This window comes from Monodelphis domestica, chromosome 2 (genome assembly GCF_027887165.1).
Source record: "Monodelphis domestica isolate mMonDom1 chromosome 2, mMonDom1.pri, whole genome shotgun sequence".
NCBI lineage: Eukaryota > Metazoa > Chordata > Mammalia > Didelphimorphia > Didelphidae > Monodelphis > Monodelphis domestica.
Genome location: NC_077228.1, coordinates 407,164,645 through 407,236,733, shown reverse-complemented (window position 1 = coordinate 407,236,733; position 72,089 = coordinate 407,164,645). Strand labels below are relative to the sequence as shown.

Sequence of the window (72,089 nt, the reverse complement as noted above, 5' to 3'; positions counted from 1 at the left end):
GGAATTGTATAAAAGGGACTCCCTTGTTGGATCTTCATAGAAAGATTAAAAAGATGAGACCAGAATGATATTTGAACAATAATGATGGAAAGCTTGAACGTAATGATGAAAAGTATCTATTATATGTACTTTTGCTCTCATTCTCTTTGTTTTATGGCAAAAATAAAAAGGAAATTAAATTAGTGTTGCAAAAAGGAAATCAGCTGAATGATGAGTTGGGAAAAGTTTAAGTGGAGTTTTCCTAGTTCCATGAATGTATCTCTGAATTATAGATAATAACTGTTGCATCATGGGTCATTTTACAATAATCCTAGATGCTGCTCCTTAGCAACAGCAACAAAAACCAAAATCTTCTTAGAACCAGTATCTTCCCAATGATGGCATAAAGTCTCTAATCTTAGAAACCTACGCTATCTAAAGAATTAAAGTAGGAATTGCTTGAGGGCAATGGAGAGAGTACATGAATAAGAGTATATTTTCAACAATGGTCTATAAACAAAAAGCAGTATGAGAAATGGCACTGAAGAGACATGATCATAAAAGGAGATGTCCAGTAGTATAAGGAGAGTGGAATGCTACAGTGGCATAAATTTGATGTAAAGGGCAAGAGAAGACCTCACCATGTTCAGTAGATTAGAGGATCTATGGAAGAACATGGACAATAATTACATGAGAGGAAATGGAATGACTGAATGAATGAGAAAACATTTACTAATTGCTTACTTTATGCAAAGCATTGCTAAGATCATGAGGCAGCTAGGCGGCAGTTAGAGGCCATTGGGACTGGAGTCAAGAAGACCAGAGTAAAAATCCAACCTCACACATTTATTAGTTGTGTCTCCCTGGGCAAACCACTTAACTCCTACCTGCCTCAGTTTCTACAACTATAAAATGGGGATAATAATAGCAAACCTATTTCCCAGGGTTATTCTGAGGATGACATGAGATAATATTTGCAAAGTCTGGCACACAACAGGAAACCATATTTTTCTTTTATTCCCTTACTTTCTTAAGCTCATATTTGAAGGGAATGGAACCATGGACTGAATCTCTGATGTACCAATTTCAGCACAATTCCTATATTAATGCTCAAAACCCAAAGCAATTCTTTCAAACAATAATACTCATTTTTATAAGACTTTAATTAGAAGAGAACTAATAAAGAGCCAAGTTAGCAGCTGAGATTATAAGCAGACTAGCAAAACTTTCTCTGTTCTTAAGGATCTCACATTCTAAGAGGAAGAGATAGCACAGAGATGGAGTTTCAGCTAGAGATCAGAGAGAAGGGCACAGTTGATTTTAAGGTACAGTGGCAAAGCAGATAGCAATGAATCTTTCTTAATGCCATTTCCATTGATGGAATTGAGGTTTCTGGTGCTGAACCATTTTCTTTTCTTTTCCAGGACTTCAGTAGCAGAATCTGCAGAGGTAGTGAATACTACAGAACCCACAGAGACAGTTGGTAAATCACATCATAGCAATTTTTCTTCTTCATACCCTTTGGATAATTGTGGAGATGGCTTTTAGAAGCAAGACCAATTTGGGTCTAGGCAGCACTGCTATTCTCAAGGTTCTTGTCTCTGAATCTTGAACTATTTTCCCCAACAAGGGGATGAGATTGTTGAAATGGTGCTCATAATTTTACCCTTTGGTATATACTGCCTCCTGTCTCTCCTTGGAATGTCTCAATACTCCATCTAGTCTGTCTTGCAGTGCAAGGACCGGTTCCAATCAATGTTGATGGAGGGAATATTTATTTCAAAGAGATAACAATCATTGGAATAATGAAGTAATGGAAATAATGCTAGCGTGGGAGTAAGAAGACCTAGGTTCCAGTTCTGATTTTTGCTAACCAGGAGTATGATTTACCCCTCCTGGCTTCAGTTTCCTATATATAAAAGGAGAGGGTCAAACTGGATGAACTCAAAAGTCTCTTGTAGCTCTCTAATATTCCAGAAGACTATGGAAGTTCAACAGTCATTTCCAATGCCTAAATAAGCATTTAATAAATGTTTAGTGAAGTAAATAGAATTTGGCTTCTATGACAAAGTTATAGTGAGGTAATGACATAGCATTCCATCTGACTTTAATGGGATTCATACATATGCACTCTCCAGGAAGGAATTGAGATGATTTACTTACTAATGTGAGTCAGCATACATCAAAACGATAAGGGGCAGAAGTCTACATGTAGAAATAACCTTCTATAAAATACAAACATGTTATAGAGAAAATAAATCACAAATGGATATACATGTTTAAAGGAAAATTTAAGTGCTCTGTTTTGATATGGAGAATGGAATTATTGATGTGGAAAAATAGAATTTGGAAAATTTTTCCAATTTCCACAAAAATTTCCACAATTGAAAAATTGTGGAAAAAATTTCAATAATGTAACAGATATGTACTAGACATTAAATGAAAAATGCTATTATTCAATAGGAGGTTTGGGGATGAAGCAGAGTTTATGTCATCCATAATGGATAGACCATCCTCTTTGGATTGGGGAAATCCTACGGTCAAGCTCTGGCTCTGACTCATATTAGTTCTAGGACAATGAATAGGTCATTTACTGTCTCAGAGTCTCTGGCAAAATTCTTATTCGAGGTAGAGTTGAGTTGCTAATTTCCCTGGTTGAATAGAATTCCCATATTGAGAGTTCACATTGATGAACTAATAAGATTAATTAAGGGGGGCGGCAGAGGAAGAGAAGGAAGAGTTACAGTGAATAATGAGAGTATGATAGTAAATATTTAACAACCAGACATGTACATGTAGGGGAGGAGGATTTGTATAGAGGACATATCTTTTAGTTTAATTATTAACATTCTATCCATCACTTTTTTAGGTCCAAACAATCAACAGAAAAACAAAGTCAGTCCTAAATTGTAGCATTTGCTGATTTCCCAGGTATCAGTGCTCAGGCTGAAAATTTAACAATTGGCGCTCTTAAGTAGGTTGGAACTGGCAACAGTATACCCTGAAATAATGACTACCAACTTCAAAAGAGTATTGTGAGGAAAGAACTTTAAAACTTAGACTCCTTGTCCTCCTGAAACTTACCATGTAATCAGATGTTTTAAATAAACTTTAGCATTTTAAAAACCAGGAAACCACTTTTTGAGCATTAGAATAAAATATCCCCACTCATAACCCATCATCACAATGGAGATAACAGCATATATTCAAGGTCAGAATGAAAACCTCAACATAAATTGACAGTTAGGGTCATAATTCTCAGTAACAGATTCTAATTTGTGATAAAGTCAATTTCACCTCAGAGGTGACTATACCAAAGCTCAAAACTCAAATCAAGTTTTATAACCACTCCTAATTCCAATTTTTATAGGATATTTAGGATTAAGAAAGGAGTATTGCATAGAACAGGGGTCATCAAACTATATCCAGCAAGTCAAATCTAGCAGGTATCTGTTTTTGAATGCCCTGAAAGTTAAGAATTTTTTTTAAACATTCTTAAATTGTGTTTAGACCTATGACCCTTAGAATAAAGGATAGGAAAGTAAACCTAGAAGCCAACAAGATCTGAATTGAAGTCCTTCCTCTGAAACTTGCTAGCTGAATGACCTTAGATAAGTGCCTTAACTCCTTAGTACTACTAGGCAACTCTCTAAGGGTGTATTACAGAGAAATTACACTGATTTATTAACAGGAAATTTTTTCATCAGTTTCCCATATCAAGTAAGTTATAGGCCAAATCATACCCAAAAAGTTTTAATATAAAACTTCTTTATATCTTCGTGAGTTAAGTAACATTATTCCTCTTTTACAAAGGAGAAAATCAAGTCTTGAAAACAAAGTCACATCACTAGTAAGTGTCAGACTAGTAAGTGTCAGTGTAGGGACTTGAACCTATGTCTTGAGTAATAAGCCAAAGCTGCTTTTTTCATTATATCATCATCATCATCATCATCATCATCATCATCATCATCATCATCATCATCTCTCTCTCTCTCTCTCTCTCTCTCTCTCTCTCTCTCTTGTTCTTTCTAAAAAAAAATCTATGTGTAGAAAGCAGTCATTTTATCAACATCTATAAAGGGAGGGAAAAAAGGAACTTTAAACAAACATTTATATTACAGTGGCAAGTGAAACTGCTCATCAGCAATAGTGGGCAGTTTATGGTGTAATTTGGCAAAAGGAGAACATACAGTGCAAGTCACCACTGACTTCTAAACATCAAAACCAACCAGCTCTATAATCGAGTGTTCAAACATTGTCATTTTAGAGAGAGGGAGTTTATTTGTTTCTGAAACAGCTAATTTGGTATTCACATAAATACGTCCTTAACTTTTCTTCTAACACAAGTTTGAATTCCTCAGTGGCCACAAGAGCCAAGTTTATACTTAACCATAGTGGGAGGGTTGATCAAAATGCCATTTTCCTATTACTGAACTTTTATTTTGTTTGTTTAAAAAATTTTTAGATTTCTAAGGGAAATGTGAAATGATTATACGGGCATCCCACTAGTAATCAGGGTGTACCCACTCTTTATGCAAATAGTTGATAAATACTTTTTATGCAAAATAAAAAACCCTTTCCAAAAGAATGAGCTGTTTTGATGTTTCAAAATATGCATGTATGTTATCTTATGCTGGGAGACAGTGAAATAATTTTAAAATTTCAATCTCCAAATATTAGGGAGCAAGGAAAGAAGTTAAACCTTGAGAGATATACAAGCTGTGTGTGTGTGTGTGTGTGTGTGTGTGTGTGTGTGTGTGTGTGTGTGTGTGTGTTAGAAAAGAACACTAAATCTGGAGAGGAAAGACCTGGCCTAAGTCCCAGCTTTGCAACTTACTCTAAAGTCCCTTTCAGCTCTAAATCCTTGAGGTTCAAGACCTATCTTCACTGGGTGACCTTGAGCAAATTATGGAACCATTCTGGACAGCACAGCATAACGAAATACTGAACCTGAAGCTCAAAATGACTTGGGATCAAGGAACTTTGATACACATATTACTATGGGACCAAGGTCAAATCCCTTAACTTTTCTAAACCTCTGTGAAAAAAGGAAACATCAAAGCCTTATTGCCTTCATCATAGGATTGATCTAAATCTTAAATAAGATAGTAGTGGATATCTTCATTACTTCTACCTATATTTGGTACTTCTGAATTCATACAGAAATGCCCCAGGAAGGGTAGTCTTTGAGAAAATATCATTCAGAGAATCTGGGGCTACATTTAAGAGACATAGTCCAAACATTTGTAAAGCAATTTGTGAATTTTAAAGTGTTATATTAGCATTGGTTATTAACTTTCATTTCCTCATCTGTAAAAATAGGCTATTGGACTTAAAAAAGGGACTCTTCATCTTTTTGTGACATGCATAGACTCCTTTAGCATAATTTTAATGCATAAAGCAAAATATACCAAACTACAAAGGAAATTAATTATGTTGTAATGCCATTATCTTTTTTCTTTTTAGTTCATAGATCCTAGATTAAGTACCTCTGGGCTAAATGATCTCCATTGGAGTTCTAAAGCTATTCATATTTATTATTAAAAAAACATGTAAAAGCTTTAAAAAGTTAATACAACAAATAGGGCAAAGAAGGATCCATTTCAAAAGAACTGAGATGAACTACTTAAAGCTCCCAACATTTTCTGTTACTAGAAACAAATTGTATGGACACATGTCTAACTATTCAATTCCAACAGTATAGTCAAGCCACAATTCACTCTTTCTGAAAACAGGAAAATAAAGAAGAGCATAGATAACCCAGCCATTTGAGTTTTGAATAGTTCCTTCTTAGATTGAGTTTCTTGGTCAATTAGGCAAAAGAGATTCATTCACTAGCCCTGCCCAGACACAGTAGCTATCATGATCATGTTTGTGATTCTAATGTCAGTGGATGTGACTACTGAGGCCTGAGGATGCCAGTGAACAGGAAATAAGCTGTTTACCTAGGTTAGCCTGAAAGAATTAGCTTGGATACTATTGTTGAACTTATTACCCAAAGAGAAGATCATCAGATTATTCAGACTTAAAGAGCATTTAGCCTTTTGTTAATATTGATAGAAAGTCAAAATATGAAACAAACGCTTTCTCAGAATTTTAGAAGGTCTTTTTGAAGAGTTTGAAAGAATAATTGTCAAATATGCAGAAGGAATTCTTTCTTGGGTATGGATAAGATTAGATTGCCACTGAGGCCCATGCCAAACAATAAAACATTATGGGTTCAGTCCATGGTCCATTAATAAATATTTACTAAACACTTTCTAGGTACCAGGCACTATCCTAAGTGCTAGAGATCCAAAGAAAGGCAAAAGACAGTCTCTGCTCTGTAGGAGCTCACAGTCTAATGTGCAAGACAACATGCAAACAATTATGTCCCAAAAAGCTGTATGCAAGATAAATATGAAATAACCAACAGAGGGAAGGCACCAGAGTTAAGAGGGATTAGGAAAGGCTTTCTATAGAAAATTGGGTCTTATCTGGGACTTAAAAGATGTGAGGGGAGTCAGGAGTTGGAGATGAAGAAAGAAAGCATTCCAGGTATGGAAGACAGATTCTAGGCAAAGGGGACAAGTGTGGTTATATTATAAATGTTTGATGAATTTCTTTAAAATAACTTTGTGGGAAACACTTCTTTTCAGAAGACGTCTAAATAGGGATGAAAAATAAAGTTTGTAGATGGATAGCTTCTAAAAATTAAACAGTGGATTTTTACTACTTTCTTAATAGAGTTCTTCATGAAATTTTACCATTACTCACCACTTTATAAATGGAAAACTGAGATACAAAGATGAAAACTTTAGAACAAAATCCAGGTTTCCTCTTTACTATCCTAATGCCTGATTTCTTATCAGCAAATAGAAGCCAGGAGAGCAGAACTACAGGTAAATGGGTAAAAGGGGCAAAAAGGTAAATGTAGGCTTGATGGCTTCTTTGGAATATAGTAGATTCAAAGATCTTTCTCTCTCTCTTTGGGTCTCTGTATCTCTCTCTCTGTCTCTGTCTCTCTATCTGTCTCTCTGTCATGGTCTCTGTTTCTCTCTTTCTCAGATCTTTGGTGAAGACTGGATGACTAAGTGTTGGCTATGTTGTAATGGGATTCTTTTTCCTTTATGAATTGGATTTGATGGCCCCAAGGTCCCTTCAAACTCAGAGTCTGTGATTTGGCAAAACATTGACTCTCATGAAAATTTTGTTTATGAACCATAGTTTATGTAAATTACAACCCTTCTACATGAAAGTTCTAGTCTACTGAAATGGCATATGGATCTTTTGAATTCTCTTTCTCAATGTATGTGGCTAACAGTTGATATGTATTTTTTCCATGTTCTATAAGAAAAATCTAGTCAATAGCATATCAATAAGCACAATATTCTCTTTAAGGCCAAATTCTTAATTTTGCATCTTGGCCCTATAATAGTCTTAGTAGGTCTGTCATTTTCATTCTTTTGTTTTGTTTTGTTTTTGTTTTTCAATAAAAAAAATTAAAGTGAGAACTAATATTCTCTACTTGACACCAAAGTCCTTCTGAGATCTCTCTGAATGACTATCCAACTATCCTTTCACATCTTTATAATTAAAATGTGGTCAGAATATAATTTTAAACAGGATGAAAGATTAAACAAACAAAAAATAATGAAAAGTCAAAATATGCACACTGTGCAAAAACATGGTCCCATAGATTTTGCCTTGTATAAACTTCACCCTGCCTATGTGGGTTTTAACATATTTCCATGGCTTTAAATAGGAAAACATCTTAAAGCTCAGCCCATGGGAAACCCAAGCTTGATTAGTTTTCCCTTTTACTACAGCCTGCAGAGTGTAAAACACAGCACATCAGAATTGAATTTGTCATCTCCAGACCTCACAGGAATTTTAGGAACTAAATAGTTAGGAAGCCATCCTGGTACTTCTCTTTGCTTTAATCAAAGTCGAAGTTTCAATTTAAACATTCAGGAAATCTCCCTTATTTAAAGCAATCAACTCGTTGCTGACAAGGTCTGGCTTTACTGTGTTTAATTTTTTGGCATCAGGCAAAACTTGATTGGTCACAGCCAGTGCATGGAAAGGTCCTCCTCTTGCCTCAAAGAAGAGAAAAATTCCAGATCTTTGCTGCATCATACACAAGGCTGAAGATATTTATGCATTTTCAAATCAGCAATACATTAGCACAAAACCTCAACTGGAAAATGGAGCTAATGTTTGAAACCAAGGGAAGGTTTCTGAGTCAAACAACTGTCACAAATACAAGGCACTCAGCTGGCAAAGGATATTTTGAGTCAAAGTTTATAATATTTCTTTTCCCCTTCCAGTTTCTTTTCTGCTTTCAGATGTGTGGCAAGTTACAAATCTGCATTGTATTTTCAAGATTCCAACCTACTGTGGGTCAAATAAAAAACAGATTTCTTTTTAGGGTGCTACTCTCATATGCTTAAAAATGGGGCAGCAGGAAATCCCTAGAAAATTTTATGGGAAAGCCCTTTATCATCAGACGATACAAGCAATTACCTGCTGTAATTACAGAAATGTAAGGGGAAAATACCTTATACACTAAAGCAGTTGTGATTAAAAATGAAGAAAGAAACAATGAAAGCAAAGATTGTTCAGCAAGGAAGTGGAGATTTTGGAAACCGATTACAAATTCTGTCACTGTTTCATCTCTTAACCTTAAGTACTTTAAGAGGGGGGAGAACTCAGACTGAGATATTTGATTTGGTTATTCCCCCATAGGCCCAGCCAAAACATTACCAGGAGCTTCTATACTAAAATGCTGACCCACTGAAAATATTCTGCCCTTCACTAAGAAGATAAACCTTTACTGACATAGTGAGACATGGTGGAAAAAAGTAAGTGTGGCCAACAGCTACATAGCCACGTAATTCTGAATAAAGTAAATTTATCTCTCAGAGCATCAGCTTGCTCATGTGCAAAATGGGTATAACATTTCATGGATTCTTAACCTAGAATAAATGAACTTAAAACAATATATTTTGATAACTGTGTCCAATATAATTTCTTTTCTTTGTAGTTCCATATATTTTATGTATTTCAAAGCATTAGTTGGAGAAGTTCATAGTCATCACCAGACTGTCAATGGACTCCATGACACACACAAAAAGGTCAAGAATTACTGCCTTAGACTACTTATAACACAGAGTTATTGGGAAAATCAAAGGAGGTAATATATGTAACAGATTAAATTAATTACATTATTATTAATTTTGACTTATCTGTAAGAATTTTTTTTCTAACCCAAAACAACAGATTGTCATATGTCTCAAACAGTTCCTGGACGAAACCTAAATAGTGTTACATTAAAAACTGCTAATGAAAATAAAAACGTTTTAAGATGCAAAACTGAAAGGACAGAATGCATTTTTTCATATTATCAAAATATTTTAAATTCTATGAGACCTTTGGAAGCTAATAAGATTAAGAAGAATGTAAGACTGGGCTATATCTAATCTATTAGTTCCTATGTTCTGAGTTATAAATTGAACATTAGGTTAGCTAGTACAAAATTCTCTTCTTCCCCTAAGTGTCTAAGTGTAGGGTATACAGCAAATAGTTTATCACTTTTTCTTCAAGATGTCAATAGACAGAATCAGAGATTTAAAAAAGCAGATTAGAAAATGAACTGAGGTAAAATATTTTTAAAAGAACATAGAAAAAATTAAAATAAAATATTTCCTACCTTGGAACTACAAAGAATAACACCTAGATGGATGGAGGAAAAGAAAGAAAGAAATGAACTGAAGCAACATCATATTTATGGATTGCTATAGTTTTTACACGAATATTTAACATTTCATTGTTATTCTTGTGAAACAAGAAATGAAGTCAACATGAGTATTTCTAGTCAAATAGAACAGTGTAGAGTAAGAGGATTAGAAGGTTTTTGAGTCTACCAAAAATTAATATTCATGAAATGTTGTGAAATAATAGTAAAAATTTTATCACAGTAATGGTGACAAATATTTTTGTTTTTACTTAACCATATACTATCTAACTGGATTTTATTTAACCACACATACAAATATAACATGAAAATTGTTCACACAGTACTGTAGGAAAGTGGGCTCTCAGGAAAGGAGTTCTTCAGTCAGGTGACATGTCTGTTCCACCTTCATCTTTCTAAAGTGGTATACCACAGACCAAAGCCCATGGGCAAAGAACTCACTTCACTAAGATGTATACCATATACCACAAGAACACTGTAGCCCTCACTAAAAGATGATGTAATATGTGAGCCAAGTATATTATATTACTGGCTTTTCTGTAATTTTCCTTGTAGCTGTCATAATTCGGATATGATAAGTGGGGACAAGTATTTGATATATTGTGTTTTATTTCCTGGTCATGCATCATCTAAGCCAGAATTCCTCCCAAGTGTGGTCTACAGAGCCCTGGGGGTTCCCTGGCCAGGGTACAAAGCAACAAGAAAGAGGGGATAAGGGACTAGTGCTGGAGCTAAGGATGGTGATTGCTTCCTATGGAAAGCAGCTGGAAGGAGCAGTTTTTTGATGGGAGCAGGGCTTCTCAAACATTTTTTGGTATGTGCACACCTCTTTGATATTAAGAACGTCTTCAGACTACCACATGATAATAGTTGTAACTCTTAATATTGAGTGATCAGGGTTATATTTGGCAGTTTTTGAACAAAATGTTAATTAGTCAAGAAACTTGTCTCCAATTTATAATTTAAGATTTCCATAGGTAGAAACTTGTCCTTTGTTACCTCCCACCATATCTAACTAAGTTGTTGTTTATCCTTCATTTTCAAAGAGAACCAATGACATCAGGGAGTAATGTATTAACTTGAGCATGAATTGAATTTCAGTTTGGCAGAGTTGCACAAATTCATCAGCCTGATTTCCTCTTCCAGAGTCATCAAAGTCCAGCGACAAGACAAAAGTCGAGACAACTAACTACAACCAGGATGCAGTAAACGATCTTGGCATCTTTGATGTCTGATTGAGCTCTAAGTACTCCACAATGCCTAATTCAGTCACCTTCATGGCCACTGAAACAAATTATTCTCATCCACCCATTCTACCAAGCACATGACATTCATATGCTTGGGATAGACAGCCCTCTACTTTACTTATGGATTAAAGCCAGTCAATTACCCTGCTATTATATCTAACTTAGTAAATGCTCAATAAAAGCTTATCTAATTACAGAAAAAGTATAGAATAACTGATTATGACTACTGAGGAATACACAGATTTGTCTAACAAGTTTTTCCACACATTCTAGTAACAGTTATATAATCAGAAAACCTCATTCCAGGGGATGGCAAGGTAACTCAGTGAGAAAAGAGCCAACCCTGAAAGTGGGAAGTCTTGGGTTCAAAACTTGTTTCAGATACTCTGTAGATACCTGTGACCCTGGGAAAGTCACTTAACCTCCATTGCCTATCCTTTACCTCTCTTCTGCCTTAGAAACAATACATAGTATTGATTCTAAGATGGAAGGTAAGAAAAACTTCATTCCATCCTAAATAGAATAATATATTTTACATGAAAATATCATGTGTCAAGAAGAATTACAGATGAATTTCATATCATATAGCCTAGAAATTGACATAAAATAGCAATCCCCAGCACTAGTTCTAAATATGCAAGACTTCCGTTGCCCCTACTCCTTTCAGCTCAGAGGAAGCATAGTAATATAATTAAATTACATGTAGAAATATATCAGGCACAAACCAACTGGCCTTCTTTGCCTTTTTAAATAAATCAGGTATTATTTGAAAGTGATGGCAGTATATTTTAAGCACTAGGTCAGAAGTATAAAAAATCAGTAAAATATTATACACACAAATAATATTTTATATTAATAGTGTGAGTATGCTCAACTGACCACACAAATGATCATATATCCAAATAACTTCAACATAAAGGAAATCAGGCATTGGGCCAAAAATATCAAATTAGGCAGGTCTGAAATACATCTCTTGATGATTTACCTTTCTATTTGTATTCATGGAGAAACATTTGCTATAGGGTGTATTTGTGTGTTTGCATGCATATGTGTGTGTGTTTTCTAGGGCTTATGTAGTATCAGGAGGAAGTATTTCCCTCTCATACCAATGTATTTTACGAGCAGTAACAATCACCCTTGTGTGGTCTAATCTATGATGTGTTTGTAGTTGAATAAATTTCAAAATAAATTTCATCCATCAGTGTCTATCTTGGCTAAATAGTGCAGGGTAGACAATAAATTGGGTCCAGAGTTTAACAAAAGGAAGAGAATAAGCAAAATTACCTTTGAAAAACCTGCAAAGATGCTTTAATGATTCTAAGCTTCTTAGTGAATGAAAGATCTGAATTTTAAATGCCAGTTGTCTGATGATTTTATATGGCTTTGAATTATGGAATCCTACAATCTCTAAAGAATTGAAGGATGATGCAGAGGTACGTGGTGGGCTTCAACCAGTCTCAGCATGTTACAAATGGGGAATTTTGAAGGTGAACAGCTGTGAATGATATCATCAAATAAGTAGAATCAAAAGAGATGGACTGACCTCATGGTAAGTATAAGGGATTACTCATGGACACTGCATGCACTCCATTGTTGACTTTAGCATAACAGGTCATTAGGAAAGTCCCTAACTAGCATGTCAGATAGAACTTTGTGTTAGACTTATAGAAAACACTTATAGCTAAGAATTCACTGAATGACAGAAAAGAATGGCTCACAATTCACATTGGTGAAGGGGAAAAATATGTGGGTGAGGTCATAGATCTATTTGTTTATTGAGTAGTTGAGGAATCATGATCCCTTTAATAATGCATTTTAAGTTTTACAAAAGGTTTTCTTCTTAATTACCCTATAGGATGGGAAATGGAAGAATCATTTCCCCCATTTTACTAGGCTGAAAAAAGTAAACAACCCAAATTTACACAGCCATTAAGCAGAGTAGTCAGTGGTCATGCTTCCTGGACCAATGACTTCCACTACATCACCTGACTCTCCCAATTCCAGCATCATTCCCATTGTTTGACACAAATTATTGCAAATGTTTAGAATTTAGTGTTCAGGTAAGGTAGATGAGTTAGGGCAGAGGTGATCAACATGTCCCACCAGAACCATATTAAAATATGAATGGGGAACATTATCCAAATCAATGAAAACACAAGAGAGCATAGTGAGTGTTAATATGTGGTTTTCTGAATCAATATATGGCCACCAGGGATACTGGTATGGTTTAGTGGCACCATTTCTATTTGAGTTTAATGCTATAGAATTAGAGGGAAAAGGGCAGAAGGGTATGTGCCCTGTGCATAAGTGAAGAGGAATGGGCTAAATTATTAGTAAATGCCTGGTGATAGGGTTGCAGGGGGAGTTAAGTGTTGAAGTGGATAGAGTGCTGGGCTTGGAGTACAGGAAACCTGAGTTCAAATCTAGCTTTAGACACTAATTAGTTCTGTGACCCTGGGCAAATCACTTAATCCTATTTGCCTCCAAAATAAAAAAATAATCCATTAAAAAAAAAAGCAAATACATCAAGGTAGAGGCAGAGGCAGAGAGTTTGTGATCATAGTGGCTCACAATAATGGTGAACAAAAGCAGCTATTGTATAGAGAAGCAACAGTTTCATACATATCAGACATAGGCCAAGTCAGAAAGTTAGTTAGTAAATATTTTCTAATTGTCTGCTATGTTCTGGACATAGAGTTAAGCACAAGGGACACAAATAAAGATTAAAAAGACAGTCTCTGATATCAAGAAGCTCATAGTTTAATGGAAAAGATAACGTACAAATAGTTCTGAAAAATAAGCTATATACAAAATAAACTAGATTTTCAACAGAAAGAAGGCACTAGAATTAACGGAAATTGAGAAAGGCTTCCTGTAGAAAATCTTGTAGGGATTTTAATCAGGGTTCAAAGGAAGCCAGGAGGCAGGCATAAGGAGGAATGATATTCTAGGCATGGGAGGAAACCAGTGAAAATACATGAAATTTGGAGAAGGTGAATCTTGTCCAAGGGTCAGCAAAGAAGCCAATGTTTCTATGTAAAACAGGATGAGAGGTGGAGCATAAGAAATCAGAAGACCTGAAATACAGTGGGGAGAAGAGAGGTTATTAAGGACTTTGAATACCAAAAAAGAGGATTTCGTATTTGACCCTGGAAGTAAGAGTAGAAAAGATAACTCTATGCTTTAGAATCTAAGCATGTTGAGGTTCTACAAAGATTTGGCTCCATAGTAGAGGGAAAATTCCAGTGCTTTGCTTTTATTGCTCAGGTCTTTCATCCAGTTCATTGTAAGACTCCACTCCAGGGTGCCCAGGATGAGTCTCTGCCTCTTTAACAGTACTCTTGTTGATGATTTAGGACATAGTTGATATTTTTTTCTTTATATTCAATGTAAAATAGGGCAAGCCTTGCACAGCAACCATAAAGGTTTAAGGCAGCATGGTATACTGGGACAAACAATGAATTTTTAGTATGAAGACCTGGGCTCAAATCTTGTTTAAACATTCTAAATATAAACTATTGATCTGAAAAATTGAGATAGTAATACAGGTGCTACCTACCCCACAATGCTGTTATTAACAAAAGTATTATGTAGACCTTAAAATGCTTCAAACGTGTCAGTTATTACTCCATAAATCACTAGTGCAATAAAGAAAAATCATCAAAAGGAACCAGAAGGCAGCAGAGTACAATGGAAATAACATTGTTTTGAGAGCCTGGGTTCAAATCTGACCTCCGATGCTTACACTCTATGTGATCTTTGATAAATTACTTAACCACCCTTGACCTTCATCTATTAAATAAAGGGATCTCTGACATTTCTTCAAGTTCTAGATCTATGATTCTATGTTCAAAGAAATTAATAATGTCAGGGTTTCATAGCCTCTCCTGTGCTGCAGACTTCTTTATGTTCTATCAATGGCATCTTGAATTATTGGTTTGTGGGTTGTTATAGTAGCTTGGTTTATTCCACTGGACCTAAAGGACAAGATTGCTATCAAGCTCAGGGGACATTTGATACTTAGTCTCATTTGAAGCTGGGCCAGAGAGTTTAAGAATTTTCAGCCAACTTTAAATTGACCTACTCAGTGACTTTATGGAAATTAAGCCTTCCCACACATAAAAATTGCAGGCAGAGTGGGGAGAATCTAGTGTCAACAAGGACTGAATGAAAGTGTCCTTTTCCTGGGTCTTGTACATGATGGCTAGGAATGAAACTTGGCTAGTTGTAGGATTTGGTCCATGTGTCACTGGTATAGTACTTGCAACAAGCTCTCTAAAAGAAAAATTGCATTTCAGATTACCAATAATAAGCCACACAGTCCATCTATAGAGAAGAGAAACTGCTGTGGGGCCAACAAGCTGTAGAGATGAACTAATCTAAGGGTCCAGCCTGCTGCTTTCTGCAAGCACATTCCCATATCTAGTTGTTGATCTCCTCTGTCTGGAATGAAATTTGCCCAAGCCAAAGATCTACTTTCACCCAGAAGTTTTCCACTGGGCTAACCTACTTAGCAAAACTATACTTCATATGGCTCTGAAGGCAAAAGGTGTTTGTCACTGAGGGATGTACTTAGTTTTCATCATAGCAGGGACCACCAAAAACCATCTTCATAGCTACCCAAATTTCAAATCTTGTCCAGACCATTAGATGTATTAATTTTGGGATATTTACTTCATAAAATGAAGGTAAATAAAATTTCATACACTTGATAAAATTATCATTTGAAAGAAGAGGAGGGGTCTTTCTTGGATAAAATAAGAGGTCTTAAACAGACACACACACAAATAGTTTTTTAAAAAAAACACAATCCTGTTACTCTGAGACAGAGACAAATGCAAAGAAATGAAGAAAAACTGAATGAAGAAATGAAGAGAGAAAGAGGGGGGCAGAGATAAAGACAAAAACAGGAGAGAAAGAAAGAGAGAGAGAGAGAGAGAGAGAGAGACAGAGAGAGAGAAACCAATGCTTCCAAACCTGCCTTCTCCTCTCCCTTAGCTGCTCAGAGCCCCCTCCAGTACTATAGGAAGTAGAAATCCAAATAATCTCTTTACTCAGAAATCTGCCTCCTTCTCTCTCTCTTTTTAAAATGTTTTTCCTTTCTTTTCTCTTTTGTAAGAGTAGACATAGAAATTAGATTCAGAAGAATCAGAGCCCAGATTACCCCCTTACATTCTTTTTTCATAATTCATCCACAAATAACAATTTACCAAAGGAAATACAAGGGAGAAAATGAAGTACCTTTCAGTCATAAACTCATAATTGAGGTAACATGACCTCTCTGAGCCTCAGTTTCCTTACCCATAAAATGGAGACAAAATTAATCTCATAGATGTATATGGGAAAGCTCAAAAAAGACAATGTATATGTCACTTTTCCAAATATTAATTGTGTTTATTGTATTACTTTTACTAGGATTGACCATCCCTACTTCCTGTGCTATTAAGGAATCCATTTATAGCATCCTTGTCAAATGATTATCCAGTCTTACTTTAAGACTTCAGTGAAAGATAGTAAATTTACTACTTGGCAAAACAATCAATTTCACATTTTTATATTTATATCAACACAGTTAAGAAAGTAGGGGAGGTGAGTTGTGGTAGCAGCAAGGTAGAAATGGTCCTGATAATCCTCTTTGCTGTGATAGGGTTGACTAAAGACAACACATACAAGCAAGATAAAAATAGAGTCCCATTGCTAAGATTTGAGATTAGCTCCTAATGTGGCTTATTTTAGAGCCCTGTGATTTTGGAAAAAAATAGAGAAAGAGTTTCTATCACAACAGAGTAGCATTTCTATGTGGTATACATATATGTGTGTTTCTTCATATGTCTCTGTTTTAATGAATAGCCTACTTCTTCCATCTGACAGTCCTTCAGATATTTGTCTATACTGAGTCTTCCTTTGATTTTGATTAAGTACAGTTCCAGGAACATTTATCAAACATCTATTATATGTAAGGAATTGGAGAAACAAGGACAAAAAAATAACAGTCCCTGCTACATAGGTGCTTACATTTCATTCTTCTGTGTGGCTACAACAGATAAGCAAGGAAATATATGCAACTGGAATGGGTGATCTTCAAAGACCCCATGTAGAAGATGACACTTGAATAGAGCATCCTAGGGACTACAAAGGGAGAAGATGGGAAAGGATCATATTTGTTCCAAGGTATAGAGGGAGGAAATCACATGTAATGTAGAAAAAACAGTTTGCTATTTCTATTCAGTTTGATTAAAACAGAGGATGCATGAAAGAGAAGTAATCTAAAGAGCTTCTCATTTTATTCTAGAAATAATAGGGAACCACAAAGGCTTAATGAGAAGATGAGTGGCATGATTTGAATTGTACTTTAGGAATATGAACACAACAGTTGAGTGGATTTATTCCTACTAAATTTGATATGATATAATTTTGTTCATTTTTTCCAGTCCAATGTAATTGTTTAAATGCTGATTCTGTCATTTATTTTTATTCCATCAGTTATCTGTCCCACTTTGTGCCATTTAATATTTGAGCAACTTGACAATTATACCCTCATCCAAAACAAAAATAAAAGGGCTTAACAGAGACTATCAACCTAATCAATATATAGTTTAAGGAATCTCCCTACTCCCAACAGCATCCATTAATATTGTCATCTACCTCCCCAAAGTGGATCAATCCTATTCTTACTGCCCTTGTGATCCTAATTGTATTTTGTTTGTTTTTAAAACCTTTATCTTTGGTCTTAGAATCAATACTGTATATTGATTTAAGGTCACAGAGAAGAGAGGTAAGAGCTAAGCAATTAAGCAATTGGGGTTAAGTGACTTGTCTAGGGTCACACAACTAGCATGTATAAGGTCAAATTTGAACCCAGGATCTACCATGTCTAGGCTTGGCTCTCAATCCACTGAGACACTTAACTGCCCCCTTAAATAAAGTTTTAAAAGCCATAATTTTAGCTTTAGTATATGTCTTAACTCTTATTCACCTCATCATAGTTGTTATCTCCAAAATATTGTTCTTATAGGTCCAGAGAAATCTTTTATATTCTTTTTTTGGTTACTCTTTATTTCCTATTATGTATTCCATCTTTTATGCATGTGCTTTTTTCATTTGAGTTGATCATGAAGCTCTTCAGAGATGTTCCCCTTTTGTGTATAACTAGGATCATTCATGATTTTGTTGCCAGAATTTTATTTTCCTGGAGCTCTCCTTTCATCTTGAAACATTTTTAGCTTGTAGAATTTCAGGATATTAGATCATAACTATTTTTTCTCTGAACTTTATTTTTTCTCTCTTAATGCAATACAAATTTTTCACAGTCACACCATTTTAAAGAACAGCTTGATGATTGTAATAGAGATGTATCCCACCCTACTTCACTCCCATTCCTCCACATTCAGAAACATAGAGACAGTGTCTGAGCTCTGTTCATAAGAATGCTCATGGTGGCCCCCATGTTGGCCACTCCTTCCTCATGCTTATAGGGCCTTCATATTCCATTAACCTCTGAGTAGTTCCTGAGACAATGCTCGGTGTCACTTTACCATTCCTGCTGCCAAATGTAGAGTGCTGGGCTTGAAATCAAGATGACCTAATTATCAATCCTGCTTCTACTATGAAATTAGTTAAAGGAACCCTACCAAGTCTATTTAACCTTTCTGGGCCTCAGTTTGCTTATCTATAAAATGGGATTAATTATAACATCTCTTTCACAGGACTGCTTTGAAGATCAAATGAAATTATGTAGCTAAAAGCTTTCAAAAAGCCTTAAAGTATTCTGTAATATTAGCTTTTATCTTCCACATATGGATCTCATTTTTTTCTCCATGTCTAAATTTTCCTTTCCTCATTTCTCACTTCTTTTCTTCCATCTCACGGCTTGTACCCTGGCCTTTCAGTGTTGGCTAAGCTTTGCTTCAAGTTATATTCTCGTCTCTGAAGAGCCAAATTATCAAATGTCCAATTGAACACCTGTCCTCTCCAATTCTCAAGCTTACATTCACTTCATTTCCCTGACAGAGACTACTTGATCACTGTTAAACTGTGAGCTCTGCTTCCTTCAGAATACCTACTAGAAACACCTCCTCCCACCTGGAGCAGACTATGTTCTGGCAACCCTTCAAGCTCATGTATAGCTGTAATGCTTAGATAGATGTTTACATGTCAGGAGAGTGTTTACAGCAGTCATTGTTTTATTTTCTTTGCAGTCTGTCTTGTCTTTGCTATTGATACTATTGGCTCAGGAAAGGCAAGGACCAGGGTTTCTTCCTAACACAGTGCTCAGTACATGATGAGTGAATCAGTAAATGTTACTGACTGCCTGATTCTTGACTTCCCTTGATTTCTGATGTCTTTCAGAATTACTAGCAGAGCAGAAGGGTTCATTGAAGAGAAGCCATGGAAAGGTAATTGTCTTCCCTCCACATATATAACTAGAGAGAAGGTCTAAGAAAAATTACCAATCAGGAGAAGTTTAATGGCTATGCCATCCCTTTTTGAATTTCCCTTCCCTTCCCAATCCTGGAATCACTTCTTTCCTCCCCCTACCACATTTTGCCAGCATCTTTGTACCACCTAATGGCTATCTCTAACAGATAGGACCAAAATTACCTCTTTCTCTCCCATACTCCAATAAAACTCAAAAAAATTAAAACAAAACATCTGGTTGGATTACTTAATGCTAGAGTGCCAATAGTGGGATTCTGGATTAATAAATTATTAACTCTCCAGATATAGTTCTATTTTTTAAAGGAGTTAATTAATTCATAGAAATCATTCTGCAGTAATAGAATTTAAGGAAACATATTTTTGACAGGGGAACCTTCTTGGAATCCATCTAATTATATCAAAGCATACTTTGGTTATAATTAAGGGAAATTCTGCCATAAGTCAAGTTCTGCCACAAGACTCCTTCCAGAGTCTTCAGACAGTTCTGTCTACTTTGGCCCTTAATCTTTTCAGAGAACTTTCTGAAGTATGGAAGAAGAAAAATGATGAGAGTTGTTGTCTGGCAAGACAACAGTTTTCTTATTTCTTTTCACAGAGGATTCAAACTACTTTGTAAAATTGTATTTATATATAGAGAAAAGTAAATGAACTTTTATTGTATGCCTTTCTAGGATGAGCAATTCCCAAATGAGCTAATTTAATTATCTAGCAAGACAAAGACAAAGAGTACGCTAGACTGCTTAATGCAGAACAGCTAAAAATTTAGCTAACATCTAAAATGGTTTATAATTCTGTTTTCCCTTTGTAATTCTGGCTTGTAGCCAAGTACATAAACGCAACTCATTTGCCAACCAAATATATGCCAAGTTCATCTCAACCTCAAATCTCACAGCAAAAACCATTAACCATTAACCCCTACCTGTCCTCCCCATCCTTTCTGTTTGAAGCCTTACTAAAATTCTAGAATTCTGAATCTTTTTTTGCCTTTCCATTTCTTTTCTCTTTCAGCAAACAATACCTGTGTCTTTAAGATTGTATTTGAGAAGCAGAATCAATCACGTCATGCCAAATTTGTTTCTCTTCACAGTTAAAACAATCTGTGTGTTTTATAGGCCAGCTCTATCCAGGCTTTCAATATTTTTAATCTATTTTATATTTCTTCTCCTTTTTTTGTCTACTATGAATATACTTCTCAAGCCCTTCTCATACTGCTAGTATTAACTACATACATACACAATGCAGAATATGAAATCAGATATTCTGTGGGATTCTATTTGTTCTAAACCAAAGATCGATTGTTAAAATTGGAAATAACACTTATTTAGATAGAACTGGGGGTTCCATTAGTATGGATACTCTTTCTACCAGTACTGAACTTTCTGCCAGTACAAACCTCAACTCCCATCCCACCTACACAATAATTGTCCATACTCTTCTTTAAGTCCTCCAAAGATGAATCATCTGGTATCTTGGAGACTGCTCTTTGTTTATTCTTCATAGCTTATAACAGAATCACAGAATCTCAAAGTTGGAAGGAACCCTCAACCCATAGTTGAACTGGAATCTCTCGGCAATTTCAATATTCAAGAACTTATCAGAACTTCCTCTGTAAGATAGAAATCACAATCCATATGTAACATAGAGACTCAGAGGGCTTACATCCATTTTCAGAGACAGCAAGCTTCAGGGACAGAGCGTGAACCTAGATCTTCCTAATTCCATATCTAGCATGTTATCATCATCATCATCATAACTATTGTTACTATTAATGATAATGATGGAAATTAGAGAAAGATAGATAAAGGAAGAGAGAAAGAAAGAGAGAAAGAAAGAGAGAAAGAAAGAGAAAGAGAGAGAAAGAGAGAAAGAAAGAAGAAAAGAAGGAAAGAAGGAAAGAAGGAAAGAAGGAAAGAAAGAAAGAAAGAAAGAAAGAAAGAAAGAAAGAAAGAAAGAAAGAAAGAAAGAAAGAAAGAAAGAAAGAAAGAAAGAAAGAAAGAAAGAAAGAAAGAAAGAAAGAAAGAAAGAAAGAAAGAAAGAAAGAAAGAAAGAAAGAAAGAAAGAAAGAAAGAAAGAAAGAAAGAAAGAAAGAAAGAAAGAAAGAAAGAAAGAAAGAAAGAAAGAAAGAAAGAAAGAAAGAAGGGAAGGAAGAAAATGGAAAATGGAATGGAGGGAAATACACAGTAATCATAACTGTGAATGTGAAGCAGAAAGTAGAATGCATTAGAAACCAGGACCCAATAATATATTGTTTATAAAAACAAACTGAAAACAGAAACACACCAAATTAAAATAAAGGACTGAAGCAGAATCAAATATGCTTTAGCTGAAGTAAAAAAGACAGACAAAGCAAAAGCAAAAAGAGACCAATTGAAAGGATAATCAGGGAAGTTATATATACTAAAAGATACCACCGACACTGAAGCAATATTTTTAAAAATATAATAAATGTCTTTGCTAAAGGCTTTGTTTCTTAAATACATAGAGAACTGAGTTGAATTTTACAAAAATAAGAGCCATTCTCCAACTGATAAATGGTCACATGTTATGAACAGACAGCTTTCAGAAGAAATCAAGGTCATCTATAGTCATATGAAAAAAATACTCTAAATCACTATTACTTTGAGAATTTATTTAAGAATTTATTTAATTGGAGAATTAATTGGAAAAATGCAAAACAACTGAAGTACCACTTCACACCTATCAGAAATGACACATGCTGAAAGGAGTTGAGTAAAAAAATAGCTACACTCTTGGTAGAGTTGTGAATTGATCCAAACATTCAAAAGAACAATTTGGAACTATGCCCAAAGGTCTATAAAACTGTGCATAGTCTTTGGTCCAGCAATACCACTAATAGATCTGTACTCCAAAGCGATCAAAGAAAAAGAATAAGAAGATATAGATAGATAGATAGATAGATAGATAGATAGATAGATAGATAGATAGATAGATAGATAGATAGATTTGTAGTAGCTACTTTTGTGGTGGCTAAGAATTGGATAGAATTCTAATCAATTGGGGAATGGTTGGACAATTTTGGAATGTAATTGTGATAGAACACTATTGTGCTAGAAATGATTAGGAGAGCAATTTCAGGAAAAAACCATGACAAGATCTAAATGAAATAAGAACACTGTGCACAGTAACAGCAATGTTGTGATGATGATCAACTATGAAAAACATAAGGCTACTTATTAAAACAATAATCCAAGATAATTCCAAAGAACTCATGAGGAAAAAAACGTGTTATCTACCTCCAAAAAGAGAATTGACAAACTAAGAGCAAATTGAAGTATAGTTTTCATCTTTTTTTATCTTTTTTTGCAATATGGTTCATATAGATATAGATCTTTCATGATTTCATGTATAACTGATATGTGTGCATGTCTTCTGGGGGGGTTAGGGGGTAGGAGGGAAGGAGAATTTGGAACTGGAAATTTTCAAACAATGCTAAAATAAATAAATAATTTAAAAAGAATATTATATTGTCTGCATAGATTATCTTCTTCCTTTCCCTTCCCTTCCCTCTCCTCCCTTTTTATTTCCTCACCTCCTCTACCCCTCCTCTCTCTTTGCTTTCCCTTCTTTTCATCAGATTCTATAGATCAAACTTTCATAACTTTCTCAATATAATGATAGTAAAGTGTATGCTTTTTCACCATAGAATCAAATGGTTTACACATTGGTTTTTACAGAATTTTTTAACAGTTCATAAAGGAGCTGAAAAACAGTATTCTGTGACCAAAAATGATTTCTTTTAAAAAAGCTGCTGGGGTTTTTCTCCCCCTCTTCTCTTTTCATATTTAGTGAGATAAATACAACCAACTGTGAAATAAACTACTACAAAGGTTTCTCCAGGATAACATTGCTGCACACAGAAAAAAGCAGCTAAACCTTGGTAAACAAAATATACTTTCACCTCCTCTTTCCTTTTTCCTCTTTCTTCACTCTAACAAAATGGTTTTGAAGTCATACCTTCTGTCTCTATTTTTTCCCCTTTTCTGTTAACAGTCTCTTCAAATTACAAATTTCCAAAACAACTCTACTTAAAAGCCCTTTAATTTTAAGTTAAAATGCATATTGTTTCTCCTTTTTTCTGCTACTTTTTAACTTCCTAACAGTGATGATCTCAAGGCTGTTCTAAAGTTCAAAACCACTAAGAAATCATAGGCTTCAAGCCAACGTCATTCTTGTTTTGAATGTTCAAACCTGCTACCTAATGTTATTGTAAGCCTTAAAACTATCAGAGGCTAAAATGTTTATACTTTCACCTATGGCTTTTGGCAATTTTTTCAATCCACTTAAAATAAATTAGTGATAAGTTTTGTTTTTATATCACTCATATTTCCGAATATATTCTTCCCACAACTTCCTCCTAGATAGACTGTAGCTTCCTCTTTTAACAAAGAATAAAAAAGAAAAGGAAAGAGTCTAGCAAAACTAATCAACAAATAAAAAAGGTTGACATGGTATAAGGTAATCTACCCCCATAGCTCCCAGCATATTCATAGAGAAGGGGGTATTTTTTCATTTCTCTTCTTTGGGACCAAGCAATCAGTATAGTTGTAACTCATTAATGTTCAGTTGTTTTGTTGTTCTTTCCATTTAGATTGTTATGGAAACTGTGTACATCATTTTGCAGGTTCCACTTTCTTCACTTTACAATTCGCTTAAGTCATCCAATGCTTCTCTGTTCATATTTATCACTTCCTATAGCACCTATCAGTGACAGTGATGGAAATAAAGGGTAAAGAAGAAAATCCCTAAGAATAAATTCTTATATGTCTCCATCTTAAAAGGACCATAGTTTATTTAATGGCATAGAACCATAGTCAAACAATGAATGATGTTCAATTTATCCAATACTCACCAAGTTCCAACTATGAGCAGGGCATTGTGATAGGCACTGAGGACAATATGATAAAAATTACATCATTACTGCATCCAGGAAGCTTACTATCTAGTAGGGGAAAGGGGAGGGTAAAATATATATGAATTAAAATATTAGTAGAGGTCAGACTGTATAATGTTCAGAAAAGTTTCTCATTTGCATTGTTAGAAGGATTTTCCGTACCCAGGCTTCTTCTATCAGTAAAATTATAGCTTTGTACTGTACCTATCCCACTCACCAAAAACAAGTCACATAGAGGTACTTGAGAGATACTTTGGGAAGGTGGGAATCAATTTTAACTAGATAATTTTAAAAATGAACCATGAAGAAGGTAACACCTCAGATCGATTTTTAATGAAAATAATTATTTCAACAAATGAAAAAGTCAGAGGACCTGTATTCTAAGAATGATTGATGGCTTGTGTAAAGGTATGAATTATAAGAAAGCAGAAATAGAATAGGAAATAGCAAGTAATCTCTAGTCAGGCCTAAGTGTGGATTAAGGAAAGAGTAAGGTTGTTTGAGAGCCAAATTAAAGATGGAGACAATAACTAGATTGCAGGCGATTACAATGGGAATAGGAAGGTTGAAAGCTAAAGGCATACATGTAAAGACCTGTTGGCATATATTACTCTGACTCAAGTCTTTTTTTCAATCAATTCTACAGCCCTATTCCAATTTAAGAAAAGAGCCGATGGTCCACTACCCTTATATCTGCATCAATGTAACCACTGGCTTAATAGCTCCTATAGTGATTGTCTCAAGGATGGGCCAGCTGAAATAATAGATCTAAATCTTCCACTATTGAAGAACCCTGTAAATGACTAAGAACCATCACATAAAGAAGGAAACATACAACAGTAAGAAAGGTCTCTAACTCCTCACCCAAAATGCCAACTTAACTTGCCATGTATTGCAGTTTTATTATTTTTGAAATTGCCATCCATGTAATAAACAGCCATATAATAAGTCTCAAAATGAACACAGTATTATTTGAAAACATTTTAATCATGTTTTCCTAATCATGTCCTCTGTCAAATTCCTATTTTGACATTCCCTTGTAGTTTAGAGGTTGCTCTGGTTAATCTGGATTTATCTATGGTGGAGTGTAAGATCTGAGCAGTTCTGCTCAACCTGGATATTATAATAGCAGATTGGCTGCTAGTGATGATTTTTTCTGCCATCTATTAAGGCTACTCTATTGGAGTGGAGTAAGGAATATGAAACAACAGGTTGAGTATTGGTGGGTTACAGAACCTGGGTTTGAATCTTCTATTTTTCTATTTCTGTGATGTTGGGCAATTAATTTAACTTCCTTTTCTGTTTTCTCCTCTATAAAAGAAAAGGTTGAACCAGATGACCTATAAGGCCTCTTCCAACTCAAAAATGCATTCAAAAATGCCTCCATCATTCCGACTTTGGAAGGGCTCATGCCAATGAAATTATAGATCTTTGAAGTTCTATAGTATCCTCTTTATAGGAAAAAAATGCATTATCCTGCAAAAAGAAGTAAAATATTTCATTTACCTGCCCATTACCTTACAGTATACTTGCAAAGGCAAAACACTGATATCATTGACGTTTATTACTTATGAAAGAATCACAGGCCTATTTGGCTACATATTCAAGCATTCTAATGAAAATGTGGAAAAGATGACTTCTGGATACTTCAAAACACTACATATTCTGTTCATAACAAAAAATTAACTTCTCTTATTATTACATGGTAATTTGTCATCTTATGAGCAGTACTATAATGTGTAATGTGAGGTTTAGAAATAGGGGAACTGACAGTTACAATCAAATCCTTTTGATTTATATGACAAGAAATATATCTGAGCCTCATTAAAAAAGAGAGGGTTATCTTAATAGTCTTAAAGGTCTCTTCTTGTTCTCAATTTATTATTCTAAATTATGGTCATTCAAACAGTATATACATTACACACAGTACAACGAAAGAGTCTGGACATTGTGCAGTTGGTATTGAGGGGTGGGAAACAAATTAGAAGAATTGTAGCAACTCCTTCAGCCAAACTCCAAAGTTCTTTGACCAAAAGTCTGAAAAGTTGTTTTCTTCTACATCATTTTGGTCAGTGAGTAAATTATTCTGCTACTTCTGCTTCTTTCACTCTATCAGTCCATTCAAGTCTTTCTTGGTTTTCTATGAGTCTGCCATATTGTATTTTTCTGACACAAAAGGATTTCATCATATTTATATAAAATATTTTTCAGTCATTCTCAAATTGAAAAATATCTACTTTGTTTCTAATTCTTGGCTATAAACATATTTGTACCTATGAATCATTCTCTTCTGCCATTTACCTCTAAAGTTTATGCCTCCTAGTAATATCATTGTGTCAAAATCATGTGCACATTTAAGTGAATTGGAATGTAATCTAAATTGTTTTACACAATATTTATGCCAGTTCACAACTCACCAAATCGTGTATTGATATGCCTGATTTCCTACAATTCTTCCAACAACTTTTATTATGATATTTTTCCCATTTTGCCAATCTGTTGGATATGAGATAGAACTAAAGAACTGTTTTACTTGCCTTTCTTTTATTTGTGATTTTGGAGAATTTTTTCTATAAATGGAAAAGGTATTTCTTTCTTTTCCCTTCTCTTCGGTCACTATATTCCCTAAACATAGATTAGTTTATTTCTTTCCTTAGTTTTTGTTCATTGCCCACTCCTCTCTGGTTTCAACATGACTCAGAAATATATGTTGCTCTAAAAGACTTTGCCTCAGAGTCTGGTTTCTGTATGTGTGTCTCCATAAAGCTCAGACAAAACTATTTTTTTTATTTTCCTCCTACCAAAACCTAGTTCTAGTGACCTCAGTCCTATTGTTGACCCCAACTAGAGAACACGTCACATCTTTGGAATGTAGTAGGTAATGGTGGCCAACTATAAAGCATTCTGCTCTCTAGCTGGTGCATTATTTGTAGGTTGGCCCCTGTCCTTCAGAAAAATAACCATCCAAAACGTTATCATATCTCCCAGAAATCTGGTACACACAAAAAATAGATAATTTCACCAAAAGCAAGGAAAGAGGCATTTCATCATGTATGGAACTACACAAGCAAGTTACAAATTGCAAAACTCAAATGTATCCATTGTGCATCATTTTCTGGCTCCTGAGAATTTTGGGTATAAAGATAATTACACATCTATAATGTCACAGTGTAAATAGTACTTAGTCAGATTTTCCCCGAGTATATGTTACTGTTTGGGAATGAATTAGGCACTTTGGGAAGCACATTAACTCCTTTACTATACTAGGATATCATTAACTGCACACCAACTATAATTTGCTAACTGGGACCTTAGCATACCTCCAAATGGACCTAAATTACTGCTACAGAAAAACTTTCACCCTGGGAGGATTCCAGTGAAAGGATTATAACATTACAAAGCATGTACAGTATTAATTTGTAAATGATTGATAAAGAATTTAATCTTGCAAATATTTTTAATTGAAGCTTTACTAGCTACCTCTTTCCTAGCATGTTGTAATGGTAGGAGTCATTTGGAAATAGTTCATGTGGATTTAAATCCTGATTCTCCTACTTACCATAGTTAGGACCTTGGCAAAAATAATTTCACTCCTCTGTTTCCTAAATTGTAAGACTAGGAGGAAAGATGTGTGAGGTTTGTCAGATCAACTTTAAGTTCCTTTCAATCTCTAGATAATAGGAGCTATTTTTTGTGATTAAATTCTTATAGGATACAATGCAAAGAATAAGTGAGTGAGTGAATGAATGAATGAATGAATGAATGAATGAATGAATGAATGTAATTACTATGTGACAAGACAGTATCTCCCCTTAAGAAGTTTACATTCTATGCCCCAAGGGCTTTAAATGACTGCCTGCCCTTTGATCCAACCATACAACTGCTGGGTGTATACCCCAAGGAGATAATAAGGAAAAATACATGTACAAAAATATTTATAGCCACAGTCTTTGTGGTGGCAAAAAATTGGAAAAAAAGGGATGCCCTTCAATTGGGGAATGGCTGAACAAACTGTGGTATCTTCTGGTAATGGAATACTATTGTTCTGAAAGGAATAATGAACTGAAGGAATTCCATGGGAACTGGAATGACCTCCAGGAATTGATGCAAAGTGAAAGGAGCAGAATCGTAGAACATTGTACACAGAGACTGATAACACTGTGGTACAATCAAACGTAATGGACTTCTCTACTAGCAGCAATGCAATGATCTAGGACAATTCTGAGGGACTTATGAGAAAGAATGCCAACCACATCCAGAGTAAGAATTGTGGAAATAGAAACACAGAAGAAAAACAACTGCTTGATCACATGGTTCAATGGGGATGTAATTGGGGATGTAGACTCTAAATGATCACCCAAGTGCAAATATCAATAATATAGAAATAGGTCTTTATCAATGACAAATGTAAAACCCAGTGGAATTGTGTGTTGGCAAGGGAGGAGGGTGGAATGAGGTGAGGGAAAGAACATGAATCATGTAACCATGGAAAAATATTCTAAATTAATTAAATGAAAATATTTTAATTATTTTTCTAATTTTTAAAAAAGTTGACATTCTATCAGGGGATAGGAGTTATGAGCAACATTTCAATTTTCATGCTGAGCAGTAATAACTGAGAGTTATATGGTACCTTGTACTTTATCAAACCTATGACAGAGGGTCATTTATATAAGAGCTGGAATTCATGTAGCTGGTAACTAAAGGAACTGAGACCTGAACCCATCATCCAACTCCAGGTCCAATATCCTTTTCATTATACTTCACTGCTTCTCATGCCTCATTGAATCTTTACAACAGCTCTATGAGGTAGATAGTACAGGTATTATTATCACATTTATGGGTGAGGTAACAAACTTTGAGAACATAAGTGGTAAAAGTCATGGGCAGCAAGGTAAAAGCAAGAGTGCCAGTCCTGGAGTTGGAAGGATCTGGATTCCAATCTGACCTCAGATACTTAACAGCTGTTTGTACCTAGTTAAGTCACTTAACCCCAATAGCTTAGCTCTTACTGTTCTTCTCCCTTAGAATCAATACTTATCAATTTTAAGAAAGAAGGTAATGGCTTTTTAAAAAATAAATTGAAAACAAAATCATTCATATTTATAACTAGTGTCAGAATGGGAACTTGAATCTCAAGCGTTCTGACTGTTAAGCCTAGTGTTCTTCCTAATATACAACACTGTTAAAGAGGAAGAAAATGCATTCAATGCAATAAATGCATTGAAAATGAAATCATTACAATTGATTTCCTTGAACTAATGTCAGTTTTATAACAGGAATCAAGAGAAGCACACTTTACGTAACTGAATAATTGAGTTCAAATAAAATCCAATTTGGCTCATTACAATAACAGCATGACTTTTAAAATTATAATTTAAATTCTAAACCAATGACACATGTTCTTGTGATTGACCACACCATTTGCAGAACCCACATATTTTCAGTGTGGAATTCAAAACGAGCTGTCTTCTAGCCCAATAAACTTTAGGGATAATACTCCACTAACTATAAAACCCTTCTACCTAAGTGTATTATAGCCCTCCTCAGCCTCACACCAGAACTCAGATTCTTACTCTTGGGAGCATAGGCTGATAGGTGACTAATTTTATCTTGCCAAAAACCAGTTCCTAACTCCTTCCTACACAGATCTCCTAGTGGGAGCAATATCCAAATCCCCTCCCCCATATCCAGTTAGGTTGGGCTTTTTTTGGGGGGGGGTGTTTCCCCTGGGGACCAAGGGCTCACACTGTCGACAAGCACTTCCTCATCACCTGAGCTCAAAGCAGCCAAGAAGAAAGCCAAGACTAGACTTATAAATCATAATGAATAATATAGCAAGGGAACTTCAATCAATTTATGGTATTCACAGTGCCTTATGTTTGTTGAATATCCAACTAGAGCTAAGTAAGTTTCTTCTTAACTTATGAGTGTCTCATTTTATTCTAGTATTGAATCTAAACTATCACAACACTGGCCTGAGTCAGACCTAGGCCAGAACATAGCTCCAAACCATGTCACCTATACTCTATCTTCTACTTCCTACTAGTCTTTTGGGAGCCTAGAATCAGATAGATGAAATTCCACATTATCTTGTTCAAAAGTGTATCACCATTGCATTTCCCAACCATTTAGAAACCATGCCACTTGCCTCCTATTCCTTCTGCCCCTTTCCACCTCTAGCTCCTTTTTAAATGCTTTCCTCCCCATTCAAATATAAGCTCTTTGAGAGCAGGGAAGGCAGTTTCACTTTTCTATTTATATCCCCAGAGGTTAGCACATTTTGTTTTTGTTCAGACTTTTGATTAGAAAATGCATCTAAAGTAAACCTTTCATTTTTCTGGCTAATATAGCACAAACTCCTTAACAATTGATGAGCATAACTTCATAGATATAGGTAGAAGATAAGAGTAAATAACAGATACAACCTTCCTTCCCTTCCTCAACAGAAGTATAAGACCTTTAGAATCAGTCAAACAACAAGTTTCTTTTTCTTTATTTGTGGTTGAGCTTGAAATACTATAGATACAGAAATAGCTGGGTAGCCCAATGGCCTGAAAACAGGAGGTCCTAGGTTCAAATATGATCATGCACACTTCTTAGCTTTGTGACCCTGGGCAAGTCATTCATCCTCAACTGCCTAGTCACTCTTCTGCTTTGGAACTGATATTTAGTATCTGTTCTAAGGCAGAAGAACTTAAAGAAAAAAACCTATGAGCAAAATTTCACACATATAGATAATAGATAAGAAGAAGAAACCAGTATAACCTTCCTTTTCTTCCTCAATAGAAAGATGAGACCTCCTGAATTAGTCAGCTATCTTCTTTTCCTGATTCTGTGTGTGGGCATGAATTATTGTAGACTCAGACTGAGTCACAGAGACCAAATATAAATACTGTCTTTTTTTTCTACTTCAAGGAGTCGTAAATTCTTAAGGAAAGATTCAAAGTTAGAAAAGTAAGGCGAGCCAGAACTCTCTCTGTATGTGTACATATACATACAGTACTTTTATTTACATACTTTAGATAGATTTATCCTTAGAAGCCCTTTAGAGACATGTTTTCTACAAATTCACATGGTAATTTAATAGTATCATCATAAGTGACATTTATATGGTGCTTTATCTTATTTAATCTTCACAATATCCCTATGAGGCATAGATTACAAGTATTATTAATCCTATTTGGCCAGCATAGGCTAAATGGTTAGGTAGTCCTTCATCTGAAAAGCGATTTGGATATTTTTTTAATGGACAATAAACTCTGTAGGAGTATATAATGTGATATGGCAGAGCTCCAAAGCTAATTAAACCCTAGGCTGCATTAGAAGAGAGGGAGTGTCTAGAACTGGGGTGAGGGAGTCATCACTCAATGGTATCTACACTAGTCAGACCACACCTGGAGTTCAGGTGCCATATTTTAGGCAGGACTTTGACATAGGGAGAGTGTCTTGAAGGAGGACAACCAGGATGAAAAATAGTCCAGAAAAAAGTAGGGAACAAAAAAACACATCTCTGCTGGCAACTGAAGACATGTCCTTTGGAATATGGATTAGACAAGTTTAGCTTATTCCCAAAAGGTGGAACTAGAAGTAACAGGTAGAAGTTGAAAAGATACAAATTTAAGCTTAATGCAAGACAAAATATTATAATAATTAGAGCTATCCCAGAATATAATGGGCTGAGAGTGTTTTCTGTCATTCTAGTGGTCTTTCAACACATCTGCATGATTCTTGAGTTCATGTATTAGAGAATACACAATTCTGACAGTATGGCACACTGGATAAGAAATGTGTCTTGGATGCAGGAAGATCTGGATTCAAATGCTACCTGAGACCCAAATTATCTGGGAAGCTATAGAGTAGTTGTTGATCTGAAAGGTACTTTTTTTCACGCAGGAGTTTGATATGCTGTAAAATTGCAGATACACAGGTCCACAGTTTTGCATTTATTATAATGGTTAATAGGACAAAAAAGATAATTTAACCCTTCAGAAAGTCTGCTGGGTGGTTGAAAACATTTTAGGTGAAAAATTACTGAGGCTCATAGTGCCTCTGACCAAAAAACAAAACAAAACAAAACAAAAGCTTAATATCAGTAGGATCCAGGATTTAGATGCTCCATCTGATTCTTTTTTTGTTTTTTAAACCCTTACTTTTTGTTGCCCTAGAAGAGGAATACTAGTTCACTTCTTAAGAGACTAGATAGCTTCCATGGTCCCATCTAAATCTAAGATTCTGTGAACTGCTTATACTTACATAACAGTTAGAATTAGACACCGGTAGTTATCCAGGTAACTCAGTGGATAGAAAGCCAGACTTGGAGGAGTTTATGGATTCAAACCTGGCCTCAGATACTCCTTGCAGTGTGACCTTGGGCAGATCACTTAACTTCAACTGCCTAACTCTTATCTCTCTTCTGCTTTGGAACTGATAGTTATTAAGGATTCTAAGAAGTTATGGGTTAAAAAAAAGAAATGGGTTCAAATTCTGGCTCAGATACTTATCTGAGGGGCAGGCAGGTGGCTCAGTTAATTGAGAGTCAAGTATAGACATGGGAGATACTAGGTTCAAATTGGACCTCGGACATTTCCTAGCAATGTGACCCTGGAGAAGTATCTTAACCTCCATTGCTTAGCCCTCACTGCTCTCTTGCCCATGAACTAATATATAGTATTTATTCTCAGACAGAAGGTAAAGGTTTAAAAAAATAGAATCAGATAGAGGATCTAAACCCTGGCCCCTACTCTACTGTTCTATATAAAAGGATTTGGAGAAGGAAGAAGCCTTAGAAATCATTCCAACTTTGAGGCCCAGAAAGAAGGGATTTGCTTGCCTATAATGAAACTAAAAGAAATATAGAGAAAAAAGAGGAAGCGATTATTAAAAGCCTACTATGTAGGGACAGCTACATTGTGCAATGGATGAAGTGATGGCCCCCTAGTATCAGGAAGAATTGAGTTCACATTCAGCATTTAGATACTTATTGTGTGACCCTGGACAAGTCACTTAACCCTGTTTGCCTCAGTTTCCACATCTATAAAATGAGCTGGAGAAGGAAATGGAAAACCACTCCAGTAACTTTGCCAAGATAATTCCAAATTTAATGACAAATAATAAGACACAATTGAAATAACTGAATAGCAACAAATGTTCCAGGAGTTGTAGTAAGCACTAAAAATATTATCTCATTTGATTGGAGCAGGGTAATGATATGGTCAGATTTGCTCCTTAGAAAGATGATTTAGGTAACTGTAAAGGATGAACTGAGATTGAGAAAGAGTTGAAGCATGTCATACAACTTGGAGACTATTCTAATATTCCTGGCAAAAGATGATGAAGGGCTAAAGGAAGTTACTCTCTGAGTTCAAAGGAAGGGATGTGTGTGGAATATCTTGGAGATAAATTGCAAGCCTGTTCAGGCCAGAGATGTCAAAGTTCCCATAGCACTTATATGGAACTGGATATATTTAATGTTCTTGCTTACTTTCTTCAAATGAATGCCCAATTATCACTAAAACTTACCTCCCCTTAACTCAGCTTGCACACCAAGGTTCTCTTTCACTGTTTCCTAACTTTGAATTCTCAGTGATAAATTGAGTCAGATACTCATGCATTTCTTTTGCCATCAGAAGTGTCACTCCCAAGCCAGAAACATTGTCTACCTAATGAAACACTCATTTTCATTTCCAATATTCATAAGGAAAAGTTAGAATTGAACCATCCAGCCCACCTCTCTTGGAAAAAAAAAAAGAGATTATTTGAAAACACTATAGCATTTCATAGAAAAAACTGTTAAAGCCTACCACAAGTGAAATTCAGCACTCACTACACGGGATACTTTTGAATACCTTCTGGCTAATATTGATAGCATCTGTCCTTCAGATTAACAAACACCCTGTGTTTTTATTTAAACATCAACACTGAGAAATCACTCAGTAAATTATGAAGGAAAAACAACAAAAATTGTTTTAGGGTGGCTTGGAAAATGCTGGTAGGACAGTATTATAGTATGTAATAAAATGTTTCATTTTGAAATACAGTAATATCATTGGGGGACTTATGTAATTCTATATGTTACATTTTTAAAGGTGGGCATCAACATTTTCTCAAACTGGTTTTGATTGATTTGTAGCATCATTTAAATTTGAGTCAAGGCTTCATTACAATTTAGCTAGGGTAGCCTATTCGAATGATTTACCCATTACTCATATTCCAATATATATCTTTCATAAGAAAATTTCCCAGGCAGGTAACAAATAGCATTAGTAGCTGACCACCATAAAAACCTGCCACAGAATCTCTTCCTCTCTAATAAGTCCCCAGAATTCCAAAACTAGAATGAGAGATTTAAATATGTCCACAAGTACATACATGACTCTACCCAGAAACGTTATTCTTTATTAGGTCTCAGTCCTATATCCTCCCCCAAAAAACTGACATTCTAGGTATATTCAGCTTCTAGTGAGAATTTGCCTTGTCCTAGTTTCCTGGAACCTGAAATCCAGTAGATAGATCAAGGTTTCCTCTTATTGTCATGACAAAGCCACCTAAGTTCAGGGAAAAGAGTATTCACTATAGAATCAAAAGAATGGATGTGAATCCCTATTCTTGATATTACCTGTGTGGCCTTGAATAAATCACTTAATTTCCTTTAATTTTTTTTTTGCTTATTTTTAATTGGTAAATGATGAGATTGAATTAGATCATCTCTGAAGTCTCTTCCAGATCTAGGCCTTTGAACCTATGGTCTTTGACAAAGGTTGGTTTTTGAAATTAATTTTAAAAATATTTATCAAGTAGTCACAATGAATCAATACTGCACTTGGTCTTGAAGATACAAATACAGAAAGTTAAGCAATTATTACTTGCAAGGAACTTATACTCTAATAAGGGAGATAATACATTAATACATAAGGACAGCATGTATAAATGTAAATATGTATATATACACATAGTAATATGTTATATGGATATGTGTATTATAGTTGAAAGAATAATTATAGGAGTTAAAGACATGGTAATTTAGGAGGGAGAGCACTAATAGTTGTGGGGTTCTTAAGGTTTCATGAAGAAGGTGGTGTCCAAGCTAACATTGAAGGAAGAGTGGGATTCTAGAAAACAGAGAAGAAGCATGGGGAGTTCAGGCATGGAGAACTGCCAATAGAAAAGAGAGAGAGAGAGAGAGAATGGACTATCTTATATGGAATATAGAGTGAAAGCCAATTTGGCTAGATTGAAGAATGTTGGAAAGGAAATAATGTCCAGTGAGATTGGAAAGATAAGATGGAGATAGGTCATGAAGAGTTTTCACAGGTAAATAGTTTCTATTTTATCCTAGAAGGAAAAGAGCCATTGGAAGAAAAGATCTTAAGAAAAATATGTGGAGAATGGAGTGAAGTGGGGAGAGACTTGAGTCAGTAAGACCAATTAAGAGACAAAACAATCACGGAGAAAGGTAACAAGGACACAAAATAAGATGACAGCCTTATGGGGAGAGAAATGTAATCCAATATGGGAGACATCAAGAGGAAGATATGGTAAGTTTTGGCAAATGACTGGATATATGAGGGGACAGACCATAGCTGCCTGGGGCCGGTGAAAGAGAAGAGGTATTACTGCATAATGTAGCTTTTTGTCAAAAAAAGAGGGTTCTAAGCCTGAAGATCATTTCAGGGAACAAAATTTTGTGGTGCAAAGCTCGAGCCATCCCAGCCTACTTACAACTCTTAGAACAGAATGCAGGAAATGTTTCCTCTATGAGGAGATTTTTTTCAAATACCTCCCTAAAAGTAAAACTCATAACTCTAAGACAAAGTACAATAGACTAATTCTCAAAATAGAATAAAGAGAGAAAAACACTAACATAGAACTCAAGTCATTTAGGGTTATGGTTAAGAAAGCAATTTCATTCTAAATCTGGTTCCACAATACTAGACTATGAAAGAACTGCATAGCCACATTATGTTCTAAGCCAGAATAGCCATAGGTATGATGCGGTCAAAAAACAGTTTCAACATTTCTTAATACTGTACTATTTAAAGGCAAAAATTATACCACAAAAGCAACATGAAATAAATGTAGCAGTAAAGTGATTCAAAGAGATGCATTCTATTTGAAGACTGAGTGATTCTATAGGAAATGGAAAATTACTAAAAAATCCTAGCTACCAGGAGGAATATTTATTCCATCGTAAAGATTTTGTTTGAATTAAAATTAACTGGTGGAAAATTTTTAAATGTTACATAAAAATCAGAGCTCTACCTAGCAATTTCTACACGAGGCAAGTGGGGGGGATTGTGAAAAGTCTCATCTGGGTGATAAAACCAAAGTTATAACCAGAAATATAACATAAAAACCAGAGATACAGCTAGCAATTTCTATACCTGGGGCAAGTAGGAGGAGCTAGGGAAATGAACTAGGGAGAAGAGGAATGCTTTGTAAAAACCAAAAGATTTCTAAACTTCTAAAAGGGGTTTAGATATACCCTTTGGAAAAAATTGTCATTGCCACTGAGAAAACAAGTCCACCAAGGGCATAAGTACTTTCAGAACTTAACACCCTCTGAATTTCATACCCTGACACAAAACTCTGATTTTCAAGCCCTAGTTACAACTCTGATAAACCCTTACTTAGAATATGAATACATTAGAAGTAAATCATTAAGAATAGATTTTAATACTAAGTTTTTTTGTAAAGTCATAGGATTGGCAGGCTGGGGATAATTACAGGTACCACTATAAATTCTAGTTTTGTTTGAGTCGGCATCTTTTTACAGTATTTTGGTACCTCTGTTTCAGACCCAAACCAAGAAGTACTGGACAGGAAATATTGTGAGAAAACCTATTCTTAGGAGATTTCTAGTTTGATCTTTTGGCAAGAAAAACCAGAGATTAATTTTGAATTGGCATCCGAATTTTTGGCTGCTTATCTGAATTGAAGAAGACCAAACCACAGAATTCTGTGTACTTTTATTCCTTTTCTGTAGGGAGAGAATATTTTATAGTTTAGAATTCAAACTGGTTCATTGCTGTCATACAGGCTATGACTTTAGATCTTAGACAGGACTAGCATTATTTCCCTGTTTAAGTAAGGGTGCTGATCACAAACCAATAGTTATTGGCTCTTCACAGAAACATGTCATCTAAGGACCTGTATTCAAATCTTGCCGTGTTCATTTGCTGCTTATGGAACTTTGGACAAGTCACTCAACTTCTTTAGGATTTAGGTTCCTGATATTGAAAATGAGAAAGTTGGACTGAATGACCCATAATGATGCTTTCAGCTCTAAATCTGTGGTCCAATATATTTTTCAAGCCTTTCAGTATGGTTTTTTTTTCCCCTAGTAAAGTCCATCACTTTAGGAATTAACTTCCAATAAAAAGATTTCTGAGGTTGAGAGAGGGTAAGCAGAGACCTTTAGACATTCAATTCAATTCAAGAGGAATCTATTAAATGTCTAATATGTACAAGAAACTGTGCTAAGTCATGGGGGGGGGGAACAAAGACAAAAATGGAATAATTCCTTTTGTTCAGGGACTTCTATTCCACTAAAAAAAAAGGAATCCACAATGAGTCATACAAGGAAATTTGCAAAATTCATTTATTTGGGTATCCTGCTGTTAAAAAAAAGTGGGGGGAAGTTCTGAGTAGTGCAAAAATTAGCAGTTTTATCTCCTTAATTTTTAGTCACATAAAAATTGGATAAGAAAAATGACCTTGACACTACAAAATTGATTCTTTCTCTGAGTAGAAATTTTATTTGAATACTTAATAACCATGGTAATTATCCACTGTAATATAGGCCAATAAGGGAGGTTACTGCCACCTACACTGGTGAATTGGGGAGAGGGAGAGAAAGGGTTGAGAGAATGAAAGAGGGGAGAAGAGGTTAATCTTTCCCTCTCTTCCCCTTAGTGAAGAGAACCTAATTTTGTCTCCCTGAGGGGCAGAATATGTCTCCTCAGACACTGAGTTTGGGATGTGGAGGTTAGGGACTGGAGGAGGTTTAAGAGAAATGACCCACTGCTTCCCTTCTTGATCTTAGCTGTTGTTGAAAAGCAGGATAGATTTTCCTGTCTCTGAATCCTGCCAATACCCCAACTGCCACTTTCCCCTTTGAGATCTGAGTTCACTCTTCATCCCTGGTCTTGAACTAATTTTCCTTCTTTGGGGAGTGGTCTGGTTCTCCCAGAATCTTCAGTCCCTTTCTTTGGTGTGAGAAAGTAAGCAGACTTGATCTAGATAGTAACACTTTAATGGAGAATCACTCAAGGAAGTGAAAATTGGAGGTTTGGGTAAGGAAAGTGGGTGGCAGGATTCCTAACAACTGGCAGACTGACCCCCCAACTATTGAGGGGACAAGACTCTCAGCCTTAACCCCTTTCCTGGTCAGTTACTGATTTTTCCATACTCCTGAGCTAATCTGATTAATTGATGGAGTTCAGAACAGATTAGGGAGAGAGAGGGGTGGAGAAAATCCATGGAAAGGATTTCCTCAGTAGATGGCTTCTTCCAAAGTCCAGTCTACTGTGTTGAGGTGAGCAAGATTTCCAGAGATCACTAGGAAGCAGTTGGTGTCCAGGGAGAGACCTCCAGCCTCTGAGATCCTCTTGTCAGGCTCTCAGCTGGAGGAGTGGGAGTTGAAGTGGCAGTTTTGAGTTCTACCCAGCCTCTGTTCTCACCCTGAAATCCTGGTTCTCTTCCTTCTGACCCTTCCCCATTTAGGATACTTCTTGCTTTTTGCATTTTCTCTCTTTTGCATATTCCTCTCTCTTACAAACTTCCCCTTTTCCTCTTGCTTGGCATTGTCACCTTGACAATGTGCTGAGGCAGGCAATTTAATTACCATTGTTTCTTCAGTTTTTTTTTTAATATATCTGTCTATCTATATTCTATATCCCACTCTCCAAAATAAGAAAATTGCCTTCCCTTGTCTATATCACTCTTATCCTGTTTTAATTATTTATGCCTAAACTAAGAAGGGCTTTTGGGAAAATATTCAGGGTAGATGTGGTTTTGTTACAAAGGTTGATACAATTCAGTAACATGTATTTGGACTAACAATGTCCTATAACAATATGCAATGTTAATTTAACTATTTGATAACAATCTATAGCTACTGTAACATTTTCCTAATTCCTTATGTTTTCTTAACTTCTCTAGCTATTACAAATTCTTTAATATTTAAGTTATTTAAGTTTCTTACATTCTGTTATCCTGTCCTTTCCTTGTCACTGGCTTCCTAAACTTTGAACTTCCCTTTTCAGACCTAGCTATTCTCTCTCCCTTATCTAAGTTATGTTAAGATTTTTAGTTTAATTCCTAACCTATGTTAGTATGTTTGTGCTCTAAGATTTATATTATGTGCATATATGTTTTCTGTATATCTGTTACATATATTACATATATACAAGAGTTCTGCTTTGGAGTCAACCAGACAGAAAAGTTTTGTGTTTTTTTTTCCAGTCCTTATCTGTTTGAGTCTTGCAGGAACTTTATTTACAAGTCTGTACATTTTTCATTTTCATGGACTGCTTGCTTATTTATGACAAGGCCCCTAAATCAGTGTCTTTAAATGGTTATGTACTATGTTGTGTGACATGTACATACTTACTCGCTGTAGATGGATCCTCTTCCGATGTTGACTGATGTTTCTATCTTCTCTTGTTCCAGATTCATGTGCATGTTGGATGCATTTCCCTTTATGTGATATTAATATGTTAATGGCACCTTATCTTATGGGACATGGTCCTTGAAGTTCTTTTTTCTACTTAGTTCATAGGCTACAGTTCTTCCCTGTGTTCCTTATTGTTTATTTAAAGTCTATGATGTCCTGGAAGGATTCTTTCTCTCTCTGGTCCAGATCTCATCATCTGTGCAGGAAATGTATTTCCCTGCCATCTCACTTTGATTGTCACTTTCTTCTCCTTGCACTGGAATGTGCATGTGTGTAAGATTTAGGTCCAATATGGTGAGTGTGGATGTGTAAGAATGGTTGATATTGTATGAGGGTGTGTAATAATGGTTAAAATCATGTGAATATGGGTAAGACTTTGTATGTAGAGTTTTTCTCTGTTGCATTAGGATTTCTGAATGTATGTAATATTCTTCTTGTCATATGAAGTGTGTGACAGTGAGAGATGGAGAGTTAGATAGATATAGAGGGAGAGTAATGGGTTTTTCTGCTTCCTGGTTTACAATCAGAGTATCCTTCTGTCATCACTTACATTTCAGTGTCACTTTAATTCGGACTGTCCATAACTTGTGTTTCCCTATTCCTGTCAATTTCACTTTGGGTCTGTGCCTCTTGTATATGGTCTGGGACTTTTTCTGATCCAATTTCATCTGGGCTAGTTGGGGCAACATAGCGTTTAATATGTGAAGCATGGTATTAGATTTATGTCTTTGCCCCTTCTCTCTTCTGGTAACTTGGACAATGTCTGATTCCCCTTGGCAATGGTTCTTAAGGGTGGCTGTTGTCCTACTCTTTGGGAAGCAGTCTGCAATGCTGTTTCTCAACTCAAAAGATAGGGCTTCCACTCCTCTGGAGTCTTGGGCTGCCTCAATTAGCAGCCTGGGGTTGGATGTTGCATTCATTTGGCTTTCCCTCTGAGCTTGCTCCAGAAGCTATAAGCTGGATTTTTAGCATATCCCTCATTCTTGTGTATGGAGGTTACTGGGCATGTATCTCAGTGGGGTGTCGTCCTTCCTTTCCTCCCCCTGAGGAGATTCTGTCTTGGTGGAGGATGAGGGACACTGGCGACATTTTGTAGTTTCTATATTCCTCTGGATGGATGTGCAAGTGCCCCTTGAACTGTTGGAGGTGACTATAGGGTTGCTGGGTTGGAGTCTGGAAGCTCCCCGCTAGAATTAAACTTTCTAGGCATATCACTTTGCATTGGCAAAAGTGTTAAGGATTGGGGATAGTGTACCTTTTTTATCTTTGCCTGGACTTGTTTTTTCTTTTCCCTAGCCAAATATCATAGTCCTTTTCTCCACGCAGTCTGTAGAGTTCTCTGAGGGTATTGAACTGCTATGATTTTCCTTTGTTGACAACATGGATTCTTCCTGTCCATCTTCCTTCTCTGTCCCAGTTCAAGCCTATAGATTCTAGATGACTTCACCTGATTTTCAGATCATTGATGCAGTAATACAAAGAGTTTATGTTATTTCTGGACACTCAACCTAAACTATACACGGAAGATGGGCCACACTGCACTAAGCTTTATTATCATCTGTTATTAAATTAGGAAAATGACCTGCTATAAACTTTTAAATAACAATGTGAACCAGTAGAGTTTTTGCATTTGGAACTAGAGGATCTGAATTCAAATTTTGGCTCTGACACTTAAGATTTGTCTAAAGACTGTAACTAGAAATTAATTGTCCATTTGTCATTTCTAATGGCACAATAATATTCCATTTTACTAATATATCATGAGTCATTTAGTAGTTCTGGGTTTTGGTTTCAACATCTGTGAAAATGAGAGAGTATGATCAGAAGACATTTAAAGTAGATTTCAGTTCTAAAGTCATGACCTCATGAACATTGTTCTAAAAGACCTCTCAAAAGTCAAAAAGCAGACTTTTAAGTTTTTAGGGTGCTGGTTATTACATGAATACATTTTGAGCATGTATGTAATTGAGTTAGAAAGGGAAGTTGTTATTGTAGTTTGCATAATTATAGCTATTAGCTTAAAATTAAAAGGTCAGACTAAAGTGAGGGGAGGGAATAGAAATAAGCATTTATTAGGCACCTACTATGGGCCAAGCACTGTGCTAAACACCTTATAAATATTATCTCATTTTATCTTTACAACAACCCTGGGAGGTAGGTACTATTATCCCTATTTTACATTTGAATAAACTGAGACAGACAGAGGTTACATTACTTGCCTGGACAATGCAGTGATCCTGAACAACTCAGAGGGATTTATGAGAAAGAACTCTATCCACATTCAGAGGAAAAACTGTGGGAGTAGAAACAGAAGAAAAACAACTCCTTTATTATATGGGTCGAGGGGGATATGATTGGGGATGGAGATTCTAAATGATCATTCTAGTGCAAACATCAATAACATGGAAATAGGTTCTGATCAAGGACACATGTAAAACCCAGTGGAATTGCACATCGGCTATGGGAAGGGATGGGGGGAGGGAGGGAAAGATTATGATTCTTGTAACCAAGGAATAATGTTCTAAATTAACTAAATAAAATTTTCAAAAAAAAAATTACTTGCCTGGAGTCACATAGCTAAGCAAGTATGTGAGGCTAAATTTGAACTCAGATTTTTCTGAATCCATCATCCTGTCATTGAGTCACCTAACTGCTTCTTATATACAAAATTGTATATATAATGAATGAGTCTCACTTAGCAATTCTCTTCTTCCAAACATATTCCAGTATGCTATTGTTATGGATAATTGCAAAGACTGAATTCTAGGTTGGGATAGTAGAGGTCTTGTGAAAAATCCTACATAGTAAATTTGTTTTTAAAATATACTATTGGGAACAGCTAGATAGCTCAATGAATTGAGAGCCAAGGCCAGAAACAGGAGGTTCTGGGTTCAAATTTGACCTCAGATATTTCCTAGCTGGGTGACACTGGGCAAATCACTTAACCCTTTTGCCTAGCCCTAACTACTATTCTACCTTGGAATCAATACACAGTACTGATATTTTTTTCAAATATACTATTAGGGGCAGGTAGGTGGCTCCATGGATAGAGATCTATCCCTGTAGATGAGAGATCATGGGTTCAAATCTGATCTCAGACACTTCCTAGCTATGTCACTCCATTAGACCTTAGATAAGTCACTTTGCCCTCTTTGTCCAGCCCTTACCACTCTTCTGTCTTGGAACTAATCCTTAGTATCTGTTTCAAGGAAGAATGTAAGAGTTTAAAGGGTTTTTTTTAAAGTATTTTATTAAAAACAAAATAACAGGATTCTTCTGCACACAATGGACCCCTTAATAACTGTTGAACAAATGAATGGATTGAGTTTCAGAGGCACAAATTTGAGAACAGAAGCCTGCAGAATAATATTTTGAATATGCAAAAATATCTTCTGAAGAAACTTAGCAAACATATTGCACCTATTAGGCTAGAAAACTGAAAAAGAGTTATTTCCTGCCCACCTCTCCCTCTGCTAAGACCTAATTCTAATGCAAGTCAACAGGTTCCTTCTATCATTTTTGTTTTGTTTTGTTTTTTTAATGTCCTGTACCACACGCTCTATGCAAGCCATGATAAGACTGTGAGGAATCAGGGACTCTGGAGTCTGGCTGGCCTATGCGGCCATTCTTGAAATGCCAGAGTGTTTGATATAAGGGACCATTCCAGCATCTTACTTGTCTTCACAACTTTCTGTAACAGGTGCAGCAGATAAACTGCCACCCCTGCCTTCTTTAAATGCGTGTAAGTAAACTGTTCCCATGTCCTGGATGTGATATGAAGAAACCTAGGTTTGTACATATTTACAATATATGCCATTCGTGACTATGCAACTGAACACTAGTCAGTGGCATTCAATATGTATTCTTAAAGAAAAAAAAAAGATTCCCAACCTTCCTGACTTCCCAACCTCCAAACACAAGTATTGCCATAAAGCCCAGAATGTAGCCTCCCAAATCAGTGATTAAATGTGGCTATTTTCCTCCTATAGATGAAGAGATCAGTGTAGATTAAACCTGAGTTCTCAGTGTTAATCATTTCAATCAACAAATCTTTGCTATTGTCCTTCCAAGTACTATGAAAACTTCAGTTCACTTCTTTTTGGTTCAAACTTGTAATATTTACCATTTGGGGAAACTTCAACTATGAGAATCCCTTCCATTGACATGGATCGGCAATGTATATCAATAACTTGCAGTCTTAGAAAGTTGCTTGGAGCAGATCTTTTCATAAGAGCAAAGAACAAGAAACTAAGGGGATACCCATAAATAGGGAATGGTTGAATGAACTATGGCATATTCATGTAATGGAATACAATTACTTTATCAGAAATTATGAAAAAAATAATTGCAGAGAAACCCAGGATAACTTACATGAACTGATACAGAGAGAAATGAGCAGAGCTACAAGAATAATTTATACAATAATAATGCTACTATAAAAACATACAGTATTAAAAGGCATATAAACTCTGTTCAATGCCATGACTAACCAATCAATAATGAAGCATGCTATCAATTTCCTGAAAGAGATTTGATAGACTTAAGGTATAGAATGTGATTTATATTTTTTAGATAGAGGCAATATGGAAATTTGTGTTGACTGCATGTTTGTTATAGGGGTCTTGTTTTCCTTTATTTTCCTGTATTTAATGGCATATAGAGTGGGAAAATTTAAAATTAATAAAAAGGAAAATTGCTTGGAGGTATTGAGAATTATGTGACTTGCCCACAGTTCACAAAATGTGGCAGAGGCAAGATTTGAATGGCTTGCAATGAAGAAATCATTTTGATTCTCACAGAACATTATTATGACTTATTTTTATTTTTATAAAACCCTTACTTTCAACCTTAGAATCAATACTATGTATTAATTCCAAGGCAGAAGAGCGGTAAGGGCTAGGCAATGAGGGTTAAGTGACTTGCTCAGTGCCATACAGCTGGGAAGTGTCTGAGGTCATATTTGAACCTAAGACCTACCGTCTCTAGGCTTGGCTCTCAATCCACTGAGCTACCCAGCTTCCCCCTCACTTAAAAAAAAAAAACGATTTACACACAGTACTTTGGGGATCTCATATTTCATTTGTTGTGGGTGCTTCCTTCACTCACTGCTAATTGATATTTGTCTCTTCTTTAATTTCATTTGTTGCTATGGCCAAAAATCTTCATCACCAAGCCAAGCCTCTGAACTTTACTAGTCTGGTTTTTAGACAACAAAAGCAGTCTGTCACTATGATCCCACTAGAACTCTTTCACTTTGGAAAGATCATGCCTTAGCTTGGGTTCTGCTAGCTTAATCTCTGAAAATAAGAGGTCATCTCAGCTCATTTTCAGTCATGTCCAACATTCTGTGACCCCATGTGGGTTTTTCTTGATAAAGATACTGGAGTCATTTGCCATTTCCTTCTCCAACTCATTTTGTAGATGAGGTACTAAGGAAAGTGGTGTTAAGGAACTTGTCTAGGGGTGCATAGTAAGTGTCTGAGGCTGGATTTGAACTTAGGAAGATGAGTGCCATGAAGAGATACTGGGTGAGGAGTGAGTGTTAGAGTCAAAATTAAGCAAAAATTAGACCATTGATTTGGAGTAATATGATGAGCAAAAGTACCTCCAGATTCACAAAACCAATGAAAGAGACATGAGTAGAAAAAACAATAGCAGCCACATCTCTCATGTGAAGACTGTAACTAGGAATTAATTGTTCATTTTGTCATTTCTAATGGCACAATAATATTCCATTTTACTTATATATCATAGTTTGCTTAGCATTCCCCTGTAAAAAGATGGCTCCTTAGTTTCCAAATTGGGGCTATTGTGAACAGAACTGGAGTATAGACCAATAGTGATATTGCTAGATAAAAAGATATGCATAATTTTGTATCTTTGGGAGTCATAGTTCCAAATTGTTTGTCAGAAATAATGGACCACATCACATTTCCACCATGGGAGAGACGTCTCTCCCATATTTGTTATTTTACTTTTTTTTTTTGCAATCTTTGACAACCCAAAGGGAATAAGGTAAAACCTCAAAGTTCTTTGCATTTCATTTCATTCTCTACTTAGTGATTCAAAGCATTTTTTATATGGTACTCCCATTTAAGAGAGTAATTAGCTCTTGTGCAGATGGAAAATTTGCAATACCTGAGTTACATTCCCAGTATCCTTTTAAGTTATGTCCTCATTTTACATAAGGATGCTTAGGAGATAAATTTGGCTGAGACCCACTCTGTGGGGCTCTTTTTTCAGAGCCTGTGCTTTTGGTAAAGTGCTGTAGGTATGAGTCTCTGCCTGTCTTTGATCTGCTCACTTGACTGAAAGAACCTTTTTTCTTTCCCCTCTCTTTTGATTATTATTATTAAAAATCCTACAATTTTTTTAAACCCTTACCTTCTGTCTTGGAGTCAATACTGTGTATTGGCTCCAAGGCAGAAGAGTGGTAAGGGCTAGGCAATGGGGGTCAAGTGACTTGTCCAGGGTCACACAGCTGGGAAGTGGCTGAGGTCAGATTTGAACCTAGAACCTCCTGTCTCTAGGCCTGGCTCTCAATCCACCTAGCTACCCAGCTGCCCCCTAAAAATCCTACAATTTTTGGCAATCACGAAGATTAAAAAATAGAGGATCCAAATTTCTTCTCCTGCTGTGGTTTCCCCTCACCCCTTTTCCTTCTCCCTTTCCCTTCAAAGCCTTCTCAGGCTCATTGCCTACACCTGCCCATCAGGAGATCTGGGGAGTCGGGTCTCGTTCCTGTTAACTCCTTCTGCTGTCACTTCTGCTTGCTGTTCCTTATATCTGTAAGCTTTAAATTCCCTGGCAGTCCAGCAGAGAGGGATTCGTTTTCCTTTTTCAGGTGGGTACTGGTCCTCTCTCATAACTAAATCCTGTTCCAAAAAACACCCCACCCAGCTTCCTTTACTCCTTCTAAAAATAAAAAAAACCTATATTAGTGACCTATATTGACCTGATGTATTTTTTATAACAGTTTATGCCTTCTAAATTTTTTTCTTTTAAATGTATTATTGCTGCTATACTCCTTGTACTCACACTGTGAATCATGGCAAGTTAAAGAGGAAATGAATCTTATTTTTTTTGGCAAGTAGCCTCTATATTTTACCTCTGGAATTATGAATTATAAATAATTTTGATATTTTTTCATTATTGATTTTTTTCATACATGTGTGATACAGTATGAGTTTTTCTCTCATTTTTTTTATATTTAAAGCACATGTCACCAATATTGAAAAGATTTTTTAAACTGCTTTACTTTTTGCAATAGAATAAACTAAGATGTCCATTTGCCTAGCATATAGATGCATATCCAAAAAGCTTTAGACTTTCAACCTGCCATTAACTTATATCATGAGACTTTTGCTCAATGACTATGTCTGAATCAAGGAAAAAATGGACCAAAAGGAGCAGAGAAGTTGACCTGCAAAGTACCACACAAGCACAAAAAAGTAAAAAAACCAAACCAATACTATGAAGATTGATGACATTCTGTGCAAAGAGCACAAAGGCTTGATTATGTGTGAGACTTGAGGCTGTGGCTGTTTAACATGTGTTAAATGCAGGACTTCCTTGTACCACACTCTTTATCAAGTATATAGCATTGATTGTTCTGGCTCCGCCTCCATTGTCCTTGAAAGCAGAAAAAAAATGGGTCAAACCAGGGAATGCTATTTTCCATTTGTTTTGAAACCTATGTATTTTTCTTCTAGTTTCTTTCATGATGTGACAACTTATTGTAGTCCAGACTGCTAAATTGGGTTAGTGAATGATTGTCATTGCAAGCTTATGGGACATAGATCCCTATAAGAACCTGTTGTGGTTTGTGATTTTTTTTCCTTTTTCCTATAATGTTTCACATTTTTATATTCTATATTTCACTCATAAGTTATTTTTTAATTTCTTTGGATTCTTGGATGTTTTTGATAATTGATCCATATGGCTTATATGAAATTTAAATTATTCCACCCTACTTAGATCTTAGATTATGGTGAAAATAGAATTATAGTCTCCTGATTGAACAATGAAGATACTTAGTTCTTACTTTATAGTGAAGCTAGAACTTTAAGTTAAGTCAATTTTTAGATCTTAATACAAAAAGGTGTTAAGTAACTATAAAGGGTAAATTAATTATGGAAAGGTCAAGTAACTAACAAAAGGTGAACTTAACAAAGAAGTGTTAAGTAACTCAAAAGATATAATCTAATCAAAGAAGATGTGAACTAAAGAATGGGCATTTAGAGGAGGGAACTCAAAGGTAAAAGGTCTATATTTGGCTCACTTCCTCTCTCCGGGACCTTTTGGCGGCAGAGATTTGGCTGGTGGCAGCGTGCTGGGCCTTTTGACACCTTGATGTGGCTACAAGCTATTGTCTGGTTTGGTGGTGAGTTTCTGGCTGAGTTTTTTCTCCTCTCCTTCCCAAACTTATCCTCTTAGAAGCCTTTAATCTCCTTCAGAGACCTAGAAGCAGAAATCTTGAGCTCCCCCTGGCAAAGGCCAGGTGGGAGAAATCCTATACCCTCTTCCTTCTTTCTCCTTAAATCCTTCCCTCTATATTAATTAAAATTACCATAAATTTTCAGACTGACTTGGGTATTTTATTTGGATTTTTTTTTCCTTGGTGACCAATTAATTTATATTCAAGTCAAAACCCTATAATTATCTTTATACTTATAACCTGACTATGTATCTTTATGTGATTCCTATGTGTATCCCTGTATCCTCCTCAGGGGTGTGGAGGAATGTGTTGATATCCTCCTCAGGGCGGGGGGATATGTTTTTACTTTGTAATGAAAAGTTTTAAGTTCCTTTTGAGAAAAAAAAATTAAGGATAAGAAATTTACTGACTCCCGGAATCCAGAGACTGAATTCCTTGTGGAAGATGCCATGAAGATGCCCATGGAGACAGCACACTGATCCAGGAGTTCCTGAGCAAACCTGAATGTGCAGAACTGAACTTTGGGGGGTTGATTACATTTGTTTACATGTACTTTGTTATATCAAAGGGAACTGCCCCCTAAATTGTTTTTTTTTCTTAATTCCCTTTTATTTCCTTATCCATAAGTTGTATTTTGCCTGTGTAAATTGTATGTACCTTAGCTAATTATGTTTAAAATGATCCATTGGTGTAACCATGAAAATGTGGTTTGCCAAGACTGTGAATTGCCAAAATTATAAAGGTTTAGGCCAAACTATAAAGATAATTTTTAGTGTCTTGATTTATATTTAAAAATAAGTGGTCTCCATGGGAAAATTCCCAAATATGAAAATACCCAAGTCACCTGGGTTTTATGAAGATTTTAATTAATACAAATGAAGGAATTAAGGGAAGGAGAGAGACAGAGAGAGAAAGAGAAAATAGTAGAAAGGGAGGCCTGAGCCCAAGGGAGATCGAGTCAGTCTTTGTCATTCACCACAAGATCATCTTCAAGCAGTCTCCAAACCTCTGAACTCCAACTCCAACTAACTTCCAATCAAAAAACTCTATGAACTCCAACTACTTCAATTTCAAACTCCATTTCCTTTTAAGGAAATTTTCTCTTGTGTCACCTCCCCTAAATTTTCACATCTACCAATCACAGTAGACGCTTTTTACCAGGACTGCCCATTCATAGTTCACATCTTCTTTTGTTCTCACCTTCTCTGGTTAGATTAAATCTACTGAGTACTTCACACCTCTTTTCTTAAGTTTGCCTTTTGTAAGCTTCTTGACCTTTTAGGTACTAATTTAACCTTTATAGGTACTGAGCACCTCTTTGTATTAGATCAAAAAATAGATCTAGCGTAATGTTTTAGCTTCACTATAAGTATGAGTTAGGGACTTTTCATTGTTCAATCAGGAGTTTTCAACTTTATCTTACCCTAAGGCATTGTCTGAGTAGGGTCGAGTAATTTTAAAAGTTCTCAATACATTCCTGACCAAGTACCTCCATTGTTAAAAATGGGGAATAGCTTAATCAAATCTTCTGAAGTAGAGTCTGAGCCATTTTAAGGTTCACATTGGAGACACTGGTCTCCCAAAGGATCACAGGGGTATATGTGCTGATGGAAAATTTGCCACACCTGAGTTACATTCCCAGCATTCTTTTAAGTTACTTCTTCATTTTACATAAGGATGCATAGGAGATAAATTTGGCTGAGACCCACGCTGCAGGACTCTATTTTTTGGAGCTTGTGCTTTTGGTAAAGTGCTGAAGGTGTGAGTCTCTGTCTCTCTTTGCTCTGCTCACTTGACTGAAAGAACCATTTTCCTTTCCCTTATCTTTTGATTATTATTAAAAATCCTATACTCCTGAGAGAATAAAATCAAATTATTAATTCATGAATGAATCATTTAATTTTCAAGATACAGTTACATATATAAAAGACTTCTTGCCTTGGAAAAAATATTAGGCACCTAATATATGCTAAGCACTGAAGATACAAGGACAAAAGTGAAACAGCCCTTGAGCATCTATTGAGAAAGACAATATGTAAATATAGTAGCATGTACAGAATATATACCAAATAATGTAGTTTGCTAAATTGATTGGGAACATTTTAGAAAAAGTGGTGCTTAAATTGAATTTCAGAGGAAATCATGGATGCCAAGATAATTAAATCATTAAGTATCAATCATGATTTTATATTTGTTCTTGTAGTATTAGAGACAATGTAGGAAATGGGTAGGGTATAAACTACACTCAGACCATTTTCAAGTAGCTTCCAATTTTAACTAATTGTTCTAACTAGGTACTAAACTCAAGTATTTCCATGCTGCTGAAAGGTCAAACAATGCTGTTGAAAATCTCTAAATTGAGTATGTCTAACATTCTACTCTAGGTCACTCCATTCTACTTATAATCCTAATCCTATGTCTTCTGCATCCTCAATTATACTAATGCATGGCAGTGGAACCTTCAAAACAAACAAATGACTTTGCTTCTCTATGGTGTTCAATATTTAGGAGATAGGACCTGCAACTTTGATTTTATTAATATAGAGAACTCATAGATGAGAAAACTGCCTCCATCAGTGTAGATTGATATTTTCTTTGCAATTACAGTCTTCTAGAATTACCTAGAACATTGAAAGTTTAAGTAAACTTGCTCAGGGTCACATAGCCAGTATGAAACAGAAGTAGGACTTAAATGTTGGTCTTCCTCCCTCTGGGGATAACTCTTTATATGCCACTCCATTGTTGCCTTTCTTTCTAAAATCTAGTGAGACAAAATTGAAAGTATTTAAAGCAGCCTGCCATAAAGATTTTCATGAGTTTTATTCCTCTTTAAAAATGTTATTTTCCATTTTTCTGAGGGTCAGCACACTTGCCTTCAAATAACCCCAACAACACTTCAGCAGTTTATTTGTACAGGAGTTAAAATCTGTCCCTGTAGCTCTAAAAATGAGTGGAGATTAACTGCTGAGCGCATAAAGAGCATTCAGTCTAAACTTCTTGGTCTCTCTTTTGATCAAAACAGGCAGGCTCCCAATGAGAAACTTTATTAAATACAAAAGTGAATTGGTCAAAAGTGCAAGCCCCAGGTTAATATGTTTGAGGAAACTTCTGCTCTCTTGATCATTGGTATGTCAATCCAAACTTGAATTCTGGGTTCTAACAGTTAAATGTCAATCATAATCTGTATAGAAAACTGGCATTGTGGAACAAGAGGACCAAACATACCTCTACACAGAAAAAATAAACAAAATTAAATTAAACTAAACTAATTATGGTCTATTACTAATGGCAATTGAAAAATTCCTTTTACTGAGCAACAAGACCACATTGCTAGAGGGCTCCTATCCAAGGCCTCAGATGAGACAACTTAAGGAAATTTTACAAGTTAAATGATATTATATATTTTTATAGTTAACACCACATTGTATACTGGATTTCAACCAAGCTCCTACTCTCTACATGCTTGAGAAGAGACTTTCCTTTGCTGGATGTCAACAAAACCAGAATAAGTAGAAAGGTGTTCTGAAGCTTTTCACCAGTTTCCCTGAGGACTAACTCACTTTAACTGGAAAGACTCACAAATGCTCTATGAATGTTGGAGATCCAAGCTTTGATTCTGTGCTTGCTTTGGTGAGTACATCTACTCACACTTCATCAGGATTGCCCAGGGATCTCAGTAAAATGATAATTATGTTGTGGGCTGGGGAGAAGTGGACATAAATAAGCTACTTAATTCCATTTCTTCTAACTTTCTTTTTATTTCCATATGTTCCAATCACATGGCACCAGACCTGTCTCCTCAATCAGGCCATTTCTCTGAACTAGACAGCCTAATATATGGAAAGCCGTATTTCTTGGGGCCCAGAGGCCTTGATTTTGCTCACGTGTGTTATTTTCTTCTGTAGATCCTTTGTACATATGGAAAACAATTAGAAGCTGCTGCCCCCACCAGTCCTCTGAAAATAAGACTCATCCCAGGGGGCTCATTTGGAGTGAAAGCTTTTGATGAATAGATGAACTTAAATAAAAAGGGATTACAAAAGAGTAAACCAACTCCCTTCCCTTTCTTAATGTAACTGACATCTCCTGAAGAGATGATGGACAGAGTCCTGCTTTCAAAACAAAAATCCTAACCTAAAAGAAGATGATGGGTCAGATCTGGCCAAGTTTAGAAACCACTGAACTGCTGGAACATAGAGAAGTTCAAGTTTGCTTGCCCTCAGCAAAAGGTAAAATCAAATAGTTGACGGGAAAATAAAATCTAATAAGAAAGTTTATTGAAATTTGGAATCTTTTTTTTTTCTCCCAGCAGCTGTCTCCCACAAATTCACACTTATCTAAATGGAAACAAAATAAAAGTGCATGACCACATTTCTTACAAAATGTATAGTTTATATATTGGAGAAGGCAATCACTAGTCAAAATACAGTTGGCTAAACTCAAAACATATGAAAAAAGCTGACTAGAGACCCAAGAAATTCAAAACAGGGACAAGTTCACCAATCTCTGCTCCTAAACCATGACATGGCTGATTTCTCTTTTCTAATTGACATTTTTGGGGAAGTCTAGTGGAGGGGCTCACTAGAACTCTAACCATAGTTTAGTCTCACTATTGAGGAAAATGTTGGTAGTTAGATTTAAAGTAGAGATTTTCTGTTCCCAGACTATTGAAACAGCTAAATGCAAAGACTGATTCACTATTAGCCCAAGTACCCCAATAATGAGACTGATATGAAAAGGGATATTTCATTCAGTACACTGATTCCATCCATAAAGAAAATTCTCAATATGGTAACTCCTTCCATAGATATTATTAGAAACTCCTTTGTACTTTTTGTCTTGGTGAATTTCCTAGGAATTGAGAGGTTAAGTAACTTGTTCATGGTCACACAGACAGAGTATGACAAAGATAGGCACTGAACTGAAGTTTTTTAGTCTCCAAAGTTGGTCCTATATCTACTCTCTAATATTATCTCCTGAAAAGAGATAGTTCTCTGAGTTTCTAGAATGCTTTATGCTTTTTAAAATATGTTCACATGGGGGCTGCTGGGTAGCTCAGTGGATTGAGAGTCAGGCCTAGAGATGGGAGGTCCTGGGTTTAAATCTGGCTTTAGAGACATTTCCCAGCTGTGTGACCCTGGGCAAGTCACTTGACCCCCTTGCCTAGCCCTTACCACTTTATACACTTTATACCACTTGATTCCAAGATGGAAGGTAAGGGTTTAAAATAAAATAAAATATGTTCACATTCATTATCTTATTTGAACATTCCCAACAAACCTTTAAGGTAAGTAGCATAGACATTATCAATCCATGAGGAAAAATAAAGAAAAATCTAAATGACTTCCTCAAGGTCACACAACTAGTTCATAATGGACCCAGAACTAGATTCCAGAATTTTTTGATTCCCAGTCTGGTATTTTTTCCCTTTACTCTGCAGATGGCTATAAATCCTTAATGACAAGAATTAGAAAGACAATTTGCTCAGTTCACTAATAAATCACTTTCCAAATGAGTTCTCTCTTCATTTTTAAATGGATAGTTCAAGAAGCAAATAGAAAAATAATGCCAGGATCCTTTGTCTAGGGCCAATGTTTCCCAAAGAGACCATCTGGCCTTCATGATGGATGTTATCTACAAGGATTGCCATGGGAATATAAGTCATAGCCTTTAACTTAAGGTATTTAGATACTTTCTATTATGTGCTTCTGCTTACCAAGACATCACCAGTTGGAAGAACATCCTGCCATTTCAATCAATTATTAAACGATGAACACATATAGATTGAACACCTACTATGTGCCAAGAACAAAATCCAGTTTTGAAGGAAATATTTCTCTCTCAAATGAGGTGATAAGATTGACAATGCAAACATAGTTAGCATAGCTGGGACACATAACTATTAACTTTACTCTGAGTCATAATTATCTCAAGTGGCATAAAGGATAGAATGTTGGAAAGTATTGGATTGAATCTAGACTTACTAGGTGAGAGACCCTAAGCAGGTCATTTAACTTATACAAGCCTTCTCAAATAAGAAATAATCCTATCTCCCAGGGTTTTGATGGGGTTAAAATGTACTAATATATCATTTTTTAATTTTTTTCAAGTATTGAGATGCTACAAAATTGTCAGCTATTATCATGGTTTTGAGAAGTATGTTAATATGTTGTAACATATTAATATGTAGTATGTAAGCTCCTTGAGGACAGTGTTTGTCTTTTCTCCTCAGAATCTAGCTCAGAAATTGGCAAATATTTAATAAACTCTAAATCGGATGTGATCTGTTTCTCCCTTCAGCTCACTTTAGCTCAATTCTTACCACATATGCTGCATTTTTAGGATGGCCTTTTCTAGTTTTCAGCAAGAAAAGAAAGGGGGGGAAATTATCAAGCACCTACTATGTGCCAGAGACATTGTGCTCAATGCTTTATAAATATTATCTCACTTAATCCTCAAAATAACCATGGGAGGTAGGTATTATTACTGTCTTTGATTTTATCATTTTAGAAGCTGAGGCAGATAGAAATTAAGTGATTTATCTAGAGTCACCAGCTAGTAAATGTTGTCTGAAATAAGATTTGAACTTGGGTCTTCCTTACTCTAGGTTTGTGCTCTATCTGCTACACCAATTTGATGGCTCTCCAGTAGAAAATGAAATAAAATATAATAAAACAAAACAAGTCATAAATATATTGTTTGTTCTTATGCATAAATGAGGTAATATTTATAAAGAACTGAGCAGTTTAGTTTCTACCATGAATGTTCAATTTTTTTTTCTTTCTGTCCTAAATATAGGCTTCTCCTAAAACTTTTCTTTGATGATCATTAATGAATATATTTTACTAAAATTAACACTATCTTAGGGGTTCTGAATGACTTCCGCATCCCTGGTATATATCTTAACCATCAAAGAATAGTGTTTGGTAGAATTGCTGCCAGATGTTTGATTGATAAGGCTTCACAAAAATTCTGTGAATCAGACTCAAATCTCACATTTTACAGAGACAGGCTAAAAGATGTTGAAAGTGACTTTCTTGTTGTGGGAATATCAGCTATTCTAAGAGCTCCAGGAACACTAAATAGCAAGTTCTTGGGAGTCCTTCAATCTCTATTTCAATTAAATCTAGCTTATTAAAGTTCATGATCCAATAGACTAGCATCATGGATATACCCCTCTCATTTTCTTTCCACTTCAGAAAGGTGTTTCTTACCATGACACAAATGAACTGAAGAGCCAAAAGAATTTTCAGCTTCTGAATTTCTTGATTATGAACTAGCTGCCAAGAAACCAGGCATTTTCTTTCTATACAACCATAAACTCTTTTGAGGCTATTCCAATGTCTCATGGCCTAATAGAGGAATCTGCACTCTTCAAAGAAAGGCCAACATAGAGTAAGATCTTGAAGTCGCTACTGAACTAAAAATGTCCATCAACAGATATTTCCTCCAAAACTAAGTCTTGTGAAGGACAGAGAAACTCTTTATGTGTATGCTAGATATACCATATGATGATTTTGTGGTCAATGAAAGCAACTCAGTAACCAATCTTGACATCTTAGTAAAGGCATGAAGGAACTACTATACTTTGAAGAGGCATCCAAACTGGAGAAGTCACCAATTTTTCTTTTTAGTTATTGAAGAAGTAGTTTCAAATTGGTCTTGTTCTGGTTTGGTTTCCCTAACTTATTAAGGAATTGTAGAGAGAAAAAAGAAAGGAATTGCCCCGATGTTTTAGAGGTATTACAGAAAGGGCATTAAACTTGGAACCAAAGCACTGGGCTTGAATATTTGATCCATTCTTACCTGTGTGTCCTTGGACAAGGTATGCCACCTTTCTATGCCTAAGACCCTATGAAGGGCTCCTTTTCCAGGTCTCCAAGGGGCAATTGATAGCGTGGGGCAATGAGGATTGAGAATATTCTTAATGTAGTTTATGCAGTTTTTCTAAGTAAATACTTACCTAACTCATTCTCTGCAACCAGTGGATGGTAGGAATTAAAAGCAATTTTCTGATCATAACTCAGATAAATCAGATTCAATTGATAAAATAGAGGCAAAACATAGAAAAAATAGCTTTAAAAAAATCTAAGAGCTTTACTAGATAGTAGGTACAAGCCCTGGGCTATGAACTAAAGAAATGATCAAAGCAGACTTGAAAAGAAGCCACACTCCTGTTGAAGAACAGATAGGGACACTAGAGAATAACAGAATAGACACCCTTTTAAAGAGAGCGAATATAAATGCCTAACAGAGAAAGGTGTAGAAGAGAGATCTAAAAAAACAGACTCCAATACAATAGACACAAACTTGCCCAATGAGGTCATTAGAAGATAATAGCAGTTATATTGGTATGATAATAGGTATATATAGTCCTGGCCACATGTTTTACATGTGTATGTGACTCTCCATGTGTACCCCCTTTTGAGTGTCCCTGAGAAAATGTGTACTCCACTGTGCAAAGCATGTCTTTCTTGTCTCTTATTTTTCTATGCTATGGAATTGAATGTTATTTGTCCTGAGTTAGTGTGCACTCTGGTTAGTCTAGTAATGGATACATGCCAATGGGGGCTCATGAGTTTTTACTGGATATTGGTCTTACAAAGTATTTCATTTCTGGAGTAGCTTTCTGAGGATTCTCCTGACTAGAGAGGGGCACCAGTTGTATCCCTTTAATCAAGTCTTTTATGTCCTGAAAAGAAAACTATGTTTTATGAACATTATTAAATGAACATCATTAAATTATTAAAATAAACATAACTTAAATTAATATAGATATATAAAGTATTTGTAAACCTTAAAGTACTATGTAAATGCTAGCTGCTATCATTAACATTAACATTACTTCTAAAGCTAAATACAGGAAACATTTTTAGCCAGAGGACAATAAACTATATCTAAATTATTTATATGTATGTGTATGTATGCCTAGAGAATTAGTATGAAAATTTTAGCACAAACAATGCAATATTTCACTGAGGAAATGAGAAACGGATTGAACAGGATGAAATATAATAACTTAGGGAAGGGTTTTATAATCTATCATTATTCCAAAGAGATGAATTTTTTAATAAATATTGATTTATCATAAAAAGCCCCAACACATTCCTCTAAAATGTACAATCTCTACAAAGTATTATAAAAGTGTATTTTTTAGTTTATTTAAACAGGGGAGGAGGTGGGCTTTATAGTGTCAATGTTTTCTAATATTTTTACTCTGATATTTTTGCCATTTAAATTTGTCATCATATTGTAGTCATTATTTATATTGTGCTTTTTGTTCTGTTTTGTTTACTCTGCATCACTTTGTAAGTTCTTCCCTTCTCTCTACAATTGGCACAGGTATTATGGAAGTACAAGTTATTCTCTATTCCATTTAAGACATGCTTTATCCAACACTTTCATCTTTTAGAATTATTAGCTATTTTCATTTTATCCAAATTACTTGATTTATCTAAATTAACTATTTAGAATTATTAGTATTCAGAGGACACTTCATGATTGCCATGGTTTGCTATCTCCTCACTTTATTTTATATATATTTGCACTTTTACATCTTATATGCCCTAATTAGAATGTCAGCTTAAAGGCAGGATTGTTTTTCTTTGTTTTGGTCTTTGGAATTCCTTAACCTAAAATAAAATAGTACCTTGTACTAAGTGGCATATTGATTTGAATTACTCCCAAATTCCTCTTTTTCTCCCCCCAGAAAGCTCTGATTCCTATCTCCCTTCTGTGATAGGTTTTTGAGCAGAGCTAAGGCTGAAGGAAAGGACACCAGCCCCTTCCCTACCATGTCTCCTTGAAAATATCATCAGCTTTTAAGTGTTTTTAAAGTGTTTTGCTAATATACACTGGAGGGAAACATAGGGGAATGGGGGTGCCTACAATAACAAATCAAAGGGGAAAGTTACAGAGTTTATATCAATCTTATCAATCAATCTTGTCTTCCTCAATTCCTCTTCCTTTTCCTGGCTGACTCCTGACTTCTACAAGCTTTTGTCCTCAGAGTCCATGGGCCCACTGCCCAAGCTAGATATTATCTCCATCTCTAGCCAATGGATTTAGTTTGGTAAAGCTGTAAGGTTCTCAGCTCTCCTAGCATCTACATCTGCAATCCTTATCTCTAGGAATGGGAGCCCCAGGCCTTGACATGTGGAATGATTGATGTAGTCATTCTCAGAGTAAACAAAGATGGATGTTGCCTTAATGCATTTTTACTGTAACTTCAAAAGGGAAGTTGTTTGATTTAATTCTACTGATGCAAGAATTAAGTGAATGTATGTATTTGTTTGCAGAAGCTAAGAGACAGAAGGGACTTCACAGGCCATCTACTCCAATGAGTAATTCTGCAGAAATATGCGTTAAAATATATTCCCATTGAATGATCAACCATTTCAGTCAATGCTTTAAGTTCTGCAGTAATGGAAAAGCTACTACCTCTGGAGGTAGCTCCTTTTGCCTTTGAACAGTTCAAGTTATTTGAATATCGCCCTCTTCTGGTCTTACATATTGAGTGGTATGTCCATAGTCCGGAAATATTGATTTCACACTTCCTGACTATGGACTCTGAAAGGAGGTTTGTGTTTCCCCTGACTCCTTGGATGACCAAAAAAAAAAAGAAAAAGAAAGAAAGAAAGAAAGAAAGAAAGAAAGAAAGAAAGAAAGAAAGAAAGAAAGAAAGAAAGAAAGAAAGAAAGAAAGAAAGAAAGAAAGAAAGAAAGAAAGAAAGAAAGAAAGAAAGAAAGAAAGAAAGAAAGAAAGAAAGAAAGAAAGAAAGAAAGAAAGAAAGAAAGAAAGAAAGAAAGAAAGAAAGAAAGAAAGAAAGAAAGGAAGAAAGAAAGAAAGGAAGAAAGAAAGAAAATTTCCCTTTCTAGCCTCTCCAAAGTTTCCTTTTCTGTGTTTTGCCCTAAGCTTGCCCTATGCCCTTCAACCCTGCCTTGACACATCTATCTTTTCATTTCCTTAGAGATCCTGAGGTTTGGGACTGGGAGGCTTGTCTTTTGATCTTCTATTTGGTTTCAAGTTATTACTTGCCTTGGTAGACAATTCTGCAATAAAAAGTCCTAAACCTTGGAGTGATAAACTGAGTCAAGCAGTCAGCTCTCCTCCACTACTTGTATTTTACTTCTTGATTGGGTATTGACCTCCTGGTCTGAATTTTTGCTCTGTGACTTGTTTTCCTACTTGTTATATAGGCCCCCTGGAATTCAGTGCTTTCAAGATACACAGATATCAATGGCACCTATTTGTTTACCTTTGGAATTGGACCTTCATCTTCTCCCTCTCAGGAATTGGACCTTCATCTTCTCCCCTCCCTCAATCCAGTGTTTGCTGAATCACCAGACTGTATGTGTCCTATCATCAGTAAGATATTGCACTGGCTACCTTCTTTGAAATTTACTTATTACAGATCTCCCTGTCCCCCTAACTCATTGGCAGACCCACATCCATGAGACCAGTAACTCCTTCCCTTAGTTCTTGGTTTTTTCTAGCTATTTCTGAGTCCCAGACCACTGTACTACAGCTAAAGATAAATCCAAGGACTTTCAGAATGTGCCACACCTCTTATCTAAAAAAAAAGAATTCCTTGCTATTTACAGACATAAATTTAAATAGATGTTTGATTTTGTCCCACCTATAATACAGAACCATATTCTAAAGGATATTATAAAACAATACAGTAATATAGAAAAATAATTTGTAATATTAATAATAGCTAGCATTTATATGTTACTTTTGTTAATTGTTGCTAAATATTTTATATATGTTGCCTTGTTTGAGCCTCACAACTATCTTGTAGATAGATGAGGAAATTAAGGCAGGCAGGATTAAACGACTTAATCAGGGTCACTCAATGAATGTTTTATGGTATTATTTGAACCCAGGACTTCCTGATTCCAAGTTTAACATTTTATCCACTACTGTTATTTACCTGCCTATAAATCTACATAAATACAAAATGGGAAAATACTGGACAAGGAATGAATATGGTGAAGAAAATGTTCCTGATAGCCATAATGAAACACAGGCCAAATTTAAATCAGCAAAATAAAGTCATTAGAAGATCTTTTTTAGTGGATGTGAGAGTAATATAATCCTAAATTCTGAAATTGACTCAAAATGGGGTATAAGGGTAGAAATCTGAATGGATGTAATCAAAATCATCAATAAACATTAATCTTTCATGGGTCTGAGACTTGGGAGATTTTAAAATAATTCTTCTGTCTTTGATGTCCTCAAAATCTAGACCCAGATAACAGATAAGCATGGATTAAGGACAGACACACGAACACACCCACTGCCACCCCTCCACACTACCTAAACAATCATATTCTTGTATATATGTGCATATATGTGTGTGCTTATAAATAAAATATAAATATACACAGAGAGAGACAGACAGACAGAGATATTTGATAGACAATAGTTATGTTAGCATAGTTAAGAAAAAGAAAACAGGGGAGAACTAGAAAGAAACACTTTCCCTAGCTTTGTCCTTATTGTGGGGAATTGCCCCACCTACTCCTACTAGGAGGAAAAGTACTATTTTTTAGAATAATAAAGTTTAACTTTTTTCAGATTACATGCCAATACAATTTCTCACTATTCATTTTCTGATACTTTAAAATCCATGTTCTCTTTCCCCCTCACCCTTCTCCCCTCCCCAAGAAGTCAGGTAGCATGATAGGGGTTGTACATACATTATCATATAACACTTATTTCCATGTTCATCACACTGGCAAGTATTGCTTTCATGGAGGAAAAAATCATGGAAGAAATACAGAATGGTGTGTGTTGGTTTGAATTCAGATTCCATGTGTTCTTTCTTTGGTGCTTGATATCTTTTTTTTATTTCATGAGTCTCTTGGAGTTGTCCTGGATCCTTGCCTTGTTGATAATAGTTAAGTCATTCAATCACAGTTGATCATAATACATTGTTGCTGTTACTGCATTCTTTGTAGAATGAGTTCCCTCATGAACTTTCTGTGTTCTTCAGATCACTACAAATAGAATCTGTGAAGAAAGGTTAAGAGACTTGTAACTTACTTAGCACCAATTGGGGTAGGCGAGCAGATAGGTAAATGTAATACAAGTCTTCAAGAGTAAGAAAGAATATTATGTAGAGTGGAGGTAATAAATGCCTATAAAACATTTCCAGAAAGGAACAAAGCAAGATGCTACTCAAAGTACAAGAGTATTTAGAAGTCTTTACCCTTTAGAGGGAATTTTGACACTGTAAAAATTGTGAAATTGTGAAAAATTGAGAAAAAAAATTGACACTAAAAATTGTGAAAAGCACTAGCAAGAGGAATTTAAGAACTTCTTTACTTGAATATTGTGAAATCTAGAGGAGAGAAATCTTTCTCTGATTAAAGGGGGAACTTTGAACTACACAATTCTGCCTTTCATGCTTCCTACCTCTGTGACCTTGGGCAAGTCACTTAGACTGACTAGATTTCAGTTTCTATATCTGTAAATTTAAAGGTTTGAACTAGGTGGCCCCTGGTGTATCTTTCAGTTCTACACCCATGATACTATAATCTTATGAACTATGATTGTGTGACCTCTAAGATCAGACATCTAATAGGTGTACACCTACCTGGAAAGGAGGAAGAAGAACTAAAAAGATTTTTTTCAAGTTTCCTTTGTACCCTCTGAGGCTATGATTACTGTCAAAGTCAGAATCCGCTATTTAGTCCTCCTCCTCTAAAATGACTACAGGCCCCCAAAATATCAGAGTAAGACATTAAGATATAGGAAATTATTATGATCTCTCATATACACTCACATCAAAATTCTTCAGGATGCAAAAAACAAACAAACAAACAAAAAAAAAAAAAACGTGTCTCTGGCACTTCTTGTATCTCATCTGCAGTCAGTACCAGGCAAATTTAGCCCTGGTATAGCCCTAACCCTCAAGCACCAGTCTCGGATTACTGATGAGGTCTTTTGCTTCTTTAAAGGTGGTATTAAGAGTACCGAAGAGTTCTGAGCAATATCGTCTCTTTTTAGATCTGTCCATTCATCATCATATTGTGCCAGAATTCGTTAGGTAAACATGATTGACAGACAGCCATCTTTATCCTTTCTATGGCTGGAGGTCAGCACTGGTGGAAGGTAATGCTTTTTTAATGAGCTGTTAAAGGATTGGATTTCCTTTGTGTGGACTGCATGTTGCTTCTCTCTTAGCCAGCATCCAGAGTGGAGATATCCTTTTGCCTTCAGCGTTCAGTATAACTCAGATGACTGAAGAACAGTCATAAAAGATTCATATTGAAGCTGTTTATAAAAAGTTACATTGATGGCTGGGGGGGGGGGTGCAGGGGGGGGGAAGGGGAGAGAGAATCCAACCAGAGGAGAGGACTGAGAGACCTCTGCAAAAAAGAATGAGGAAATGTTTAAAAGATGACATTGGAATCTATTATGAAAGGAATACTCTTTACTGCAATTCGTTTGTAGCAGAAAATAAACTAAATATAGCCTTTAAGTTGAAGGTGCAAATACAATTTCCCTCTGGTTCTTCCATTTTAAGGTAAAATAAACACCCCCAAACATTCTTGGTTTGGCACAGGAAGCAACAACAACAAAGCAGACATTCTTTTTTTTTTTTTAAATATATTTTATTTGATCATTTCCAAGCATTATTCGTTAAAGACATAGATCATTTTCTTTTCCTCCCCCCCCCCCACCCCCCATAGCCGACGCGTAAGTCCACTGGGCATTAGATGTTTTCTTGATTTGAACCCATTGCTTTGTTGATAGTATTTGCATTAGAGTGTTCATTTAGAGTCTATCCTCTGTCATGTCCCCTCAACCTCTGTATTCAGGCAGTTGCTTTTTCTCGGTGTTTCCACTCCCATAGTTTATCCTTTGCTTATGAATGGTGTTTTTTTCTCCTGGATCCCTGTAAGTTGTTCAGGGACATTACACCGCCACTAATGGAGAAGTCCATTACGTTCGATTATACCACAGTGTATTAGTCTCTGTGTACAATGTTCTCCTGGTTCTGCTCCTCTCGCTCTGCATCACTTCCTGGAGGTTGTTCCAGTCTCCATGGAACTTCTCCACTTTATTATTCCTTTTAGCACAATAGTACTCCATCACCAACATATACCACAGTTTGTTCAGCCATTCCCCAATTGATGGGCATCCCCTCATTTTCCAGTTTTGGGCCACCACAAAGAGCGCAGCTATGAATATTTTTGTACAAGTCTTTGTGTCCATTATCTCTTTGGGGTACAGACCCAGCAGTGCTATGGCTGGGTCAAAGGGTAGATATTCTTTTAGCACCCTTTGGGCATAGTTCCAAATCAAAGCAGACATTCTTGCTTAATTCCAGTATTCCAAGACACCATATTTACACAATGCTGCATCTTTTATGAAGTGGAATAATCACTTCAGCAGCAGTTTATATTTACTTTTCAAAATATTTATTTAGCAACATGCAAAAAAAGTGTGAAATTTAAAATGGGTGTGTACCTAAAATGTACATATTGTATGCTTTTTATTTAAATGTGAAAAATATTTAGCTGAAAATTAACTTTTCCCTCACTATTAACTTTACCACTGTGAAAGTTATACTCTTTGTGCCTCAGTTTCTTCTTCTGTAGAATGTGGTGCTTTAGCTAAAGGATATTTAAGGTTCCTTTCAATTCCAATTTCTATGATCCCACCAGCACATTAATTAAAATGTGTAAGGGTGTTATCATAATCTAAAATTTATACAGCATAGGAATATAAGATGTCTGGATTTATGTTAGGTTGTTAATAACTGATTAGCATAAATAAAATGTTTCCTAAATCAATTCAAATAATATCTCCTTTCTTTGAATTAATAAGTAGAAATGAAAATATGTCTCAATTTGTTTTCTTCCAAGTTTAGATACTCCACAGTAAAATCACCAGAAACATCATAAGCTCATAGATTTATGACTAAAAATTTCCTTACAATTTATAGATTCCAGTACACTTATCTTATAGCTAAGGACATTAAAGGACCAAAAAATAAAATCACAGAGCTAATAAGAGTAAAGCTAGATTCAAACCCCAGTCTTCTAACTTTCAAAGCCAGTGGGGGTTTTCCCCATTGTACCACTATGCCTTTCTTGTCCTAACCCATCACTTTATTTCACTTCACATGGTATGCCTTGATTAAATATGTGGGTTTCATTATGTCTGTATTGTAAATAAGTTGGATTCTTTTTTTTAATATATATATATATATATATATGTCCTTTAACAAGTTATTCATTGCTGTCTGAGTTCACTTGTTTCAAAGGAAGGGAGGCAAGCAAGTTTCACACTGTGATGTGAAAACAGGAGATAGTGTGTAAATCAGTTTACAGTACTTTTGATCCAAAGGAGACCTTTAGACTCACTTCATGAACTTTTAATACAAAGTGAAAAATCTAATCTTAGATACTTAAAAGAACTACATACCCTGGCATTTATGAGTAAATAATAGATTAATTCTGAATTTATTCTTCTCGGCTGTTTACTAACAAAGATATTTTATTCCCTACTTCCATACTTAAACAGATTGATATATTGTTTCAGATAAGCAGGCTAATATGTTATTTCAACTTTTAAAAAGTTAATTATATTAAGGTACACTTAGCAAAAGGGTAGTAAGGATAAAATATAGACAGTTTAATAAAGCAAGCACAAAAATTCATTTTGTTGTTCAGTCACATCCAACTCTTCCTGACTGCATTTGGGTTTTTCTTGGCAGACACTGCAGTAATTTGGCAATTCCTTCTCCAGTTCATTTTGCAAATGAGGAAACTGAGGCAAACAGGGATTAAGTGACTTGCCCAGCTAGTATCTGAGAACAGATTTTTACTCCAGAAAATCTTCCTGACTCCAGGTCCAGGATTCTATCCATTGTGCCCTCTGGCTACCCCACAAAAATTTTATAGTGATCCCTGAGTCTAGCTATGCTTATGTTATATTTGACATTAGCTAGACAGTTATTTTCTCAGTTGGTCAACAAATATTTATTAAATAAATATTATGTCCCAAGCAGTGTGCTAAGTTCTAAAGATACAGAAAGAGACAAATGACTAACCCCTGCCCTCAAAGAACTCCCAATTTAATAGGAATTGTGCAACATCATGATAGAAATAATGGTCTCTATAGTGTGAAACATGGAATACATTTAAGGTCACTTGAGATTTCAGTCTGATAAGGTCAGATTTCTCTCACAATAGGGGTAAAATGGATGTTGGTGAAATCCACATAGAAAATTTGTTCAGTCATTGAAGCTGCCTAGTTCCATGGGTGGAGGTGAAGTAGAGAAACTTTCAGTTTCCACATGGCCTCTATTTCACCTGTTTAAACCCACTTATTTTCACAGTTAATTAGCATAATTGCTAACCACTTGCTTTTAACCAGATGCATGGCAAAGTTAGAAAAATGCCTTTCAAAGGGAAGGCATGAGTGTGGGAAGAACTGGAACTAGCAATTTTTGCACCTAGGAAAAAGCAGTACAACAATCCGTGTCCTTATATCAACTTTTAAAGACAAGTCAGTCAGAAGGGGAATTGAAACATGGGAACAGACAGTCCCCCGGATGAGAATAACTGAGGAAGTGCTCACCTAGGGTGCTGCTGCACAGGAAGGGATTACCTCAACCAGTGATGTTCTATTAAACTAATTAACTTTACAAACTAGGTGTTTATCTCAGGTGTTTTTTAAACTGCTGAGGGCTGAAAGTACCCCCAGTACCTCTCAATGTCCATGCCCTGAGGCAAAGAGCTGGCCCTCTCAAACTTTGAGTGAAGGCACACCAGTCACCCCTGGGTCTACAGAGACAGGACTGGCTTTGGGAGTTCCCTTTTGCTTAATCATGGAGCTTTCCCTCAGCCAATTATGAGTCTCAGTTTTATTTCTCCCCCTCCTCGACCATGAGAGAGAAATAAATACTCTCGTCCCAAATGCATCTCTTCTGTTTAAAGAAACCTGTCTCATGAACAGATATTAACTGTGGTTTTCATTCTTGTTCTTTTGTCCTTTTTGTTGTTGTTGTTGAGTTAACAAAAAAAATACTGCTGCTTTGGTTCTTCTGGCTTTCAATCTCATTAAAATACTCTACAGAAAGGGGTTTCACTAGAAATGTATAAACAAATGTGGCATTATGTGTCTCATTAGCTTGAAGAATACCAGTATAAGTGGTATCTGTGGATACAATAAGCCTCCCTTCCCCCTCTCACTTATATAATAAATCCCAGCATTCAAAAGACTAATCACTACACACCATCTACAAAGCATCTTATTTCCTCATCAAATTTCCCTGCTGGGTTTAGCCATGCCTGTCAACTTCCCAGGTCCCCTCTTCAATAACTGGTTTATTCTTAGCATCCTGCCAATAAGCATTCCTCAGAGCAAACCCATGAAAGGATGAAGTCCAAATTTCTTTATCGCTAGCACTCTCAAGGAGGGATTTCTGCTCACACTACTGAGAAAGGTCACAGGTAATTTTGGCTGCTATGCTCTTGAGTAGCGAGGCTCCAGACAGTACATTGGGCTTTTTTGTTTTGAAGTTCATCTGACCACCAAAGACGATTTAGAGTTGAGTAAGATGTTTTAAAAACAAGTGGGCAACAGTAGAAGTAAAGTTTCCCCTACCTCCCCTAAAACCTCAAGGTAAGCTGTTCATATTCAATTTCAGTTTTAGGGCAAGTGCTCCAGCTTTAACCTTAGCTGGGCTATTTTTTTATGAATGTGTACATTTATTTTGAAGAAGATAACTTTTTTGTATAAGAATGTGTGGTGTTAAAAGCACTAACAGTTGAAGGTCCTTTTAAAATGATAGTTTTATAGTGGAAATTCTATCTCATCTGTCCTCTCTGGTTTATTTGACCTTACTGTAAGAAGTCTTTATGTACCCTCAAAAGGAAAAAAGACCCTGTATTAATTATAGAAATCTGGAATAGCTAGAAATCAGAATAATTTTACAGATGAGGAAACATGCACTCAAAGGGTCTAATTGTTGCTGGAAGTCACCCACTCAGTAAAAGGTCACAGGTGAGATTCCAGGCCTGGTCTCTCCTGATTCAGCATTGATTTCATTCAATCACAATTTGTAGAACTCTAATGTAGCATACATTGTAAGGTGTCATGCTAAAAACACTAGAAGCAAAGGCCTTTTGAAATTATTTTGCCCTGAAAATTTCATATCATCTTTCCAATTCCATATCAGTGGAGTAAGGCCTAATTATTTCTTCTAGCTGCCTTAGTTGTGATTGTTTGAACCTGATTCTTTCTGGCTATAAGCCAGTTCTTGGCACTAAATGGGGCTTGTTATTTCAGGACACCAGAGTATACTGAAGAAAGTTATATATTAAGTGGTCCTCTGATCTAAAAGAATTCGTGCAGTTTCTATTCATGCCATTCTAGGTATAGTCATTTACTTGGAGAAGAAAATTGTCACCATCTGAGCTTCAGAATTCATTATCCTTAAACTTCATTGAAATATATTCAAAATGGTATTCACCATTCCCTATCTTGAGAGTTCTCTTAAGATCATGAACTAGAGTGAAGGCATGATTATTTCACTAGTGATGGGGTGGACTTTTTACCTCCAAGCTAGGGGCTACCATAATGGTTCCATTAGCTTCTTTCACTTAATTCCTGAAACTTCTTACCCTTCTTTAAAATGCAAACTCTTTCCTTCAGCCTCACCCCACCACTTCCAATGTGTTGTACGGCTATTGGGTCCCAAAAGAGGGAAATATTATTTTATCCCAGATGCCCTCGTGTCTAAATTCTTATCTTTCCACTGCTTCCTTTAGAGGAAGCCAAGAATCGCTGCTCTATAGCACTTTTTTTCAGCATTACACAGAGGCTAGAAGACATGTTTCAAAATGATGGGATTCAAATCAGTTTTTTTCTTTCAACTGCTCAAGTTCTCTGAATTTAGAACTTCTCAAAGAACTTTCTGTATAATCAATAGACAGTAGAGGCTTTGAACACATCACTTTCCTTGTCTACATAGAAGCACAGGATTTTTGATGATCTCTTCCCTTGAGTTGAAAAGTGATTTTAACTAAAACCTAGCTAGCCCTTTTCAGCCAAGCCTATATCCCTGCCTCTGTTACCAAAAAAATGGAATTGAATTAGGCTTGTCTAAGGTGGGATGAAGTCAAGAGTTTGGAGGCCTTGGGTCAATATTTAAACATAGAGACTCAATCTTATGAGAGAAGCAATGATAAATACAAAATATGCAATGTGTTATGGATTAAAGCAATGAGAATACGTTGTTGAAAGGAACATTGCATGATAAAGAAGAATTTTGAAACTCAATTTCTTCATCAGGAAAATATGGAGAATAATTGTGATCAGATGAGATAGATATGATGATCATAAAGCTTTACATAAATGTAAAGCCCTGATCTTATAAGATACAATTATACCAATAACTACAAATCACAAATGCAAAGTAACAAAAATGTCTTCCTTTTCCCCACTCTGTTGTTTCTTGTAACACTTGCAAGTACTGCTGACTCTCTCTGGGCTTCATGTACATGGGGAGAGTCAGATCAGTATTTCCCACTATAAAAATCTAGAGTTTTCCTCAGGACCAAAAAGCAGTTATCTAGGTCATGTAATCCATAGAACAATGGGTCTGCAGGCAGAAAGATCTGTTATAACTGGGCTTTGGACACTTACAAGTTGGGTGACCCTGGACAAATTACTTTAATCTCTGTTTACCTCACTTTCCTCAACTGTAAAATGGAGATAATATTAGCACTTGGGTCGCCATTATGATCAAATGACATAATATTTGTAAAGCACTATAACACCTTGAATATTGTTGTTGTTTAGTCATTTTTCAGTTCTGTCTGACTCTTTGTGACACCATTCAGGATTTTCTTGGCAAAGATCTTGAAGTTATTTGCCATTTTATTTTATGGATGACGATACTGAAGAAAAAATTACCCTATTTGCCTCAGTTTCCTTAACTTTAAAATAAATTGGAGAAGGAAACAGTAAACCACTTCAGTATCTTTGCCAAGAAAACCCCAAATGGAGTCACAAAGAACTGAACACAACTAAATAGCAATGAATCTTTTATTATTAGCTCAATAAAAGTTCAATATCATGTTCTTGACATCCAAAATAGCTGTTTATCACTGTAAATTAGAATCCATTAATATTGGGCTACTCTTCAAATGCATACTTATGTACCTTTAATATTCCATTTTTTTAATTTTCTCTTAATAGACATGTCTTACCTTGAGGTAGGTAGGTGGCCCAGTGGATAAAGAATTGCAACTGGAGTAGGGAAGACCCAAGTTCCTAACTGACAAGAGAGTGTTCTGATTCTGTGGGAGTTAGAGATGGAGTTCCAATGGAGTAGGTAGCAGGTTAAGGATGTGAGGGATTTTTCCCCAGGTTTTCCTCTCTTTCTCTCTCAATAAACAACTGCATTGTGTGTGGGGGGGGGGACTGAGTTCAAATTCAGATTCAGGCATTCACTACCTATGTGACAAGGCACTTAACCTCTTTGCCTCAGTTTCCTCAGCTGTAAAAGGGGATAATAATAGTACCTACCCTCCAATGCTGTGGAGGATTAAATTAAATATTTGTGCCTGCCAGGTGCCATATATGAGAGTTAGTTCCCATCCCACCCCACCCACCACTGACCACAAGTGCCTTGAAATCAGGGGGTATTTTCTTTGTCTCTGTATCTCTTCTAAGCACCAAACATAATACCTTGCACATGGTAGGTACTTGACAAATAATAAAGGAGGTAAAAAAAGGAGAAAGGAAAAAAGAAAGAGAAGTAAGTGTTCATATTCTTCTAAATGCCTATCTACTCTTGTTGCCAGCTCAATTATCAACCATCATTCTTTGCTATGCCCCCAGTGAAAACTGCAACAGAACAAATCGCAACTCAAAGGAGCTCTTTCTCTGGTGGCTTCCCTTTACTTAGGAAACTACAAAGTAAATTTGAAACCAAAGGCAAAACAGAGTGGCAGTCACTCAGATAAAATTAAAAACAGAGCTGAGACATCAGGAGCCTCTGAGCTGCCTTCTGATTTCAAGATCAGCAGAATACTTCTGCTGGCAGCCTTTCTTGATCCATGGCAACAGAACCAACAGGAGGCAGAGGGTATGTATGCCCCATATTGGGAGAGAGCACAAGGAGGGAGGGTATTGGCATAAACAGTCTGAGAGCCAGTGTCCTCCCTATCTTTCTCTTCCTCCTTCTCCCCCCCCCCAACTGCTACCTTGTAAGCCAGACATATTAAGTTTCATGGGCTATCTTCCCTGAACATCAAGGAATGCAAGAGAGATGAATGTTACATTGACACCACCACTGCCACCACCAGAGAAAACTGTTTGTACACTCTTTTCATTTCTCAGTATGAGCAAGCATCCGAAGACTTTGCACCTGTTCTAGTTAGCCCTGGCAAATGCCGGGGGTATTTATATTAATAGAATGATGTTTTCATAACAAAATGGATGTGTATCAACCTGAATAGCATTCAAGGCACTACCCATCAGATGGGGTTGGGGAGGGAGAGTAGGAGTTGAATGGGGGAAGGGTTCTTACACTGAGGACCCCAATATGAAAGCCATTGGAGTATATTCAGTGAAAGAAATATGAAGAACAGAAGATCTCTGAGCTGAATCACCAAGACAAGTTGAGAATTGTCCAGGCAGGAATACAAGAACTTGTCCAAGATGCAGACCAGGCAGGGATGATACCTAATTACAGAGTATGTAGGAAATACTTCTAGATTAGAAAAATACCACATATAACTTATTTTATGTTGTTCTTTGGGGTCCATCTTCTTCTACATTTTTGCCTCCCTCTTATCTCCCTGGAGTGGAGATGAAAACTGGTGAGATCATAGTTGGCCCAGTTCCAAAAAAATTGTTTGAATCCCTGTTTTAAGTATTGCCCACCCATCCCGTACATTTTAAGGAATTAGCTGAAATAAGCTTCCCAATTGCTTGTTTGTATTTTGGTGGTTTGATTAACCCTGACAGCTGTAAGTTCATTGGTGCAAGATGCAACCCAGGCAAGGCAGCTGTCACTTCAAGAGGAAGTATAACCATTGATGACCACTTGAAAGAAAAGGTGAGTTAAACACCCAAATTGCCTTTAAAAAAAAAGGTTTTCCTGCTGAATGAGCTATTGACCTAAATTCTAATTTATGTTGTAGAGTAAGCTTTTTACCTGGGTTTATAACATGGATTGGGACTATTCATGAGTTTTAAAATCAGAGACTCTAACATAAGTCTCTGGCATAGATTTTGAATGTAAGTAATCGTCCTCTGTGCCAGTTTGAAAGGGGCTTTAGCATGCATTGTAGCATAGACTTTTCAATATGGTTTAAAATATGAGCCCCTGATGTGTTTTTTGGCATGAGTGATTTGGGTACGTTTTGACATAGGGCCAACAGCGGCAATGTACCTTCTGATTATTGTAAGAAATAAGATGGACCCTGTGGAACCTAATGAAACATTAAGATTTAAAGAAGCAAGGTAAAAGCTTTTAGAAAAACAAACTTGTTTTCCATAGGCAAAATGGAGGTAGTTGGGACAAGTTCTAAGGCCCCTTGGTGATTTAAGCAAAAAGTAAAACTAGCTCCCTAGTTCATGTGATATGTCCTGGAAATGCTGGGAAAGGGACAATTCCCCAAGCT

The 72,089-nt window shown here is 35.9% G+C and overlaps 1 long non-coding RNA gene across 1 annotated transcript; it reads right to left on the bottom strand.

The window, feature by feature from the left end:
• Positions 1 to 28,120: 28,120 nt before the first annotated feature.
• LOC130457450 (uncharacterized) lies at positions 28,121 to 70,086 on the bottom strand. The gene is made up of 3 exons (XR_008916672.1): positions 69,666 to 70,086; positions 61,131 to 61,443; positions 28,121 to 42,282 (listed from the first exon to the last, which is right to left on the bottom strand). It is a non-coding gene; the product is annotated as an uncharacterized LOC130457450 (long non-coding RNA).
• Between the last annotated feature and the right edge of the window lie 2,003 nt (positions 70,087 to 72,089).